Source organism: Schistocerca serialis, chromosome 3 (genome assembly GCF_023864345.2).
Source record: "Schistocerca serialis cubense isolate TAMUIC-IGC-003099 chromosome 3, iqSchSeri2.2, whole genome shotgun sequence".
NCBI lineage: Eukaryota > Metazoa > Arthropoda > Insecta > Orthoptera > Acrididae > Schistocerca > Schistocerca serialis.
In genome coordinates this window covers 224,022,957-224,095,045 of record NC_064640.1, presented here as the reverse complement: position 1 = coordinate 224,095,045, position 72,089 = coordinate 224,022,957, and the positions used below count along the sequence as shown (strand labels likewise).

At 40.3% G+C, this 72,089-nt stretch overlaps 1 protein-coding gene across 1 annotated transcript; it reads right to left on the bottom strand.

Moving 5' to 3' along the window:
• Nucleotides 1-14,960: 14,960 nt before the first annotated feature.
• On the bottom strand, nt 14,961-47,740 carry LOC126470758 (cholecystokinin receptor type A-like). Its single transcript, XM_050098765.1, has 3 exons — nt 47,544-47,740; nt 26,275-26,389; nt 14,961-15,386 (listed from the first exon to the last, which is right to left on the bottom strand). Exons 1-3 carry the CDS (start codon nt 47,738-47,740, stop codon nt 14,961-14,963), a joined length of 738 nt encoding a protein of 245 aa, XP_049954722.1.
• Nucleotides 47,741-72,089: the final 24,349 nt, after the last annotated feature.

Genomic DNA, 72,089 nt, shown 5'->3' with positions numbered 1-72,089 from the left:
GGATGGCCTGACAGAGATTCGAACCACTGCCCTCCTGACTGTGAGCCCTGTGTCTTCCCACTGCACCACCTCGCTGGGTTTGTACTTTCGTCTAAGGAAAGGAGTATTCTCTTACACAGATATGTGGACGTGATTGCGCATGCGCGCGTGTCTGTGTGTGCGCGTGTGCGTCTGTACGTGTGTGTGTGTGTGTGTGTGTGTGTGTGTGTGTGTGTGACTGTGAGCTCGTGGTCATGTGCTCGGCGGAAGGCAGGCTGGGGCGATGGTAGCAGACACGTGAACGCGTACCTCCAGGAACGTTACGACGCTTTCTCGTGTGTCGGATAGCCAGATGACGGATTTACTATCGTTCCTGTTCCCTTGAACGATCTTATAGTACACAGCCATCTCTGCAGAAGCAGAGAAAGAAGGAGGAACTTCGTAACTTGGTCATTTCTAGCACTAGTCTATATCTGCATCTACAGGGCGTGGACACAAATATGGAACAACGTGAAGTACAACATCTTACCACGCCTAACGCGGCGAAGGAAAAAACAGCTTCTAGTCATCACAGAACGGCGAAATACAGGTTCTGTGCCGTTTTCAGGGGAATCTTATACCATTGTTCCTGAAAAATATTGGGAACGTCAGGTAGTGATGATGGAAGTGAGTAGTGATCACGTACACTTCATTCCCAATTTGACGATGAAGGCTGAATAATGCTGAGATCTGTCACTGTGGTGGTCAGGGGAGATGCGACAACTCATTCTCTTGGTCACAAACCAGTCCTGGACGACGTGAGCTGTGCGAACACGAACCATGTCTTCTTGGAACACAGCATCATCATCTACATGATTACTCTGCTGTTCACAAGAAAGTGCCTGGCAGAGGGTTCAATGAACCATCTTCAAGCTGTCTCTCTACCGTTCCACTCTCAAACGGTGCGTGGGAAAAACGAGCACTTAAATTTTTCTGTGCGAGCCCTGATTTCCCTTATTTTATCCTGATGATCCTTTCTCCCTATGTAGGTGGGTTTTCGCAATCGAAGTAGCAAACTGGTGATTGAAATATCATGAGAATATCCCATCGCAATAAAAACCGCCTTTGTTTTAATGATTGCCACTCTAATTCACGTATCATGTCTGCGGCACTATCTCCCCAACTTCGCGGTAATACGAAACGAGCTGCCCTCCTTTATACTATTTCGATGTCATCCGCCAGTCCCATCTGATGCGGATCCCACACCGCACAGAAACATTGCAGAACAGGGCGGACAAGCGTGGTGTAAGCAGTCTCTTTAGAAGACCTGTCGCACCTTCTAAGTGTTCTGCCATTGAATCTCAGGCTTTGGTTGGTTCTACCCACAACATTATATATGTGATCGTTCCAATTTAGGGTATTAGTAATTGCAATCCTTAGTTATTTAGTTGAATATACACCCTTCAGATTTGTGTGACTTCCGCGAAACGAAATTCAGCGTATTTCTTTTAGTACTCATGTGAATAACTTCACATTTTACTTTATTCAGGGTCAATTGCTACTTTTCGTTCCATACAGATTCCTTATCAAAATCATTTTGTAGTTTGTTTTGGTCATCTGATGACTTTACAACACGGTAAATAACAGCATCACCTGCAAACAATCTAAGACGGCTACTGAGATTGTCTTTTATGTCGTTAACACAGATCAGGAAAAATAGAGGGCCTATAACCCTGCCTAGGGGAACGCCGGATGTTATTTCTATTTTATTTGATGTCTTTCCGTCTGTGACTACGAACTGTGATCTTTCTGACAGGAAATCACGAATCCAATTGCACAGCTGATGTGATATTCCATAGCCACGCGGTTAGGTTAGAAGACGATTGTGAGGAACGGTGTCGAAAGCCTTCTGGAAACTTAACAATATGGAATCAATTTGAAATCCCCTGTCGATAGCTCTCACTACTTCATGACTATAAAGAGCTAGTGTGCTTCAAAAGAACGATATTTTCTGAATCCGTGCTGACTACGTGTCAAAAATGGTTCAAATGGCACTGAGTACTATGGGACTTAACAACTGAGATCATCAGTCCCCTGGAACTTAGAACTTCGTAAAACCTAACTAATCTAAGGACATCACACACATGCATGCCCGAGGCAGGAGTCGAACCTGCGACGTAGCGGCCGCGCGGTTCCAGACTGAAGGGCCTACAACCCCTTGGCCACACTGGAAGGCGTCTACGTGTCAATAAACGGTTTTCTTCGCGGTACCTCATAATGTTCGAATACAGTATATGTTCCAAAACCCTACTGCAAATCGACGTTAGTGATATGGGCCTGTAACGAACGGATTACTCCTGCTTCCTGTTTTGGGTATTGGTGTCACTTGAGTAATTTTCCAGTCTTTAGGTACGGATCATTGTGTGAGCGAGCGTGTGTATATAGTTGCTAAATATGGAGATATTGTATCAGCATACTCTGAGACGAACCTGACTGCTATACTATCTGGACTGGAAGCCTTGCTTTTATTAAGTGATTCTAGCTGCTTTGCGACTGCGAGGATATCTATTTCTATGTTTCTCATCTTGGCAGTTGTTATTGACTGGATTTCAGGAATATTTACTTTGTCTTCTTTGTTGAAGGACATTCGGAAAATCGTGTTAAATAACAGTGCTTTAGTGGCACTGTCATCAGTGACTTCACCGTTGTTATCGCGCAATGAAGGTATTGACTACGTATTGCCACTGGTATGCTTTATGTATGACCGAATTTCTTTGGGTTTTCTGCCTCATTATTTGTCCAGGATTATTTAATGCTAAGAGGTCAAGTATGCTTTCACAAGCATTTACGCTTCGAGTGGGCTTATGAACTAATCGTTCAAAATAATTTTCTGAGAATGACCCAGTACAATTTCTGATTACGTTTTATGCCTGCCGCCAGTTCTAACGTACAATTTTTCCAGCATATCGAGGGTAGATTAAGGTCACCACCGACTATTACTGTATGAATGGGGTACCTATTTTAAATGAGTCTCAAGTTTTCTTTGAACTGTTCATCAACTGTGTGTTCTGAGTCGATGTGTCGGCAAAACGACCAAATTAATAAATGGTTCTAATGGCTCTGAGCACTATGGGACTTAACATCTATGGTCATCAGTCCCCTAGAACTTAGAACTACTTAAACCTAACTAACCTAAGGACATCACACAACACCCAGTCTTCACGAGGTAGAGAAAATCCCTGACCCCGCCGGGAATCGAACCCGAGAACCCGGGCGCGGGAAGCGAGAACGCTATCGCACCACCACGAGCTGCAGACTAGGGCTTGTAGCTCTGGTTCTTTCCCAACATAGCTACGACAATTTACAACCACAATACCGATCGTTTCAACATCTAACTTACTGTCTTTTACCTGCCCCCTTTTAGACGGACGCCCTTTCTGTGGTTCCCTGAGTCCCACTAATCTAAAAACACCGCCCAGTCCCTTCCGCACAGCTCCTGCTACCCGTGTAGCAGATTGCCGTGTGTAGTGGACTGCTGACCTATTAAGCGTAACCCGGAAATCCACCACCCGATGGCGCAAGTCAAGGAATCTGCAGCCTACACCGTCACAGTACCGCCTGAGCCTCTGATTCAGACCGTCCACTCGGCTCTGCACCAAAGGACCACAGTGCGGTACATCGGCGATGTAGCAGATCACTATTGGAGAACAAATATTGTACCATGAAATGGATCTGATTAGACAAAATTGACACACAATGCTTGGCAGTAATATGACCTTGCAGAGTAACCATGGGGACCAAGGAATACCAGGGTATGGCTTACCGAATCATCACCGAACCCTCGCCATGTTTCGCTCTTGACAGCAAGCTGTCTGTATTGTAGGCTTGGGACATGCATATGCCAGACATTAACTCGAGCAGAAATTGGAAACAGTGTAAAACAAGACTTAGCCAACCAAATGACTTTCTTCCATCGCTCCATATTTAAGGTTTCATGGCTTCAGTACCACATTTTCCTGTTACACCCACTGCAGTCGCTAATGCTTGGTTTTGAAATTCCACATCGGCCTGCAGTTCTTTGCTTATGAAGACCCCTTCCTGGCTTTTGGTGCTGACAGGGTACTGTAGTGCGATATTGTCCTATTACAGCTTTTGTCCTCTTATTTTTCGTCACAGTCCTCTATAATGATGATCTGCGATGGTTACTCAACACAGTTTTGTTCGCATTGTGACTAAGAGGGCGTGTTTTCCGCTCTATCGGTATTCGGTATAAATCTTAGATACGGTGCCTCATGAAACACGAACCACTTCAGCTACTTGGTAACGGAAGCAAATACATAAAATCACCAACAATCTGGCCATGTATGAATTCACTTACCTCTGACGTAACATACTTACAGCTACACAAAACACTCTTCTGGCCACGACTGACACTTGCAACGTATTGAGGGCATTGCATAGGTGCCGTTCGTGATCAAATACAACAGCGCACCCAGCACGTTTGACCACCATCTGCGTTTATGTTCAAGAATGCTTTGTATTTCTCTCAGTGGTTCCATGTTTTTGTCCAACACCCGTATATCTACATCCATTGTCGAACCCCTGTATATCTACATCCATACTCCGCAAACCACTATGAAATGTATGGTAGAGTGTACTTCCACCCGGCCTGTGTGGCCGAGCGGTTCTAGGCGCTACAGTCTGGAACCGCGCGACCGCTACGGCTGCAGGTCCGAATCCTGCATTGGACATGGATGTGTGTGATGTCCTTAGGTTAGTTAGGTTTATGTAGTTCTATGTTCTAGAGGACTGATGACCTCAGAAGTTAAGACCCATAGTGCTCAGAGCCATTTATACCATTTGGTAGTTCCAACTGAACTAATTAGGGTTTCTTCTCCTTCCATTCACGTACAGATTTCGAGAAAAATGACTGTTAATACGCCTTTATACTCTCTGTAGTTAATCTTGTCCACTCGATCTCTATAGGGGCATTGTAGTATATTCCAAAATTCGTCTACTAAAACTGGTTCCTGACACTTTGTATGTAGGTGTCTGCCAGTCCAGTTTCTCCAGAACTTCCGTGACCTGTCCTACATGGTTACTCTGCAATTCACACTTAAGTGCCTGGCAGAGGTTTCATCGAACCATTTTCATACTACTTCTCTACCATTCCACTCTCGAATGGCGCGGAGAAAAAGGAACACCTAAATCTTTCCGATTGAGCTCTAATTTCTCTTATTTTATTATAATGATCATTTCTCCCCACGTAGGTGGGTGTCAAAAAAAGATTTACGCGTTCGGAAGAGAAAGTTGGTGATTGAAATTTCGTAAATAGATTTCGCCGCAAAGAGAACCGCCTTTGTTTCAGTGACTGCCACCCCAACTCGCGTATCGTATCAGTGACACTCTCACCCCTATTGCGCGATAACACGAAACGAGCTGCCCTTATTTGCACTTTTTCGATGTCCTCCGTCAATCCCACCTGGTAAGGATCTCACACCACGCAGCAATATTCCAGCAGAGGACGGACAAGTGTAATGTAGGCTGTCTCTTTAGTGGGTTTTTCACATCTTCTAAGTGTTCTGCCAACAAAGCGCAGCCTTTGTTTCGCCTTCCCGACAATATTATCTATGTGGTCTTTCCAATTTAAGTTGCTCGTAGTATTTAGTCGATTCGACAGCCCTACGATTTGTGCGATTTATCGTATACCAAAAATTTATTGGATTTCTTTTAGTACCCATGTGGGTGACCTCGCACTTTTCTCTGTTTAGTGCCTATTGCCACTTTTCGCGCCATACAGAAATTCTCTCTAGATCATTTTGTAATTAGTATTGATCGTCTGACGATTTTAGTAGACGACAAAGTACAGCGTCGTCTGTAAACAATCTAAGGGGGCTGCTCAGATTATCATCTAGATAATTTATGTAAATCAGGAACAGCAGAGGGCCTATGACACTGCCTTGGGGATCGCCAGATATCACTTCTGTTGTACTCGATGATTTACCATCTATCACTGCGAACTGTGACACTAGAGCAATATTCTAGGAAGGGTCGTATGAGTGTTGTGTAAGCAGTCTCATTTGAAGACTGAGTACTTCCTAGTATTCTACCAGTGAAACGAATTCTGCGATCTGCTTTGCCTACAGCGCAGCAAATGATACGGAATTATTCAGTTTACAGGGTCCGTATATGTGACGACTGTTTACCTTAATGAACACATTTATTTTGTCGTACTCACTCAAATACATTTAAAAATATTTCCTTTCTCAGGCTACCGGATTTTAGAGAGAAGTTCGCCCATGAAGTAGAACTGGGTTGTCCAGGGAAGATGATTATAATTTTTATTTAAATCTTGCTGCGCTACCTGTCAGATATATTACGCTATTGTGCAAATGATCAAAAATTTTTTTGTAGGGCGTTGAACTCCTTTGTGAGCCACTGACTGCTTTAATAACAGTTACTAAAGTACATTTTTTCCTATTGTTTTTTAGATGTGTAAATAACTATTCTTCTCAAATTGTGGTGGAATTTGTGACATCACAGTTAAAACTGAAGTGATATCAGGTGTTCTCCATGGAAGCGTCCTGCGACCTCTGCTGTTCCTGATCTATATAAATGACCTGGGTAACAATCTGAGCAGTTCTCTTAGGTTGTTCGCAGATGATGCTGTAATTTACCGTCTAGTAAGGTCATTCGAAGACCAGTATCAGTTGCAAAGCGATTTAGAAAAGATTGCTGTATGGTGTGGCAGGTGGCAGTTGACGCTAAATAACGAAAAGTGTGAGGTGATCCACTTGAGTTCCAAAAGAAATCCGTTGGAATTCGATTACTTGATAAATAGTACAATTCTCAAGGCTGTCAATTCAACTAAGTACCTGGGTGTTAAAATCACGAACAACTTCAGTTGGAAAGACCACATAGATAATATCTCGGGGAACGCAAGCCAAAGATTGCGTTTCATTGGTAGGACACTTAGAAGATGCAACAAGTCCACTAAAGAGACAGCTTAAACTACAACTGGTTCGTCCTCTGTTAGAATATTGCTGCGCGGTGTGGGATCCTTACCAGGTGGGATTACGGAGGACATCGAAATGGTGCAAAAAAGGGCAGCTCGTTTTGTATTATCACATAATAGGGGAGAGAGTGTGGCAGATATGATACGCGAATTGGGATGGAAGTCATTAAGGCAAAGACGTTTTCGTCGCGGCTAGATCTATTTACGAAATTTCAGTCACCAACTTTCTCTTCCGAATGCGAAAATATTTTGTTGAGCCCAACCTACATAGGTAGGAATGATCATCAAAATAAAATAAGAGAAATCAGAGCTCGAACAGAAAAGTTTAGGTGTTCGTCTTTCCCGCGCGGTGTTCGGGAGTGGAATGGTAGAGAGATAGTATGATTGTGGGTTGATGAACCCTCTGCCAAGCACTTAAATGTGAATTGCAGAGCAATCATGTAGATGTAAATGTAGATGTAAAATGCACAGCTCCTTGAAGAAGTACCTACATGACGACCGTGTGTGAACATCACTTATTATTACTTATTATTCTTAATGCTCGCTTTTGGACAATCAGTACCTTATTTCTAACTGGTAATGTCCCAAGAAAATTACTACATGAGCCATTATTCAGAGTAAATACGCAAAATATGTTAGTATGTTGTTTCCAAGACTAGCAATTATACGAAGAACGAAAGTAGCTTAATTTAACCGTTTGAGAAACTGAGCAACACGCTTTTCCAGTTCAAGTTTTCATCAGTATGTAGACCGAAAAATCTGAAGCATTCTACCCCGTTTTCCGACTCCTGTTCTTGTGCCACGCCTATTGTTGATATTACTCTGTTTATTGGACAGAACTGAATATAGAGTATTTTCACAAAAATTTAGGGAGAGTCCAATTTCCGAGAATCAGTTAATAACCCTATGAAAAACATCATTAACAATGTCTTCTGATGCTTTCCCTTTAATGGCATTTCTTAAAACACAAGCATCTTCTGCAAAAACGTACAAGCTTTGCGATCAACTTTGATTCCACAAGGAACTGTTGTGCACAGGGACCGTAGACTACAAGGAAGGAGACAAACACAGCACTCAGTCGCATTTCCATTTCTTTTCTTACTCTTGCATATGCGAAGAGCCGGCCGCGATGACCGAGCGGTTCTAGACGCTTCAATCCGGAACCGCGCGACTGCTATGGTCGCAGGTTCGAATCCTGCCTCGGGCATTGATGTGTGTGATGTCCTTAGGTTAGTTAGGTTTAAATAGTTCTACGTTCTAGAGGACTGATGACCTCAGATGTTAAGTCCCATAGTGCTCAGGGCCATAAAATAAATAAATAAAGAAATAAATAAATACCAAAATACTCAGAAAATATTCCGAAAATACTCCAAAAACATTCCTAAAAAACTCTGAAATTTTATCCCATGAATTCAGGTTCCGCATGTATGTGAAGTGATTCCATATCCTGTATTTTCTATAAATTACAGAAATACTTTAATCCTGTCCTGTGTGTGTGGGGGGGGGAGGGGGGGGGAGGGAAGGATGGACTGAAAAATACGTCTGTATCTTTAGGTGTATAAAAATTTTTAGCTGCATCTGTTACTATTCCGTGTTTCTTTTTGTGATTGGTGCTATACATTCGATGAATGTGGCCTTATTGTTAGGTGGCTGTAATTGTAATTGTAATAAATCTTACCTGATAATTGGGAAGTGTGTTTCCTTTCATGTTTTTCAGCAATCTTTGATTGTGTAATGTTATTTGATGGTGTAATAGTTCAGAAAGACAGACTAAGTGATACCCCCTACGCTGATTACTGTTAAAGATAAGGGAACGGTCTTATATGAATTACTTTTTATGCATGGAAATGACACTCTGTGGCCCATACATACATGAAACATTGATGTACATCACACAAAAACAGAGGTATTTATATTGAAAGCACTTAAGATCAAAAAACTTAAAAGCTGTAGAATTAGGTGTGCATCATTATGTGTTTAGTGTAGATAATACTACTTATATTAATGTACACTTATTGTAGGTAGACACACTGTTCATGGAAATATGTAAAATTTTAAGAAGTTGGTAATTCAACTTCAATATTTTCTTTGAGAAGTCTTGCAACAGACTCATTATGGGTTACCAGATTTATAAATTTTTGTTTATGCTATGTGTTGTTAGTAATCATTTTAAGTTGTGCTCAAAGGTAGCTAACTTTTGTATGGAATGAAAATCTGGTTCTCTAGTCCCTCAACAAATTTGCAATTTTTAGTGAGGTGTGCGATATATGCAACTGCGTTGTTATTTGTACTACTTTTTATTGATAGTGTCATATTTTTATTTATTTTCTTGGAGAAGGTAACTGTGAGATTTACTGCGGTGTACATTTTTTTGTTTCAACATCTTTATATTTGTTTCTTGCATATTTTACTTGGTAGCAGTTAGTTTCTTTGAGTTCAGACTCTATGCAGACTGTTAAATTTTGTTATAAAAAGATTAATGATATTTATGATGCCATTGGTCTCATACTACACAGTGAATGTATTGTCTTTGTGTAGATTATTAAATTAAATTCACTTTCATTGTTTATTTGTCCTTAGATCTTATAATGCTTGTATGTCTGGGAGTAAACAATCTGACCACACTTGATATAATTAACAATTTCAACAAACTTCTTCCCACCTGTAGGTCAGTAATTAGCAATGATAGTGCTTTTACATTTTTTGTAGAGATATATGACAATGACTTGCTATGTTTCATGGAGCAGGATATATTCTGTTATCAAATTACACATTGATAATATCGGACAGAAGATCACTAATAAAATGAGTATTTGAGGGAAAAGAATAGGGAAAAATTCTGAACACAGTCTCTGGCAGGTTTCATTTTCTTAGTTCATTTACATATCAATTTTTATACTAATTACTATATCATCAAGGCATACTGTAGGTATACTCTCATTTTTTCACTTGAGTTTATTTGCATTAACCGATTTTTTAAAAAAATTAATAGCAACATCATAGCCATTGTTAGTATTTTCATTTTCAGAATCTAGAGAGATTTATTCTCTGAAGCTTAGTGTTCGTTTTTTTTTTTTAAGGTGTTTGAAATATTGTCCACAGGTTCACATTTATTGTATTATATTGAATTAGCATGTTGTAGTTAGCTTTCTTGGGTAATTTCATGACTTTTTTTATAAATTAGGTGTTCTAGAACTATTTGAAATTTGAACAGTTTTAGTTTTGTGTTTGGCTCTTTCCTGTGAAATGCAGTGTAGGCAAATAGATCTTGGGAGGTCTATATGAAAATGTCAAATATTTTATCTACAGACTAATGTTTAAACCAATTATTCAATTTTTCTCTTTTTACAAAAATACAAATGAAATCAAAAATATTGTTGTAATTATACTGTGTGCATTCTGGAGTTAAGTTTGCTGATGACAGTTCAGACTGAGGCAATATTGTAGGTATAATAAGGAACATATTTTCCAACATACCTACATTAATTACATTCAAAGAGCAGTTAAATTTTCTCTTTTGTTGAGACTGCTGGTGGTATGAGAATATACTTGAGACCAACATTAGTAAATATCAAGTTTACATGTGATATTATTTTGGTGAAAAACATGCTTAAGCTCAGATTAAATGAGTGCATTAGGTATACAGACTATTTTTTCAAGTATCATAGATGTGTTGTCATGAAGGTTGCAACTGAAGTCTTAGGATATATGTTATAGGTCTAACAAATGTTACTGCTGAAGGAATTGCAACAAGCAGTCACTATTTATGTTAAAAAATGTATTTTATTGACCTTTATCAGTTTTGGGTGTTTGCACACACATACATGGAAGGTGCACAGTAATAGGTATAATCTTTGTTCTTTACACTTGTCTTTTGTGCTGCACACTCATATTTAAAAGACATGAAGTCTGTGTTAACAGTCCATTGCGCCCACATTTCTGTTTTTACACTTAGGAAAGGAAGAAGAAAATGTGTGTGGTAATAACAAATATTAGACCTAGTATTTGATTTATGTTAGGTGGGTCTGAGAACACCCAAAACTGGTAAAGGATAATAAAATAAATTTGTTATGAGAAATAGTGATTGGGTGCTGCAATTCCTTCCACAGGAATACATGACAGTCCAGGTGTTCCTTCATCCATTACGGAAAAATGAATATATTACAAAGATGATGAAATAGAGTAGTTCAGCCCATAATAATTCTATGTATTCCTCTGTACAAAACATTTATACAAAATATGAGGAATTCCTTCAATATCTTTCATGTATATATAAGTTCCTCCATTTGCCTTTAGTTTCTGCTTGGAAACTGTTTGATTAATTTGAAATTTGGTATAACAAGGCATGACAGTTATGTTTCTTTTACCAGTGTTTATTCACTAATGTACCACATGTGATGAGGATATCATAGCTGTGATCTGTATTTCATTCACCTTATTGTTGAAGAAATGAACATAATAACACTGAATTGTTAAATATTGCTATTTTATGCACTTAATGGTGGTGTTAATGGAGAAACACAAATTTCTACTTACCTTGGAATCTTCTTATTTTTGTAGCCTGGCTGTAAGAAATCATTATCATGAACACCAGATGTTTGTTCTGGAAGATTTCTTTTCTGTATTGTCCGATAATTTGTTAGGGCTGAAGGAGATTTGATGACATATGTCTCCACTTCTTTTGTGATTGTTTTGGTCCTTTTTCGGTACCTTTCTGTCCATCCTTCTTACTAAGAAAAGTATTCTAATTTACCACTCCATTGGAGCTAGTTGTGGCTAAATAAGGATTAGTTTTGGGAGCACTTGAAACTGTAGTTACTTGTGTTGACATTAAACATTTGACGTTAAAACATTAGACAGTGTTATGTATAATGACTCTGTCTAAGGAAGCAGATATCTATATAAAGTAATTGTGCTATAAAATAAAATGTTTCTCATCCAAGGTTATATAATGCTCTGAATAACAGGTGATTATGTATACAGAGGGCAAAAAACCCTGATACTGCGACTGGAAGATCAGAGTGCCAGGGGGCAGTGTTACCCTCAAGCAGCAAGCACTGTTTGACAGTGCTCTGCATGTACCTTCAAAAGAGGCAACACAACAAGCATGTTGTGCCTGAGAAAGAACAGCTGGATGGTGACTGGCCCCTACCATTCGACTCATTGAAACATCAATAGCAAAGCTATTTTAACTGAAATATAGTCTTGATGATTATGTGCTTAAAGTCCCTGTTAATGTGGCAAGTGTCATTTGTACATGCCTAAACTGCATCACAGTTACTGTTGCCAAAACTTTCAATTTTGATTTGTGTATGGCTGAAATCATCTTTAAAAGCCACTTTATAGGTTATTGATGTACTAGTGTTTGTACATGATGTTCATTTTCTGTGCATTGAGCCTATTATGACTGTCAGTGAAAGCATTCTTTTCTTTAATTTTAAATTTGTGGATATGTTGTAGGTTTTTGCATTCACATGGCTCACTTACACTCATGAGCCAAATCATTACAACCACTTGGTTAACAGCTTGTTGGTCCACTTTTGGAATGCAGTACAGCAGTAATTTTGCATGGAAAGTATTTTGTACGTTTCTGGATGTATGTGGCACCAATGCCTATGCACTGTAAACTACGGGCTAGTGGTTTGTCGGTGTGGAGCACCCAATAGTATCCCAGATGCGTTCCATCAGATCGCCAAGATATCGATGTCAGTTGACCATCATGCTTCTCAAACCACTGTAGCATGGTTCTGGCCTTGTGATTCAGAAAGTTATCCTGCTGGAAGATGCCACTGCCATTGGGGAAGACATCAAGCATGAAATGATGCAGATGATCCACAACAGCATTTACATAGTCCACAGCTGTCGTGCCTTGGATTGCTACCACAAGTCTTGTGAAAGCCCAGTAAATGTCTCCCATAGTATAATACTGCCCCCACTGGCCTGCATCCAGGCAACAAGTTTCCATCGATCCACAGTCTGACATGGGTGATACCATATCCACTACAGTTGTAATTGACAATGTTGATGGGTCAGCAAGGCATGGGTAACCGTAGAAGTCATCAGCTGTTGAGTCCCGTGTTCAGCATGTGTGCCAAATAGTGTGTACCAAAATACTTCTGTCTGCAACAAAACTGTATGGTTTCATCAGATGTGGCACTTCTTCAACCACTTTTCATAGATGCCTGTGCGAGTAGCAAGTGAACAGCCAACCAGCTTCAATATTTCTGAGGCGCTTGTACCGAGGTGCCAGACTGTAACAATTGACCCTTTGTCAAAGTTGCTTATGTCAGTGGATTTCCCCATTTGCATCCCTTATCCCCACTAGATTGGTTTCCCATTCTTCTCTGCTCCATCTATATAGTTTCCTTACCATGTGACATGCCTCCAATGAACAATCTTGCTGTGATCAGTGGTCAAAATATTTTGGTTCATCAGTGTATTTATTTGTCAATGTGAGTCATACATTCATATTTTTTAAAGTGGACTATTTAATTTCACTAATGTATGTTCATTTATCAGAGTAACTGTTGTAGGGCACATATAATTGACTTTAATTAACTTTCATTCATTTTAACATCAATTTGCTAATAACATCTTGTGTAATAATTATAGTATAAAAGTTCCAGTTTATTGATCATTTAATATTTTGACACCTGTGCAGCCCTGGTTATCAGATTTGCACAGTGTGCACATCAGTTGTACATATAGCATTTTATTTGTGGCAAATATACCAATTTGTGCTTCGTAACTATGAAAGACTTTTCCATTCAAATATTGGTAGATAAATTAAACTTATGAAGCAGAGCAACTTCTTTATTTTGGGATACTGATATATTAAATTTAATCTATTTGTCTGTAGATATTCTTCAGTGAATAGTTTCCCTTAAACTAAGATTGGGGTCAGTTTTTGATTAATTCTACAGCCTAGGGGCTCTCCGCTATGTGCTGTTGACATACATGTGGAACCTGCTGTTTGTATTTTAAATTGCAGGTACTGGATGATGGGAGCCATGTAGTCAAATTTTGTAGTGCCAACCAAAAAACTAAAAATTAAATAGTGACTGACACAGTTAATCATTTTTATTCACGTAAAGAAACTCTTGATTTCTGTAGGCTGAGAGAAACCTGGTAATGGCTGTGCATCTTCCTTTTTGCTCAAATGCTGATCTTTCATGTTAAAGATGTTAGAAAACCAAGAAATATATCTGCATAATAAAAATCATAATATGTGATATGAGATACCAGTTGACAAGAAAGAAAAGAAGGAATGGAAGGGGGGAGGGGGGGGAGAGGGATGGGGGGGGGGGGAGAGAGAGAGAGAGAGAGAGAGAGAGAGAGAGAGAGAGAGAGTGTTTTCATGGAGTGCAGTTCATGCCTCAACCTGTAATTAAAAAAAAAAAAAAATCATGTCGGTGTATTTATTTAATCTTAACTGTAACACTTTATGGCAGACATATGACTGGTTTGTCAAATATTTTGTAAAAACTGCTCTGTGTTGACACATGTGATACACACAGTAGGAGACCATGAGTACAGGTTTAAATCTAGTACTTTTCACTGTTGTGAAATAATGATTGCCCATATTTTCCATAGCAATTACATCTTTTATACTCACATATAGCAACAACTATTGATAATTGAACATACTTTCCATAGGATCTTGCTGTGTGTGTAACATGTAAAATAAAAGAAAATGTTACACTAAAGTTGTTGTTGTAAAGCTTATTTTGTTACATTTCCTCCCGTGACATCTTTTTTGTATTTATAAAGATATTGAGAGAAAAGGAAGTTTTGTGTTTTTATTTTAGTCTCTTTCATAGAATAAAGAGGTTAAGCCCAAGAAATAAATCACCAGGAAGAAAAGAACACTGTAAAACTCCAAGGGGCATACACAGAACAAGAAACAAAATGTATTTAATGCACACTGTTCTGTCATTTTATTATAATTATAATAGCAATTACAGGGATTTTTTAAGCATAATTCTCATCAGACCACTGTACTGTTGACAGAATCTGTGTTTTCCATTTCAGTGTGTCTCGTGACATCAGCATTGTATGTGCTCGATGATGAGGACAGTGTGTATCGCGGTCTGATGCTTGTCTGTTGTGTGATTGTGCCATGATGCAATCTGCTGCTTCTGAAACTGCTGCTCCTGTGTCTGGACAAATTTCTTCTGCAGCCAAGAGTCTCAAACTGTCTTTTCAGTGAACGGCGGAAGTTTTTAGACATGAAAGAGTATATTACTGGATTAAAGCAAGCATGAATGACTGGCAGGATGTTGAACACAACCCTCATTGTGTACTCAGTTGGAGTAAAACTTTGTAGACCAATTTTAGTAAGCATGTTCATTATTATTCTTGGTCCCCAACATAGGAGGAAAAGTACTACTACCAAAATCAGCATTTTGATAACCTGGAAAAAAAGGAAATTAACATTTTAAATCCATATATCAGTGAAACTTTTCTTTACACTTGGAACTGGCTGTGGGTAAATACAATTCATTTTACCTGTCTATATTGTAAACTAGTTGTTATCAACATATATGTAATTCAAACTGGAAGTTATCAGGTTAGGGGAAAATGGAATAACATGCACACTACGATATTTAAATTTCACACACACACACACACACACACACACACACACACACACACACACACACAAACTGATGAGAATGATACCACAAAATGACAAAGGCAAAGCATATAACACCTACAGCTCAGCATAGAAAAAAATATTTAAAGAGTGAACTTCTACTATAGCCAACTGAAGGCCAGGACAGAAAGGAATGAAAGTCAAAACACACTCTTACAAATATGGAGAAGATTCGACAGAGGGAATAGGAAAATACTTGAAAGCAAAACAATAAAAAAAAAAAAAAATGCTGTGTAATTGAAAAGGCCATAGTATTTCAAGGTGCATAACTTGCACTGAATTCTGGTTGAAGGTTTTACTATATTGTTTGGACAATACTTTTATTATGAGCATTACTTTGTAGACCAAGAAAGACTGCTAGAATTGCCTTATTGTGTTGGTTAATGACATTTGTTCCATATTTGCCCTTCTTATGTAATAAAGACCAACAAAAACATATAGAAACCATGACGTGTGTCAAAACTGTTGTCAAATTAACGTTAAACATCAGGTTCCATTTTCAGAAGTTTCTTTCCCATTTCCAGCAATTTCTTTTTTACTTGTGAAGGAAGAGGAAGAAATCACAAGTTGCAGAAAAGTTATTGGAGTTGACTATGAGAAAAGGATGTGAAGTTACAAGAGAACAACAATCTAAACAAAAATAGAGCACACTTGTAGAAAATAGAGGAGGAAAATGAAAAGCATAGGGTGAAATTATAAATAAAAAATAAGAAGCCTGACACAGGTGGAAAGAGAGGTACCTATCAAAGGTAAAGGTGAAGTAAAGGAGCAGGCAAAGAGGAAATTGACATTATGGGAACAAGATGCAAAATAACAAACATATGGTACTCTCAGAACAGCAGATCTCACAAAGTAAGAGATGGACATGGCAGAAACACACATTGTACAATGGAGACAGCAGGCAGAATGTAAAAGATCATCACAAGTTAAATCAAAACAGAGTATGAGAGACGAGTGTGTAATTTTTAATGAGTTTATGTCTGTCGGTTGTAAATACTTGCTGCAAGAGGGGAAGAGTCACCTTCACTATGTACAGGATAAAATTGTTATATTTTATGGCCAATTTCATTGTTACTTTTTGCCTGTTAGTATTATTTTCTGTCAGTGTTTTTTTTTGCCTTCTTTGGCTTGCAGTATGTTCTTATTTTTGTCTTATTTCATTGTTTTCCAGTGTTATGTTGAAGATGTAAATATAATTAGCAATTACATTATATTTACTGACCTCATTTTTATTTAAAGAGAAATCATTTATATTAAACCCATTAAATCTAATCAGTTAAAGAAAAAAATAGTTTTGTAACCAGACACCACTAAAAATATTAAGAGAAAGCATTGCCGTAACTTGAAAGTTCTCTTCTGAGACTTTATGCCAGCGATATGTGAGTACTTCACTGTAGTGTGAAACAGCCCCGCCCCCCCCCCCCCCCCCCCCACCCCTCTGAGTCTAAACTCGAACATAGAAGACAGAAACTGACTTCAGCATAACACCAGACATTTTGCGATGTCCACAAATCTTGCTGGCATAAAAATTTGCTTTTCCACTACATTGTGAAGGATATTGTATCCCTTTAGAATATCTTACACAGATGAGATCTGCCATTCTAAGTACACATAACAGACTCTTTGCAAAGTCAGCATTACTAGAGTTAACTATCTTCCCATAGTTGAAACAAGAACATAGAGCTGTGAACACAGACTTAATGAATGGATCTGTAGCCATAAAAGAAATTAGACTAATTCGAAAGTGCAATACAGGGCATTTCAGTATTTCCTTCACCTCTTTCTGAAGTATGCTTATTTCTTTCTGAATTATGCATATTTCTCAAAAGCTTACTAGTTTAATAGCAAAAAGTTATTTTTTGTACATTAATGAAGCAATCTTTGTGTTTAACTTATAAATACAGTTAATGTTTTATCCAGCTGCTATCAGTCAATCACAGAGAAAGATACAATTTCATTCAAACATTTTTATGGCAGTAAAACACAACACTGATTATTTATTTCAATATTTATACACTATTATTTTTACTGTTGATTGAATGAAGATTGAGGTAACAACATGATCCGTTGTGTAGGCTAGAACGTAAGTTAGGTTGAAAAGTATCAGATGCTATGTTGACTTAAGTGTTTGCAAAGCTATACTGCAGAATTCTGTGTTTTTCATGTTTATACTAGCGTACCATCAAACGGGGTGATTTTGGACACCGGGGCGAATTCAGACAGTATGGCTTATTTGCTCTTTGCCACTGCGTAGAAACAAAGAGTTACTTATTTTAACGTCTGTGCACCAGTTATTTTAAGCGCAAGATTGCATTTATCACTTCCCACAACTTTTCTTTTGCGTCAATTTTTTCCATAGGGGAATAATTGATGAACAGTCTCAGTGTTAAAAATCCATGCATTATCGTAAAGTGGAAACTTTCTATTGTTGCGCCGAGCAGGAAGTTATTGTAACCATAATTCTTGATGCGCTCAGTAGCTAACAGCATTGAGACAATTTCTGTACAAGTTTGTCGAGTTTCTTGTGCAAGGTTATAAAATAATGACGGTTTTTGTAAAACTGTGTACTGTGTGGGGTGATTTTGGACAATGCCAAGAACGTATAAGAGCAGGAGAGGTGCTACAGTACGGTGTAATTATGACCCAGAACTTTTAGATAAAGATGTTCGTGATATTCAGAGTGGTAAATTATCATACAGAAAAGATTCAGATTTGTATGGTATACCTAAATCAACACTAAAAAATAAAGTGCAAAAACCACATCCAAAAAAATGGGAGGACAGCCAGTGCTAAATAAAGAAGAAGAAGAAGAAGAAAAGAAGAAGAAGAAATGTTGAAGCAAGGTATCTTGAGGGCTGCACATTGCCGATTTCCCTTCACTAAATAAGATATTAGATATTTAGTTAAAGGCTACCTTGATAAATCTGGCTGAAAAGAGAAGAAATTTCGTAATAATTTGCCAGGAGAAGAATGGGTGCATTTATTCCTCAAATGACAGTCAGAAGATCTTTCTGTTCACTTAAGCAAAAATATTAAACGAGCTGGTCCAGAACTTATCTGTAATACATAAAATTCATTATATCGTTCTATATCACTTATTTGTAACAAAGGGCTACATTAAAATGTGTAAAATGTCACCAAAATCAAATAAAAAGCATGTAGAATTTTTAAAAAAGGCAGTAACTGTCCGAATTAGCCCTCTATATTCTGTAACTCCGGACAGAGATTTAAAAAACACGTGTCCGAAATCACCCCAATCCATGGGGTGACTTCGGACACTTTATTTAACTGCCTCAGATAAATATACCTACACATACACTTTCTGGTTATGGGATATTTTATTCGTTTCACTTATACCCTACCACTTCCATAACAATCAATTTAATCTAACAATATATACAAAACTTACAATCAAAATAACGACAAAACTGTCCGAAATCACCCTGTTTGGCGCTACTACCAAAGTATCTACTTTGATTGATGCATCACATTAAAGAACTCTCAAAAACAGGGAAATATCACCTCAGCAACTAAAACTGCTACAGGAATATAGTCCGCATGATGACATATCTAGAGTGATAGTTCTTTATTTGGGAAATCAACTGTTGTTTTAAAATTATATGCAATTTTCAAATTTGAGAAGAAAGATAAAATCAAATTTCACCATTCAGTAATTATCATTTACCAATGTTAGTGAACTCTCATCCTCAGATTTACAACATTTTTATGTAGGAACACGAAAAATGTCAAATTTAGTGACAATTTATAAAAACCACCACTTTCGCATTGCATTGTTAAAATTCAAAGAGTTCACATTATTTTCTGCTTTGTCATTTCTGCAGGATTTTCATATTCCTAGACTAATCAGATGAAATCGACATTCCTTGCAGATGTATCAGCAAAAGACGTCATGTAACGGGATACTGTATGTCGTTGGTACAGATAGTTGTTCTGCAGCTATTCATTATAAATCAGCCTGCAGAGAGACCACTTTGATATTTAATATAACCTGCAACTACATTTCCTTCAGTATTCTCAAACAGTATTATAAAATGACAGACAACAATCAGCAATGATGACACTAAAGCTGCTAGCATGACACCAAACTGATTGTTTACAAAGCTGGAAAAACTTACACTGTTTACCTTAACACTGCTGACTTGGACTAATTCTGACCGAGGAAGACCAGTCAAAATAAAAGTGAACAAATAGTATTGAGTATATGTTGTAGCCTTATAGTCTGCTGTGATTGGGTGACAGATTTGTCTGCATTATGTTTTGTATGAGCTGAATAAGGGATACAAATGCAAAGGATGAAATGAAATTATCATGGAGAATTTACATATCAGTTTTCAGAGTCATTTAAAGCACTTTTGTGCTTAATGAACTGTAGAACCTATGGCTTTTCTACTGCAACAATAGAGCATATCTTATTCTTAATAATTAGGTGTAAATAGAACCTCTCAGTAGAGACAGGTTCGAGAGTTTTTGTTAGAGGCTGAGCAGCAGTGGCATAAATCAACAGGGTAAGTTATATATCTGTCGACATCCACACATTGTCACAACTGCTGTGATCACATTGCTGAGATTTCTCCAAAAATGTACAAATTTTGTATCATTGTTCAATATTTAATCCTCAGTGGCTGATGTTGGAAAAGATATGCTAAAAAATATAGATAAGTAATAGTTCTACGGAAAGCAAGACAACTGAAAAGATAAATTTTCAGCAGACACTTTGTGTATGAAAAGAAAAGGTAACCACGTGCCCTGAAGAAATAACTGAAAAACAATGCTGTACTTGAGTATTTCCACTCCCTTATTTTTTTCCCCTACCTGAGTTGTCAAACTCAACACAATAACACCTGATATAGCAATCTTACTGTGATAAAGAACATGAAATTAATACATGAGTTATATGTCAAAATATCATGAGGCTAAGAGTTTGCTGTACAAGAATTAAATATTCCAACAACAACAGCCTTCATTCACCTGTAAACGATTTTGGCAGAATACGTATGCTTTAAGATCAGCTTTGAAGCTTCTCCAAGAAGGAAAAATGTATGGAGCACAAGCTGGATCTATAAAATGCTGAAAAGATCCTCCCCCCCTTTTTTTACTAGCTTTGTGGGTGCTCTGAAGAACAACACTAGTTTGTAAGCTGTCTACATTATACAGTGAGCTGTTATCTCTGTTCATTCCACTGTTTGTATTCCACTCAGTATTTTCCAAGAAATATCAATGTTGACATGAGATTACCAATGTGCAATGTGCTTTACCAGCCATGACAAACTGTGAAAGCTGGATGAAGAGTGATCCGTGCCAAACTGTGATGGCATTACATTAAGAGAGTGTGCTTTATTTCAAATTTCCTCACCATTTACAATAATTTGAAAAACTCAAGAATATCCCATGTATCCAATAAACAACAAATGTTGTTACAAGAAAATGGGCCTTTATCTTCTCTAAAGTTTCATATATTTTAAATATGTAGGCAAAAGTAATGGTTTGTGATGGAATATGGAAAATACATTTTAGATGAGGACATTAAACTTGTTGAACCCATTAGTATTTGAGATTAGTAGGTGCTGTGTTGGTGGCACATTTCACCCTCTTTCTTCTCTTACCATCTTCCAACACATATGTGACACCACACTACACTTACACCCATTACAGTCACCTATTCTATTCTTAACAATTACACTTAACAAACACACACTGCATGCAATTCGTGAAGGAAAGGTGCCTATGGGTGCAAAGGATAGAATATACTTTTCCAGTTCAGGTGGCTGAACCTAACCTTTGGGATTTCACAGCTAGTTGTATCATACAACTTTACTTTTGTTGCACAATGGTTTGACAGTGATGCAGTAAACATAACACTTCTTGAAACTGACCATTCAACCAAGAAGTTAATCATGAATCATATTGCACCTGGTGTTGGGATTCAGCAGCTATTCTTAATTGTTAGTGAGACACTATGAGAGCAATGTGACAACTTTTTGGCCTGGCAGTGTAATACAGTAGTTGTTAGATAAAAATGCACTTATGTTTCAACATCGTCCTCTTATGGCAGTGCACTTTACTTTTCCAATTAGGAGAGTCCACCCCTGAAGATTTATTTTGGAGGGTGTGTAAAATAGCCACTAATGGTTCTCATAGTCTCTTCATTTGACTTGAAACATTTTTTCAGCCACAAATTTCCTTAAATGTGAAAATACAAGGGCTATTCAGAAAGTAACTTGGTTTTTAGAATTAAAAAGAAAAAAGAAAAAAGAAATGAAACTTATTTTATTACTTACATTTGAAATGCACATTGTTCAGTTATTTCTCAACATAATTTCCGTACAAATTAATGCACTTATCATAATGATACACCAACTTGTTAATACCATCATTGTAGAATGTTGCCACCTGAGACTTCAACTCTGTTTGGACACCTTTGTACAGTTTCTTGTCATCATCGAAGCCCTGTGTTGCAGGCCAGGTCTTCATGTGTGGAAACAAGTGGAAATTGTTCACAGTAAGTTCCAGAATGTGCAGTGGACGACTAAAATGCTCCCAACCAAAGCCATTCAAGATCCTTTGAGTCTAAATCATTGTGTGAGGTCATGTATTGTCATGAATGAAAACAAACCTTGGAATGTAACTTTCCTTGATGTTTTGATTTATATCACTCTCCTCGATTTCTTTAATGTTTCACATGTGCAAATATTATCACTGATTTTCTCCACCAGTTCAGCACTGACAATTCTGGGCCACTTCACACTTTCTCCTGAAGATTAGTATGGCTGGCCATTGTTAAATGTGATGCACTATTGTCTCACTTCAGCTTCACTCAGTTCATCATTTCCATACATTATACAAACTTCCTGACAAATCTCAATTGGCCTCAGTTTTTTGGAGAACAAAAACGCGTGTGTGTGCGCGCGCAGTTCATGGACTGGTCTTTGTAAATCATCTTCTGACTATGTTGTGATTACTTGGTCATCTACAGCAAATAAGTCCACCTTTGGTACTGCTCTGTATTAGATTTCAGAGCCAAGACTTTCTTTACAGTTACAAATAACAATTTATATGTAAAACTTAAACAACAGTGCAGATGATAAAGGACATGCTTATCTGAAGTATTGGTTTACAGTTATTTGCTTTTTTCCCACATTACCTCCGCTTTATTGTTTCTCTTGGGCCAGAGATTTCTAACAGCATTTAACATATGGGCTGGAACTCCTTTCTCTTTCATAATTTCCAATAGTTTTTGTCTACTGACTCCAAGAAAAGTTTTAGCATGCCATAATTTTTGACTGTTAGAAATGTAGGTTTGTTGAATTCTTTGTGTTTTCCAGTTAACTAGATTATGTTATAGACTCAATATGTATAGGCTCTTCCTCTTAAAAAGCCATGTTGGTTGTTTAATAGCATAAGGGAGGCTGTTTGATAATACTTCATATATCATCATCATGATGGATAAAATGCTATAATGGTGCCTTAATTGATATAACATGGTGTCTCCTTAGTCTTTAAAAATGTGGGGCTAAAATCATACCACTTGGTGTAGAGTAAAAGTTGTTAAAATATCTAGGGTATAGATTGATGATTTTGACTAGGAGAACAATGCAGAATTGCCTTCCAACTGCATTTCTGCTCTGCCACAATTTATTATTAAACATAATTATCTTCTTTTAAAGAACAGATTCAGCCGAGATGGGATTTTTAATTCCATAACTGATATGTTTGGACTTACTGTAATGTTTATAATGCACACTTCACAATATCAGCAGTACATCTTACTGAGTATCCATGTGAGATTACTCTCTCACGGTGTAAATGGACCTTAATTCTTGCTACATAGATTAACATTTATGAAGTATCTTCACTTGTAGCAAAGTGTTCTTCCTGATCTTTTATAAGATGTCTCATTTTAACTGTGGCTGAAAATTTGGTTAATACACTAGTGCATAGTCCTAGATCACTGGACTTATTCCATGGATTCCTGCATTTTTGGTCATGTAAAATACCTCATGCACATGGCTCACATTACAACACTGGAAAATTAGGAATGTTGCTTTGAAGGATAAACTGATGGAAAACACAGGAGAGCAACAGAAGATTCACAGATTATTGCAGAGACATGCTATATAATATATGGACACAAGAACAGCATTCTGAACACTTTTTTCTGTAACATTGTATTGATGAATTGATTACAAGTTTCTATGGAACTCAGAAATAGGTGTCACTATTTCAAAATTGGATAATTTGTGGAACCATTGTATACTGGAACTTTCTTGCTTGTTTTTGTGTCTCCTTTTCACTTTCCTATAATTAACAATTATTTATGAAGCACATGCATGAAAATAGATTAAGGAAAGGCAAACCTACATTTCTAGCATTTGTAGACTTAGAGAAAGCTTCTGACCATGTTGACTGGAATACTCTCTTTCAAATTCTGAAGGTGGCAGGGGTAAAATACAGGGAGTGAAAGGCTATTTACAATTTGTATAGAAACCAGATGACAGTTATAAGAGTTAAGGGGCATGAAAGGGAAGTAGTGGTTGGGAAGGGAGTGAGACAGGGTTGTAGCCTATCCCCGATGTTATTCAGTCTGTATATTGAGTAAGCAGTAAGGGAAAGAAAAGAAAAATTCAGAGTAGGAATTAAAATCCATGGAGAAGAAATAAAAACTTTGAGGTTCGCCGATGACATTGTAATTCTGTCAGAGACAGCAAAGGACCTGGAAGAGCAGCTGAACGGGATGGACATGGTCTTGAAAGGAGGATATAAGATGAACATCAACAAAATCAAAACAAGAATAATGGAATGTAGTCAAATTAAATTGGGTGATACTGTGGGAATTAGATTACGAAATGAGACACTTAAAGAAGTAAGTGAGTATTGCTATTTGGAGAGCAAAATAACTGATGATGGTCGAAGTAGAGAGGATATAAAAAGTAGACTGGCAATGGCAAGGAAAACGTTTCTGAAGAAGAGAAATTTGTTAACATCGAGTATAGATTTAAGTGTCAGGAAGTCGGTTCTGAAAGTATTTGTATGGAGTGTAACCATGTATGGAAGGGAAATGTGGACAATAAATAGTTTAGGCAAGAAGAGAATAGAAGCTTTCGAAATGTGGTGCTACAGAAGAATGCTGAAGATTAGATGGGTAGAGCACATAACTAATGAGGAGGTATTGAATGGAATTGTAGAGAAGAGAAATTTCTGGCACAACTTGACTAGAAGAAGGGATCCGTTGGTAGGGCATATTCTGAGGCATCGAGGGATCACCAATTTAGTATTAGAGGGCAGCATGGAGGGCAAAAATCGTAGAGGGAGACCAAGAGATGAATAGACTAAACAGATTCAGAAGGATGTAGGTTGCAGTAGTTACTGGGAGATGAAGAAGCTTGCACAGGATAGAGTGGCATGGAGAGCTGCATCAAACCAGTCTCTGCACTGAAGACCACAACAACAACATGCTATAAGAATTGTTCTAAGAAGTGTCCTGATAGAAGTTTGACTTCTGATGACAAGGGCCAGAAGTGTTCAAAAAAGCTTGAACTATAATATTAAACTAATCTGGCATCTCAGTGTTTTCTAGTTTTAGTGTTTTGTAGATGTCTGTAACAGAGAGTTTTTTCATATGAATATGTCTTCATATTTCTATAACTGAGCGTCACTTACTTAATGTATCTTATATAATACATATCTCTAAAATTGAATTAAATCACATATCATATTTTCCTTTAACAACAAAGAAGGAAGTTTATACCATAAGTAATTTTTATAATTATTTTTCTTCCATTCAAGTTGCTGAAATATTTATTTTGGGCACAAACAAGAAACAATTGTGCATTGATCTACACATGTTGGGACAAACGTCAATTGCAGCCAGACTCACTGCCATCAGCTATTTTAAACCAGCAAACCTAAAGTGGCTCTAAACGTTTACTAAGTCATTAAAAGAGGTTGCAAGAACCAGTTTGCAGTGACAGAAAGACTTGCCAGCCTAATAACTGTAGAGAGGATCTCCTGACCAATTATGCCATATGATCATCTCAATGTAAAATGAAAACTATTTTGTGGCAAAAATTTCCCTTGTGCTCAATTTGTGTTTGGAAGAAGTGTGTCAATTTCGTATAATATGAGGATAACTATTCCTTATACTGAAATCAAACTGAAGATTTGACGAGTGTTTTGTTTCAGTGCCATAAGATATACCAATCATTACTTGTGTTATGTCTTTTATTGAGCATCATAATAGATTTTACACGAGAAGAAAAACTTATTGTTGATTGTTTCGAAGTCATAATATGTTTAAATTCTTCAGAATTCAGAATACACCATATTTATTTTGGTACTTAATTACTGCATGTACGAGTACATATAATTATGCAGAGAAATAAATTATCTCCACTTGTAAAATTAAGTAAATGTTTATAAACTGACTGGATAAGTCTATACATCAGAATTAGAGATCAGTAACTAAAAAATCTGTGTTCACCTGAATTAAGTTTCAATGTCTTCTACTTTTTAATGATGTTTAATTGCATATGTTGAATTTTATGTAATGTATCTCTTGCCTCCAAGCCATGCACTAGAGAATTTTGTGAGTACTCAATCAGTGGTAGCATTTAGTTGACTGATGTACCTGCTTCCTTGTGGCGCGTGCTGTGTCAGCCCTGTTTCGTCTTCTAGTCACTGTGTGTCTGCTGCTTTGTGAGGCTGTCAATGTGTTCTCTTGACGGCTGGAAATTCTGTTTGTGCTGAAAAGTACAGTCTTTTATTGAGTATGTTTATAATAGTTTTTTAAATAGATGACCTCTACATATTATGCTCACAGAGTATAGATGAAAATAATTTAGAATAAAAAATAAAGACACACTGTTTTAACTCTAAATACAAGAGTGACACTTTAACTTAACATACTTTCATACTTTTTCTTAAAAACTGAGCAGAATGGTCTCCTGATTAAAAAAATTGCACCTTTAAACAAAGTTAACTCAACATACGCACATACGATTGAAATGTAATTCTATTTATATTATGTGCAATGTCTTTGTTTCTTGTGGATTAAATGTTTTCAGTCATTTTACACAAACATGTCACGATGAGACTGAACGGCTAGCCAGCACTTTCCATCAGGAGTTTAAATTAACCATATGGCTGTGGAGCATCAGTGATTGCAAGTTATTACAAAACCATTTCATTTTCAGTCATAATCCCAAGCATGTTCAACAGCTATTACCAATTTTTATGGTAATGTCACCTTCAAATAATCAGCTGTACTGAGGGGCATATTATCACTGCTATATGTTGAAATACTAAATAAACAAAGACCTGTAAGACAATCATGGTGAAATCCGTCTGGCTACATTGTCCTCAGTAATGTTGCACAGCTTAACATGCAGCTGTTGGTCAGCTTCTGGTATGGCGAAACTTGGTGTGTATCTCCTTCCATAAAACTACACAAAATAGCTGCAGTTTTCTAGTGTTATTTTTATTCATACAATTATTTGCTTAACAACTACTTTTTAATGATAACGACATGAAAGAACTACATCACAACAGTCAATATTAGCAGTTTGCAACTGATCAGTGTTGGCAATCCAGAATTGGCATTGCTTGTACGTTGTTGATGATTCTAGGCTTTCACATTTTGGATTACTCTCAATTTGCCCTTTCGGATGTGTGTACATTTTTTCCCATCATCCACTTGATCCTTTTGCCACTTGCCAGAAACTGACTCGTGGCATTCCCTCACCTGGGTAGTGTGTTACTAAAGTGGTGAAGAGGCTGATTCTTGCATGTGCATAAATTCATAACAATGGATCAAAAGTTTCTGGAGCTTTTGGCAGCATAAAACAATGCTACAGACACAACAGCAGGAACATATGAAACTGCAACTACTGCCAACTACTACAGCAGGAGCAGATGCAAGAGCTGTCAAGCGAGATGTAGAGCTGGTCCAAAACGCAAGCATGCAGCCAGTGGGGTGAACATCTGCAAGCAGCCATCACCCCTGTCTCCGCAGTTTTCTATGTCTCATGGCACTGTAGAGAGGTGGAAAAACTACTTGTGTAGATTTATGCTGTATTCAAGGTAAGAAACATGTCAGATCCCGCAGTCCTGAGTGCTTTGTTACTTAGCAGTAGTAACAGTTTGCACAAGATTGTGCAAAAGTATGGACCCTCCCTTTCTGTATCTACAGCAGATCACAAGATGCTACCCCACCTCAACATTGGATTCACTCCCATAGCCATTTAAGTCTTGTCCAAACTGTTGGCTTCATCATGGGCATCGCCAGTGTCCACTTTTTTTGCATGTCTCAAGTGAGGGCTCTTAGCAGTACTGTGCCAGGACAGGACAACGGAGTGATGAGTCAACATGCTGGTGTTTGCCACTACATTCTGGGTGCAGTACCTGACCAAGCATCAGTGCTTGCTTTGACCCTTGTGTTGGCAGAACCCGGCCGAGCACCTAATAACCTCTTGTTTGAATTAAATACCAGTGGTGTTACAACACAGTTCTAAGTTCACACAGAGGAAGTGATCTCTTTGGTTAACTGGGAAACCTATCAGAGTTTGGGCTCCATCTGTCTGCAGATGCCGCAGTGGCAGGTTATTTGATATAGCCAGCAAAAGATTCCTTTGAGAGGACAAACTGCTGTGTGGGCAGAATACTAGGATATGGAATGGCACATCACCTTGTTGATCATAACTTCACTGCCGGCTGTAAACATTTTTGGTTTAAATACATTCACTGCATTCAGTTTTTGAGTACTGGATGATGTGAAGCTGGCATCAAGCTCAATACAATTCTAGATTTTAGAACCATTATCACAAAATTATCAGCAGTTATTCCGATCAATGTTGGGTATGGCTAAAGAGTTTAACATTCATATGTCACTCATGCAGTCCACTGTACCTATGCTGGATGCCATAAAGGCCAAATTTTCCACATTACAGGTGTGTGGAGCAATTACACCAGTCTTCGATAGTTCTTGGTGACACTCATGGCCATTATAAAGAAAGAGAACAGGTTCATCAGAATTTTCAGTGATTTTAAGACCATGATTAATGCACAAAGTTGGATCGACATTTCCCCAGTTCCTTGACCAGGACCTTGTTTGAAAGTTAGCAGGGGCACAATATTTTACGTAGACTGATTTGAAGGATGCATACTTGCAGCTACCTCTAGATGCAGATACATGAGAAGCCTTGGTAAAAAAAAAGCATTTTAGAATGTTTTATTACAAGAGACAACGTTTTGGGGGTTGCCTCAGCAACAGTAAGTTTCCGAAGATACACACAGCAATTAACTCGAGGCATTCCAAAGTGCATAAACTATTTAAATGACATTTAGGTGACTGGTGCTACCATGGATGAACTCACGTAAAACTTGTAAACATTGTTTTAGCAGCTGTTAGAGAACAGACTGAATTGTAACCTGGAGTAATGCAAGATCCTGTGCAGTATTGGGGCATATGTTAAGCAGCAAAGGGATCATGCTGATGACAGAGCATATCAATGCTATTGAGAAACTGCTGGGTCAAAAATCTGGAAGAAATTGCAGTCTTTTCTGGTGAAAGTGATCTGCTACACAAAGTTCATTCCCCAGGCAACTCACCTTACACATCCAGTGACCGTGTAAGGGTAGAGATGTAAATGTGGCATTTGACGGATTGAATCTACCCCTATACTTTATGCTACAGCACAGTGTACCTCTTTGCTACAGTGCAGTGGCATCACTGATGGGGTGCCCCATAGTTCTGGAAGGTACAAGCTCGTTCTAGAGACTGGCTGGCGGTAGGCAGTCAGTTGCACTCGAGCCATACTTGTAGCCTTCATGTGAGCAGGATGTGAATATGTATGAGAGCACCATCATGAGAACTGTGTTAAAAATATTAATTTGTCAATTATGAAATATTTAATATGGAAAAGAAGACTGCACAGAAAAAGAATGTCAATGACTAACACATTCGATATTATGAATGAGGAGGATATGGAAGTGTAGTGCAAGTGCAGTTAGAAACCATGTGAAATTGATTTGCAATCAAGAAACAAATAAAATCAAGTGTTTCATACCAGTGTGTTATCTAATTGACAACATCAATGACTTTCCTAACTTTTTTATGGGATTGTTTCACATTAGTTTGAATGAAGTAGATAGGACATGTGTTGTAATTTACACAGTAGAGACTCTAAATACAGTTGCATGTACTTTGAGAGTATGTTTGCCACTCAAAAAACTGGTTGTATAGATGTTTGATAGCCTTGAAAATGTCAAGCAGCCGGAGTGAAACATTGAAAGCAAACTGAGATACATATAGGGGGCAGCTTACATGTAACAACACATGACAACATGGACTGCATGATTCTCAGATGTGCTCATAAGAAGAACAAAGGAAGGAACAATTTTCTAAACATTTAGGATATGACAGAAGAGCTGCTACAAGAAAGAAGAAGAAGCCAGGCTACCTGATGATTAGCAGATCAAGCAGATGCCACATCACAAAAATCAGCAGCTAGCAGTACAGTGGTCAACAGCAGCAGCAGAAGTACAAAACAAGTTGCAAGTTGTTGTAAGCCATTAACCAAAAAATGATGCAGTAGAAATTGATAAATAGTGTGACAAAAAGTAATCAATGACAGGTGCTGTATAGGCTATGAAGTATGTGTGTGACAAAACAGCGAAATTTTAGAACAGTGAATATTGGTAAATTTGGGATCAGATACAGAAAAGTAGCAGTAAATTTCAAATAGTGTAAAATGAGCCAACATTGCATGTAGAGGAAATCAAACAGGAGAGTGTTTCAGAGGAGGCAAATATCAGTCAAATGTAGAGCAACAGGAAAACTGGTTACCAGGGAGTGAAATGAAACAAGAAAATGAATCCGATGGCGAGGAAAATCTGTTAATTAACTCAACAAAATTATTCTTTGAAGATAGCATGGAGTGGGAAAGTGCAGGAATTCAGACCACACCCCAAGCAGTTGGCACAAAAGCCATGATCACACCCAAAATGGAAAATTGAGAAGCTATGGAGGCAAGCAAAGATAGTTAGTACAACATTTTCGAAGAAACCCCAGAGCTAAGGGGAGGAACTGGTTTTGATTTACAACTAATGATGAAGGCAGTCAAGGAATTAGATGAAAAAATAGATAAGTGAGTAAAAGAAATGTAATGGTCACTAAACAGAAAAATAATTAAGCAAATAGAAGAAATTAAAAGTCAAACAAGGAAATTAAATCATTAATATTAAGCAAACTCAAATCAGACATTAAAGCACTTGAAGAAGATCAGGGAAAACAATTTGTGATTCACAAGTTTTGAGGCAAGATTTAAAGCATGGGAGGAAAAGATGGATAATGAATTAAAAAGAAAGGGAAGGAAGAACATGAAAAAGTAAACAATGAAATAAAATCACAATTCAGAAAACAGGCAATAGTAGTTAAACAAATAAAAGAACAACAAAAACAGATGCAGGATAACATAACACTAGAGATAAACACACTAGGGGTTTTGGCAAATATGATCGCACAAGGATGAGAAGAAACTAATAAATGAGTAGAAGAGGTTGAGAAGATGGTGAAAGTCACAGGGGAGATGGTAGCAGAAATGTAGAAAGTACAAAAGAAATATTGAGCAAAAGATCAAGCCGGTTGTAACTGAGAAACTAATTAGTGAAATAAAACATTAAGTGCCTAAACTGCAGTAGTGACCCTCAAGTGGAGTTCATAAACAGTTGTAAGTTCAGTAAATTCCACCACAAAGGCAAGTTACACCCTGCTGCATTTATAAGGAATTTCCTGAGATCATTACCAAAATTACAGGATAAGGAACTAAAATTGCTTACATCATAAATCAAATAGAGGGTGAAGCATATGACTGGGGCATATGGTTAGATATGGAACATTTAACGTATGCAGAATTTAAGAAGCTGCTCCTAAAAAAGTATTGGCCCAAGAACAAACAGGATGACATATTAATCTTTATATGGAATTTTTCATATTAACAGAATGAGCAAGAACTTACAGTGAGTTCTTTGAAAAGGAATTAGAGAGGAATCAGATGAGAAAAATGTGGTGCAATTGGGGTGATACAAAGGCTGCCACGTGAAGTATGTAGTCATTTAATAGTAACGATTACTGACTCCGTGGGCCAGGCCAGGGTTATATTTGAGCAATTAGAGTGTGCAGATAGGCTGCCACAAGTGAACACAGACCATTCCAGTAGTGCAGCCCCACATCATGGGACATGCTACTAACAGTAGTGGCAGAATGGACAGAGTGTTGTATTCTGCCAGCTCGTCTAATATAGGGTGCCTAGGAAAGCTGATTTCTAGGATCACTAGACAACAATTCAAGCAAATCATATTAATGGACTTTATTACAAAAGGAAATGATTAAAATGATTACAATAATTAACTTTGTGAGATACTGACATGTTTTAAGCAAGGGGCGATAGACAAACACAAGCAAGCTCTTCAGCAAATACAATTCCAATACAAGCAAAACAATACATTTCATAAGTCACTGCTGTAGCATTAATAGGTTGGCTCGTCTTCAACTCAAGCTACAGCCAGACAGAGCGGTACTTATATTCTCTTGGCCTAGATGCCGCTTATGTCTTGCTGATGTCCTAGAGAGGGGTCTGTCAGTGTGCTATTGACTGATGTCGTCTCACAGCCCTCTCTGCTCTTCCTTTCTTGATTGTTGTGTTGGCACTTGACATTACGCCGGAACACAGAGAAATGGTAGAGGCCAAGAACATGGCAGTTATGCTTTCAGATCTCATGATGATCAAAGGACAGGTAGAAGAGAGGAAGAAAGGTGCAGCTTGCACAAAGATAGCTGCAGTGGATGGAGGCAGAGAAGTGGAGCAGAACTTTCTGAGAATGGAGGAACGGAAAACATGTAGGTGTTTCAGGAGTGGCCCGACCTGAAATATACATGGCAGGGCCTGTAAACACAGACAATGAAGAAATAAATATTTATGCCATAAAGGCTGAACAGCTAAATGATGAACTAGAAGACCCACTAGAGGAAACAGTAAAAGATAAGGTGATAATTACTCCAATAATTGAAGTTAAAATACGTGGGTGTGCAACTAGGTCTGTAGTCAATTTGGGAAACCAGCTGCATGATATAGCTAACAACATATATAATGAGCTACTGAAATCAGGAAACAACATATGGAGTTTACAATAAAAGAAGCTGTTGATGGATACGGGAAAGTGGTGAATTGTCAAGTAATAGTGGAGGTTGAGACTGAAGGAGACATATACAGAATGGATGTGGTAGTCATGCCTAATTTGCAAGAAGTCATTATAGAGTCAGACTGGTTGACGGAGCACGAAGTAGAAATAAGTAGAGAAAATAAGGCGAGACTTTATGATGGAGAAAAAGAGAAGATAAGTTTCAACGACAAAATTACACTAGATAGAGTACTAGATTTTTCCCACGTTGCTAAGTAGCAACCTGTGAAGATGTAATGGAAGAGGAAAATTTAGTAAACCGCATCTGTCAGTACAAATGATGCAAGTGAGCTCACATGGGAAGAAGTCAGCAACAAAATACATGGAATTAAGAATATTGATAAAAGAGCAGCTGAAAGGCTATCCAAATTAATCAGAAGATACAGAAAAGTTTTTGGAAATAGATCCTGAATAATAAAAGGCTCAGCATATCATATAAAATTATAGCTGTATAAGCCATATTTTAAGCCATCTTATCCAATACTACATGCAAGAAAAGAAGTAGTAGAGAGGAAACTGCAGTAGATCCTAACAAATGAAGTAATAGAGAGATCTAAAAGTCAATACAACAGCCTATTAGTTACTGTGGCTAAGAAGAGGGAGTGTAAGGCTTGTGTTGGGTGCATGACAAGCAAACAAGTTATCTGAACCAGAAAAGAAACAATCAAAGAACATAGACAAACTGTTGCAGAAATTTAAACAAGCAAAGATGTTTACAAATCTGGATTTGATGTCTGAATACCATCAAATACTGCTAGACCCAGAGTCAAGGCCATTTACAGCATTTTCGTACAAGGGAAGATATTATCAATATAGAGTGCTGCCTTTTGGACTGAACATATCCCTGTCTGATTTTATTACAATGCTAGACCAAATGCTAGGAGAAGATTTGCTGAAGAAAATTATGATATATTTAGATGACATGTTTGTAGCCAGTGAAATGTGGGAGGAAGACTTAAGGACTCTGGAGGAAATGTTAGAAAGTTGTGAATGTGCAGGTGCCATCCTTAATTTTCAGAAGTCAGAATTCAGAAGACTGGAAATACCTTTCATGGGACATATTATTGGGCCAGAAGGAATAAAACCACGACCCAGAGAAGCTGACAGCAATAAGAAATTTTCAGATACCGATAAACAGGAAGCAGGTGATAAGTTTTATTGGTCTCTGTGGATTCTACTGTTGATTCATTGGTGAGCAAACATTAAATAGCAAAGCACTGCATAGATGGCTGAAGAAAAGCAATGCATTGTCATGGACAGAGGAGGGTACTGCAGATTTTGCAAAAATAAAACAAAAACTTTGTAATGCTCCAAAATAGCTCATCCAGATATGTCAAAGGCATTTTACTTGGGGTGTGATGCTTTGGATTATGGACTAGAGGTCCATTTATATAAAAAAGATGAGGAAAAAGGAAAGGAATAATTAGAACCATTGCTTTTGGTAGTCAGGTGTTGAATGAACAAGAACGGAAGTAGTCAATAATGGAGAAGGAAGCATCAGAAGTAGTGTATCATTTTGCTAAATTTAGACATTATTTGAGAAGACGAAAATTTATTGTAGTAACAGATCACAAGGCTTTGTCATCTATGTTAACATGCAGACTGTGGCATAACAGATCAATGTGATGGATGCTTGCTCCATGAGAATCTAATTTCGATATTCAGTGCATACCAAGAACTTCACAGACAGTGCCAGATGCGCTATCTCAAATGCATATAGGATTAGAAGAACATTTTGCACCTCCTTTGCCAACAAAAAGAAAGATTTATCTGATAAAAGGGGTTATACAGGAAGGGGCAGCGTGCAGAGTAGTAAGGAACATCTAAGAGAGCAAAACGAGGGTGAAAAGTTAGTGCTACTTAAAAGTAAGTAGAATAGCACTGGGGAAGACAAGATCATGGCATATTACCTCTTGCATGATGGAGTGTTATGCCACAGAAACAATGTAAATGAGGAGGAATGGAGGGTGTGCATTCTGGAACAAAGTATAACGTTCATAATATGGAATACCAATCTCAGCTGTGGACATTTTGGTCTCAGGAAATATATGGAAAAATTATGGCATGATTGCTAGATTTTTGACATGACAAGATGGATAAAGAAACTGTTGAAGAATTATGAGACATGTCAGAAAACGAAGACTGTTACAGTACAGCACAAAGGGTTTGTGCATGTAGTACTGCCAAAGGAACCCAAGGAAGCAATTGCGGTAAATCTCCTGGGCCCACTCCCGAAATCTAGTGGTGCAATGACATATGTATTTGTGGCAATAGAGTTAGTCTCTCAATACTTTGAGGAAAGCAACAGGAGGTGAAGTTGGAAGAAAAGTTGGCCAAAGTCTATTTTCATAATTCATGCCTACCAAAGTACATAATAATAACTGACAATGGGAGTCAGTTCACTAGAAAGGCATGGACCAATGTGTTGAAGCAATATAGAGTAGACCCAACAGATAGAGCGGGTTTCACAATTCGCATTACACACTTCTAGAGGTTTTAGAGGGAACTTGTCAAGTTTTTCATAGGAACCCATGTCCAGAAACATTTGTTTCCATTTTACGAGGAAACAACACAAACAGATTTCACTCCTATTAATTGCAGTGTTACAACAGCTGTTTGATATGATGACCAGCATGTTCAAATGGTTCAAATGGCTCTGATCACTATGGGACTTAACATCTGAGGTCATTAGTCCCCTAGAACTTAGAAGTACTTAAACCTAACTAATCTAGCGACATCACACACAGCCATGCCCGAGGCAGGATTCAAACCTGTGACCGTATTGGTCTCGCGGTTCCAGACTGAAGTGCCTTGAACCTCTCGGCCACTCCAGCCGGCCACCATGTTCAGTGCACACAGTTTATCTGCACAGCAAGTTTGCACAAACTCTGTCCAAATGGATAATGACATCTGCTGCACCCATGATCCATACAATTAGATCTTCCTCTGACTGGACAGAGGTCTCATAAACAAGAATCTTCATGTGGCCCCACAAGAAAATGTCCAAAGGATTAAATCGGGGAATCTTGGTGGCCAAGCTTGTGGTCCACCTCGACTGATCCACCTATCCCTGTAGATTATGTTCAAATGATTTTGGACGAGAACTGTAAAATATACTGCCACACCATCATGCTGGAACCACAACTTGTTCTGAATCTCCAATGGCACATCTTCCAAAAACTCCACCAGCACCTGCTGCAGGAACATCAAGTACCTGGCATCCATTAGGTGGGGTGGAAGGATGTATGGCCCAATCACATGACCATCATAGATACTTGCCCAGTCACTGATGCCAAAGGAGTGTTGAAATCTTTGTGTACATGTGGCTTTGGGGTTTTCTTGATCCCGAATGTGGCTATTTCAAGTATTCAAAACACAGTCTCTGTTGAAATGTACTTCATCGGTGAACAAAATTTACCTTGGAAACTAAGGAAAATCCGCACAACAGTCTAAAAAAACAAGTACAGAAATTGACCTGTGGGACAGAATCCGCCAGGTCCTGACAAGGAACTGACATGGGAAGAAAAAACTGAAAAGGCCAAGTAAATTGTTATTAGGGGAGCTGAAGTACAAGGACAAATTGACTAGCTTGTGCATCTAGTAGTGTACAGCATAGCCCTCTGTGAATGCTGCCAATGGTCAGCACCTCTTGGCGTCACTGGGAAGACAGCACTGTAGTGCTAAGTAGTAAGCGTGGTGTTGTTCCTTGGTTACTTCTCGCACTGACCATTAATAGTTCTACTTTTTAACTCTGATAGTTTTAAAACAACTACTCTTCGAATTAGTCAAGCTGAAAGCGCTTCACACTAATATGATTAAAAAATAGAATATGACTGTACGAATTATGAGAACGTTCACAGACAGTTTTGCAGTTCCACGTAGTTGCGTATGGTTATCGATTAAAATAATTATCAGGATATCATAAACACCATTTTCACCATAGTAATGTTTCGCATCAAATTGTTGTTTTTGTTGTTGTGGGCTTCAGTCCTGAGACTGGCTTGATGCAGCTCTCCATGCTACTCTATCCTGTGCAAGCTTCTTCATCTCCCAGCACGTACTGCAGCCTACATCCTTCTGAATCTGCTTAATGTATTCATCTCTTGGTCTCCCTCTAAGATTTTTACCCTCCACGCTGCCCTCCAATACTAAATTGGTGATCCCTTGGTGCCTCAGAACATGTCCTACCAACTGATCCATTCTTCTAATCAAGTTGTGCCACAAACTCCTCTTCCCCACAATCCTATTCAGTACCTCCTCATTAGTTATGTGGTCTACCCATCTAATCTTCAGCATTCTTCTGTAGCACCACATTTCGAAAGCTTCTATTCTCTTCTTGTCTGAACTATTTATCATCCATGTTTCACTTCCATACATGGTTACACTCCATACAAATACTTTCAGAAACGACTTCCTGACACTTAAATCTATACTCAATGTTAACAAATTTCTCTTCTTCAGAAATGCTTTCCTTGCCATTGCCAGTCTACATTTTATATCCCCTCTACTTCGACCATCATCAGTTATTTTGCTCCCCAAATAGCAATACTCATTTACTACTTCAAGTGTCCCATTTCCTAATCTAATTCCCTCAGCATCACCCGACTTAATTCGACTACATTCCATTATCCTTGTTTTGCTTTTGTTGATGTTCATCTTATATCCTCCTTTCAAGACACTGTCCATTCCGTTCAACTGTTCTTCCAAGTCGTTTGCTGTCTCTGACAGAATTACAATGTCATCGGCGAACCTTAAAGTTTTTATTTCTTCTCCATGGATTTTAATAGCTACTCTGAATTTTTCTTTTGTTTCCTTTACTTCTTGCTCAATATACATATTGAACAACATCGGGGAGAGGATACAACCCTGTCTCACTCCCTTCCCAACCACTGCTTCCCTTTCATGTCCCTTGACTCATATAACTGCCATCTTGTTTCTGTACAAATTGTAAATAGCCTTTCGCTCCCTATATTTTACCCCTGCCACCTTCAGCATTTCAAAGAGAGTATTCTAGTCAACATTCTCAAAAGCTTTCTCTAAGTCTACAAATGCTAGAAACGTAGGTTTGTCTTTTCTTAATCTAGCTTCTAAAATAAGTCGTAGGGTCAGTATTGCCTCACGTGTTCCAACATTTCCACGGAATCCAAACTGATCTTCCCCGAGGTCTGCTTCTACCAGTATTTCCTTTCGTCTGTAAAGAATTCGCGTTAGTATTTTGCATCTGTGACTTATTAAACTGTTAGTTCGGTAATTTTCACATCTGTCAACGCCTACTTTCTTTGGGATTGGAATTATTATATTCTTCTTAAAGTCTGAGGGTGTTTCGCCTGTCTCATACATTTTGCTCACCAGATGGTAGAGTCTTGTCAGGACTGGATCTCCCAAGGCCGTCAGTAGCTCTAATGGAATGTTGTCTACTCCCGGGGCCTTGTTTCGACACAGGTCTTTCAGTGCTCTGTCAAACTCTTCACGCAGTATCATATCTCCCTTTTCGTCTTCGTCTACATCGTCTTCCATTTCCATAATATTGTCCTCAAGTACATCGCCCTTGTATAGACCCTCTATATACTCCTTCCACCTTTGTGCTTTCCCTTCTTTGCTTAGAACTGGGTTTCCATCTGAGCTCTTGACATTCATACAAGTGGTCCTCTTTTCTTTAATTTTCCTGTAGGCAGTATCTATCTTACCTCTAGTGATATAAGCCTCTACATCTTTACATTTGTCCTCCAAACATCCCTGCTTAGCCATTCTGCACTTCCTATCGATCTCCTTTTTGAGACGTTTGTATTCCTTTTTGCCTGCTTCATTTACTGCGTTTTTATATTTTCTCCTTTCATCAATTAAATTCAATATTTCATCTGTCACCCAAGGATTTCTACTAGCCCTCGTCTTTTTACCTACTTGATCCTCTGCTGCCTTCACTACTTCATCCCTCAAAGCTGCCCATTCTTCTTCTAATGTATTTCTTTCCCCTGGGATGGTTCCTTTGAAAGGGCACGGCCGATTTTCCTTCCCCATCCTTCCCTCACCCGAGCTTGCGCTCCGTCTCTAATGACCTCGTTGTCGACGGGACGTTAAACACTAATCTCCTCCTCCTCCTCCTTCTTTCCCCCATTCTTGTCAATTGTTCCCTTATGCTCTCCCTGAAACTCTGTACAACCTCTGGTTTAGTCAGTTTATCCAGGTCCCATCTCCTTAAATTCCCACCTTTTTGCAGTTTCTTCAGTTTTAATCTACAGTTCATAACCAATAGATTGTTTTCAGAGTCCACATCTGCCACTGGAAATGTCTTACAATTTAAAACCTGGTTCCTAAATCTCTGTCTTACCATTATATAATCTATCTGAAACCTGTCAGTATCTCCAGGCTTCTTCCATGTATACAACCTTCTTTTATGATTCTTGAACCAAGTGTTAGCTATGATTAAGTTGTGCTCTGTGCAAAATTCCACCAGGCGGCTTCCTCTTTCATTTCTTACCCCCAATCCATATTCATCTACTATGTTTCCTTCTCTTCCTTTTCCTACTATCGAATTCCAGTCACCCATGACTATTAAATTTTCGTCTCCCTTCACTATCTGAATAATTTCTTTTATCTCATCATACATTTCTTCAATTTCTTCGTCATCTGCAGAGCTAGTTGGCATATAAACTTGTACTACTGTAGTAGGCGTGGGCTTCATGTCTATCTTGGCCACAATAATGCATTCACTATGCTGTTTGTAGTAGCTTACCTGCGTTCCTATTGTTTTATTCATTATTAAACCTACTCCTGCATTACCCCTATTTGATTTTGTTTTTATAACCCTGTATTCACCTGATCAAAAATCTTGTTCCTCCTGCCACCGATCTTCACTAAGTCCCACTATATCTAACTTTAACCTATCCATTTCGCTTTTTAAATTTTCTAACCTACCTGCCCGATTAAGGGATCTGACATTCCACGCTCCAATCCGTAGAACGCCAGTTTTCTTTCTCCTGATAACGACATCCTCCCGAGTAGTCCCTGCCCGGAGGTCCAAAAGGGGGACTATTTTACCCGAGAGGACGCCATCGTCATTTATCCATACAGTAAAGCTCCATGCCCTCGGGAAAAATTATGGCCATAGTTTCCCCTTACTTTCAGCCATTCGCATTACCAGCAAGGCCGTTTTGGTTAGTGTTCCAAGGCCAGATTAGTCAATCATCCAGACTGTTGCCCCTGCAACTACAGAAAAGGCTGCTGCCCCTCTTCAGGAACCATACGTTTGTCTGGCCTCTCAACAAATACCTCTCCGTTGTGGTTGCACCTACGGTACGGCTATCTGTATCACTGAGGCACACAAGCCTCCCCACGGCAAGGTCTATGGTTTAAGGGGGGGGGGGGGGGGGTCACATCAGATACACAACGAAAAAAATCGTTTGGTTTAAACGATGTTAGCGCAATAGGTTGAATCTGTGAATGCTAAAAGAGACTTAGCTCCGAGCAGGTTTCTTCTTGCTGCATTCTTCTTAATAGCCACCCATTTAGTATTCATGTTTAGACACCTGATCCCAATCAAAGTCCTCGGTTTCACATACAAGGAAATGGCTTTTGTTAATTTTGTCAAAGTGTGACTATATGAGTATTTCCATAACCTATTTGTACTTCAAAATCCTCTCTCTGTGGAAAGCTGCGAAAATATGCTGGAACTCGAGTAATGTACCCGGCCACTCAGGTGATGGATATGAGATCTCGTTTAGAAATCACAGTCGCCTAGTCTTGATCCGCGATTTGTTTTTTTAGCAGATTTGGCCTCCCAGTGAACTGTCCATGATCTTGCATTTGAAGGCACGGCTAGGTAGTGTGTGCTGTATCTTCAGTGTGACATACTGAACTGTTGTTGTCAATATTTAGTTAGGAACCATTCTCTGGGCTTCTATTTTGAAGTTGTTACCAATTAAACTGGCACCTAGTTTGTAGCACTGGCAAGAAAATTTTCATAATATCCGTAGGAGCTTGTGCTACGTTCTTAGGTATTTGCTGGGTATGAGTGAGTAAAATTGAGACACCTGCCATGGCTAATACAAGAAGCTACGGGCTGGCCAGGTGAAGTTACATCAGGGGCAACTTGCTGATATGATAAGTACTGCCCCTGAGTCACAGAGCAGTTACTTCATAACCCAGCACGGCAGAGGGACCACGGTCATGACATTGTCAATGCAGCGAAAAAGAGAAGCCACTGGATGAGTTAGACTGTTTTACATCCGAGCCACAGTCCTGTTATGACTTACGTGATAGAAACCGATGCTTTAGCTAAACAAGGATGGCCCAAGCCTGTATAAGTAGTCGTCATTTGTAGTCAGAGGTATTTCAGGCTACCAGCAACTAGCTCTGAGGAGGTTCTATGACAGTTCGCGAGTCTACAAGGAGCAAGAGGTCATCTCCTCTGGACTCTGCCACTGCTAGCTGCGGGACTACTGTTCACGTTAAGTCCACTGCTGTGGACTTAACGCCCTCCAACCATAGTGCCACCTGGGGGCCTACCTTAACCGCTGCCGGACTCATACCCAGGCGGCCTACTGTTCAAGCCTGGGGCTGTGCAGGCACCACCGCCTGTACGGGAAAACTCCTTAAAGCCGTTGGCACACGGACCGTGCATCCGAACGTTGAGCGTTGAGCGTGCCGAGTTTCTGATGCCATAGCGTGGAACAGCACGTTCGGGAGTCTTTCTGATCGTGCAGAGCAGTATCTGGCATGTCAGATATTCTGAGCGAGCGTCTGAGCGTTGACCAATGAGATGGCACAACGCCACCTACGTCACACGCACGCCGTCTCCCTTCAGTACAGAGTTGTGAGGCGCCATATTGGCATTCATTTCAAGCCTATATGTATATATGCCGTTTCTGAGCACCAGTACATTGAGAATCACTGGAAAACTCGTTAACTGTGTGATTCGTTGCAATAAAATAATGAGAAACATCATATTCGTGGCAAAATAATGATTGTAACTTGTGTATTATGAGAGTAGGCTATTTGAAGGCAGCGACACACGGAAGATCCATCGAAAACGCATTGTTCTTGGTACAATTTGTTATAATTAAATTTCAATTAGTAACATATCTACGATTAAGGTTTTCAGCACGCCGTAAGAGAATGTGATTAGATTTAACAGGTGTGTTGTTGGATTAGCATAATAAGTAGCGTCACTCTCTGGTGATGAATTGTTTAATAGGGCCCTGGTTCGCGTATGGACACTTCCGAACTTTTTTTCCAAACATTCGCGTTTTTATTAGGTTCTGATACTTTATTATTAGTTTAATATAAGTATATACTATAATATTTGATGTTATGTAAATATAAATTCACCTTATTTTGAGGGGTGACTTTGTTCGATTGGCTTAATCAGCAGGACAGCTTGAGCTACCTGTGTAAAGATATTTTGCGCCTTTTTTCTTTTACGCTTCGTAATTCACATGTTGCAAAGATTCTGCTGCTGTGTAGGAATAGTGATCAAGTAAGACTGACCGTGGGGTTTCACGAAAATGTGGGAATGATGAAATAATGTTTATCTTATGCAGAGAAGTATTCCAAATTTGTACCGCACTGTTTGTAATGGATCTTTTATAAGCATGTGTGCTTATTGATTGTACATGGTACTTTCCTTTTCGTGGACGATAGAGGAAACGTGCGTTTTAATAGAGCTAACGTGGGAATTTTACTCGAGTCCATTGAGTAAACAGTGTGATTTGCGAACTAGAAACAACCCTCAACTACCGCTGGAGTGCGTTGCGATCGCGTATACCACGTTGGGGCCCACGTACCTTATGCGCAAGTCGCATCGTTCCTGAGCGTTCAGCAGCACGTCGAACTTGGCACGCTCAACGTTAACGTTCGACAGCATGGTCCGTGTGCCGACGGCTTTACTCTGCTCGTGTGGGCAGACACTGCTGCTGCCGTGAGCCATCGTATCCATTCTGGATCCACGGCGTAATTCCACGCGCCCTTCCTGTGCTGGAAGGAAGTCTCTTGTCTGCACTGCGAGCCGCCGCCCGCTGCCGCGGTCAGTTTCCTTGCAGAATCGCTGCCGTCATCACCACCGGTCGCACGATACTGCCAGCCTTCCCACTGACTGCCGTGCCCCCTCGCAGACTGTGTACAGCTTATGTACTTCTCTGAGTATCATCACGATTTTGAAGTTGATGAACAATAAATGAATGTTTTACTAATGATATTTTCATGACTACACTTATGACGGCTTCCAGGAATCCTCAGCACTCCACTTTACCTCGCCAAAGTAGAGGTCATACCAATGACTCGGCAGCAGTGGTCGTCAAACGTTTTTGCTCATGAGCCAATACTGGTGCTGTGGGGTGGCACCTAGGACCGCATATGTGGGGATGTTATTGTCAATTGATAACATACATAAATTAGTATGTTACGAGCTCACAGTACTATACACGCAGACTAAGTTGACTCTCGGCGCGGTGGCTGATGGGAGCGATCGTAAAGACTTTTCTCATTCATTGTCGCTCCATCAGCCACCGCGCTGAATGTCAACTTATTTGGCACTATCTATAGTTAGGGCAAGGTAAGTTGGCCACCGGCCCCGAAATAGCTGCTGGTCGTTAAAAGTTGCCACCATTCGGAACACTTCGTGTCTGTTCTCTGTTTCTCTCCATTTCTCTCCATACTACGTCCACTACTGTTTCTTGTGTATATTAATGACCTGCATCTGTTACATTATCAGATGCCAAGTTTGTCTTATTTGCAGATGATACAAACATTGCAATAAATAATAAATCAAATATAAATTTAGAAAGAGCAGCTAATCAAATTTTTACTGACGTTAATAAGTGGTTCATAACAAATTCACTGTCATTAAACTTTGAAAAGACCTACTATGTGCAATTCAGAACTTCCAAGAGATTTCCTTCTGGTGTGTGTATAAAATATGATGACATGGAAATAGGAGAAGTTGAGAGTGTAAAATTCTTGGGATTACAACTTGATAATAAACTCAGTTGGGAGCAACGTACTAACGAACTGCTAAAGCGCCTAAACAAGTCTGTGTATGCAATGCGAATGATGTCAGACATAGGCGATATAAATATAAAAAAAACTGGCATATTTTGCTTATTTTCACTCCATTATGTCATATGGTATCATATTTTGGGGTAACTCCACAAACAGAGAAAAAAATTTTAGAGTACAGAAGCGTATAATAAGAGTAATGAGTAGTGTAAATCCAAGAACATCATGTCGAAACCTATTCAAAGAATTGGGCATATTAACCACAGCTTCTCAGTATATTTACTCCTTAATGAAGTTTGTTGTAAATAATACATCTCTTTTTCCAACTAACTGCTTAGTATGCAGTATCAATACTAGGAATAAGAACAATATACATAAAGATTTAAAATCACTTACTCTTGCCCAGAAAGGGGTCCAGTATTCAGCAACGCATATTTTCAATAAGTTACTAGCAACCATTAAGAGTTTAGTTTCAAACAAGGCACAATTTAAACATAATCTGAAAGAATTTTTGGTGGGCAACTCCTATTCCATCCATGAGTTTCTCAACAAGTGCAGTAGACCATTTTAATGAAATTTTATTATACTTTAATTTTTGACAATACTTGGTTGTAACAGCCAAGTAACTACCTACTGTGTGAATGATGGATGTATGGAAAGCAGATGTAAGTCTTAAGTCTGTAAATAGTGAAAGTTTAATTTTAAATCTTGTCCATAATCTGACTGTTCTTAACTGAGGATCACTGAAATGAGTAATTTACTTTAATTTTTGACAATACTTGGTTGTAATAGCCAAGAAACTAGCAAATGTCTGAATGATGAATTTAATGAAAGCAGATGCAAGTATTAAACCTGTAAATATTAGAAGTTGAAATTTAATTAATGTATATAATTTTACTGTTTATTGACTGAGGATCATTAAAATTAATGAAACTCAAGTTTTTCTAATTACATTTTTGTAATGTGTTTATCTGACATGTTTGGGTCTATGGAATGAATAATTAATCTAAGCTAATCTAATCTTCGGATTGTTGCTGCCCTCAGAAATCCTAAAACTGTAACACCGCAACTGCCTGACGAAGTGTTGTTGCAGTTGTCTGTGAGAGTGAATGATTAATTGATTCGTAACAGTAACTTTACTTATCTTCAAATGCATTACGCAGTAGGAGACATGTTCACAAACGTTTACTAAATGTTTGGATGTCATTTACTCTCTGCATTGTATTACAACAGCCTTAAATTAATTTCATATTGCTTGCTACGATCTGGGTGGCTAAATCGTTCGCTCGCATTGTCCAGAATGTTCCTCAAACCAGTCGCGAACAGTCATTATCCGGTGACATGGCGCATTGTAACCCATAAAAATTCCATCGTTGTTTTGGAACATTTAGTCCATGAATGGCTGCAAATGCTCCCCAGGTAGCCGAACGGAAACATTTCTAGTCAGTGATCGGTTCGGGGCTCACTCCATTCTATGCAACACAGCCCATACCATTGTGGATCCACAACCAGCTTTCACAGTGCCTTGTTCACAATTTGGGTCAATAGCTTCGAGGGGTCTGTGCCACTCCCGAACCCTACCATCAGCTCTTACCAACTGAACTCGGGACACATCTGACCAGGTCATGGTTTTCTAATCTTCGAGTCCAAACGATATGGTCACCAGCCCAGGAGTCCGCCCCAATAGCTGAATGATCAGCGTGACAGACTGCCGTCCTAAGGGACCCGGGTTCGATTGACGGCTGCGTCGGGGATTTTCTCCGCTCCGGGACTGGGTGTTGTGTTATCTTCATCATCATTTCATCCCCATCTGGCGTGCAGGTCGCCCAATGTGGAGTCGAATGTAATGAGACCTGCACCAAGACGGCCGGACCTGCCCCGTAAGAGGCCTCCCGGCCCATGACGCCAAACACTCATTCCATTACCAGCCCAGGAGACGGCTGCAGGCGATGTCGTGCTGTTAGCAGAGACACTCGCGTCGGTCGTCTCCTGCAATAGCCAGTTAACGGCATATGTCGCCGCACTGAACTACGGGTACGTTTGTCGCACGTCCCAATTTGATTTTTGCGGTTATTTCACGCAGCGTTGCTTGTGTGTTACCACAGACAACTCTACGTAAACGCCGCTGCTCTACATCTACATCTACATCTACACCCATACTCCGCAAGCCACCTGACCGTGTGTGGCGGAGGGTACTTTGAGTACCACTATCGGTTCTCCCTTCTATTCCAGTCTCGTATTGTTCGTGGAAAGAAAGATTGTCGGTATGCCTCTGTGTGGGCTCTAATCTCTCTGATTTTATCCTCATGGTCTCTTCGCGAGATACACGTAGGAGGGAGCAATATACTGCTTGACTCCTCGGTGAAGGTATGTTCTTGAAACTTCAACAAAAGCCCGTACCGAGGTACTGAGCGTCTCTCCTGCAGAGTCTTCCACTGGAGTTTATCTATCATCTCCGTAACGCTTTCGCGATTACTAAATGATCCTGTAACGAAGCGCGCTGCTCTCCGTTGGATCTTCTCTCTCTCTTCTATCAACCCTATCTGGTACGGATCCCACACTGGTGAGCAATATTGAAGCAGTGGGCGAACAAGTGTACTTTAACCGACTTCCTTTGTTTTCGGACTGCATTTCCTTAGGATTCTTCCAATGAATCTCAGTCTGGCATCTGCTTTACCGACGATCAACTTTATATGATCATTCCATTTTAAATCACTCCTAATGCCTACTCCCAGATAATTTATGGAATTAACTGCTTCCAGTTGCTGAACTGCTATATTGTAGCTAAATGATAAAGTATCTTTCTTTCTATGTATTCGCACCACATTACACTTGTCTACATTGAGATTCAATTGCCATTCCCTGCATCATGCACATCTGTTCGACGTCCCTTCTAAAAACGGGGATGACCTGTGCCCTTTTCCAATCCTTTGGAAGCTACGCTCTTCTAGAGTCCTACGGTACACCGCTGCAAGAAGGGGGGCAAGTTTCTTCGCGTACTCTGTGTAAAATCGAACTGGTATCCCATCACCTCCAGCGGCCTTTCCTCTTTTGGGCGATTTTGTTTTTCTATCCCTCTGTCATTTATTTCGACATCTACCAGTTTGTCATCTGTGCGAAAATCTAGAGAAGGAACTACAGTGCAGTCTTCCTCTGTGAAACAGCTTTGGAAAAAGACATTTAGTATTTCGGCCTTTAGTCTGTCATCCTCTGTTTCAATACCATTTTGCTCACAGAGTGTCTGGACATTTTGTTTTGATCCACCTACCGCTTTGACGTAAGACCAAAATTTCTTAGGATTTTCTTCTCTCGGTCATTACGTGAAAGCCCTCGGTCATTGCGTTGTCCGTGCTGAGAATAACGCCTGAAATTTGGTATTTTCGGCACACTCTTGACACTGTGAATCTCGGAATACTGAATTACCTATCGATTTTCGAAATGGAATGTCCCGCGCGCGTAGGTCCAACAACCATTCCATGAGCAACTGACATTGGTTATTTCTTAATTGTCACTTTACTGCTAATTCCTCTCAACTTTTCTGACATTTTAAGAAGTAACCAACGATGGGGATTAAAATTCTGACGGCAAAGAAAAAGGCAAGGAGCGGAAATAAGTAATAGAAGTGCGTGTTGTGTAGCCGGACACACAAGAATTTCAGTAGATGCGTACCTGATGCTGTTGGTGAGGACCTGCATGCTGCGCGTGCTCTTCCAGAGTTCGACAATGACGCAGCTGTAGCAGAAGAGCATGAGCACGCCCGGCGCCCCGAACAGCAGCACCAGCTGGTAAACGGCCAGGCTGAGACCACCCACCGTGTCGGCGCAGTGGTGTATCGTCACATTCACTATCATGTTGGTGTACAGCATCGCGTAAGTACCCTGCAACAGCACCATTAAATGAAACACCACACTGCAAATAATGAACACGCGCGGCAATCATGAGAACTCTGGTCCGTCTATTATATCCAAATATGTTTCAGCATCCTGGGGGCTATCCTCGGTAGGTGCTTTATTACGGTCTTGTTCTCCAGACTGTTAGGCACTGCGTGACCATCTTTCTGCAATTTTACAGCTAGCCACAGCTATTTTCGTGGCATTTGTCCTCTGTCCTCATGCTCACGCTCGTCTGTTACAGGAAAAAAAAGAGGTACTGAATTACACTTTCAAGCTCAGACGTGGATGTGTCTTCGTGAACCTGCGGAGTTTGTATTTCGGAATGTGATTCAGTAAAATTATGTGCCGTCTCTCTGCGTGTGTTTCAGATGAGCAAGCAGGCGGGGATCGGTGGCATGAACATAACTACGGCATAGAAATCTATACAGGGTACAAACGGTAACTGTTTGTAACGTACCTTGGTGGTGTAGAGGAGGGGTTCCCAAACTTTGAGAATCCTGGTACTTTGATGGAACACCTTATTTATTTATAAAAACGAGAAAAACTTGTTTTATTCAGTGATTACTTCAATTTGAAATCATAACTACAGAAATCATAATAAAATTAAAAAAAAACGTAATTAGCATCGTCAAAATGGCGAGACAAAAATCCTCCAAGTTGTTAATAGTTTTTCGCGGCGCACTTCTGCACTTCCCGTGGAGCACTGCTGTTCCGCGGAACACAATTTGGGAAACCCTGGTGTAGGGCAAGTCGAGACGAAGAATTTGATATGGGACGCTTGTGGTCTGTCAGTTCGGGAAACTACATCAAATGGGTCTACAAAGATCACCTAAGTGACAATACATAGGCATCGCGTGAGATTTTCATTGTTCTCTTGCTCTCTTCGCGAAAACTGTTAGTCCTAGAGAAAAAATATTATGACCTTTTTGTAGTAAATTTGATTTAGTTTAATTTTGTACTGGTGCACGTTTTCGCCGAAGGCCTTTACTTTCGAGTTAGTCTAGGACCACTGTACAAAAAATTTGACTACGCAAATTATTTGCCATATTCGACCTTTTGATTACGCCACGAGCTTAGACGTGCCCTTACAAATTGCTAAACTGACGTTTGTGTAAATTTTATATCACAATTTTGTGAATTTTAGCAGATTCAAATTAGCAGTTAAATCGTTTTGTCTAACCTTTCTAAGAAAGCGTTATGCTTGTAAGGGTTTGATTAGATCGAATTCTAAACGAAATTAGGTTTTGCGTAACGTTTACAAACGTCTTTTTTCTTTCATTGCCCTTACTGGAAAGTTTAAATTAATAACGAAATAGCCCACTAAGCCGGTGGCGTAATAGCCCAATCAATGAACATCAAAAACGTCAACCATAGAAAATAACTCACATAGTCGCAAATCTTTGTACAGTGGTAGGATGGAGTACCGTGAACAATATTCCAAAAGGACTAACGGTGAGAGGGTGAGTTGGCGTTTGAAGGTCACTTTTTATGTTTTTCTTGATAAACTCGATAAGTACGGCAATAGCGAAAACGTATCTCAGTTTAAAATTAAATTAAAGCTCCTACAGGAAAGGTCCTATTAATTTTTTCTCTAGGACTAATACTTTGCGTGAAGAGAGCGAGAGAATATTGAGAATCTCTCACTATGTGCATGGGCTGTAGCTTAAATGGTTATTGCACGCCAATTTGAGATATTTTTCCGACTTGATAGACCGGAAGTGTCCTGTATCAAATTGTTTGTCTCGACTCCCTCTACACTACTGTGGTACGTTTTAAACAATTATCGTTTACATCTTGTAAATAAAGAAAAGATGGTCTTACAATAACTAACAATGTGGAGTATAAGACCGTACCGGTAATAAGAATATCCACTGAGGATGGTGCAAAATTGCTGAAACACGTTTGAGCTCGTAACTGAATAACCGTTGTTTGCATAATGTGTATCTACATCCACACTCTGCAAACCACAGTGAAGGCGTGGTAGAGGGTTTAATAGGAAGACCTGAATTGCTATAATTTAATCTGCAAACACGACTGCTGTAAGAATGTCAAAACCAAATAAATGATGACATGTCAGAGTATTTATGACTCTTTTTATTAGCCCAGTTATAAGGGAAATTACACGCAATACAAGACTGAGACTTGTAGTTTCATATCACCACACGTAATCCACCAACATTTACTAGCAAAGAAGGCTCACAATGTTTTTTTTTATAATACTTCTACTCGCGCTGTCGAAATGTTAAGAAATCCTTCAAATAAACATTTGCTGAGGAACTGGATAGCATAATATTAAATGACCGCAAAATTCTAGATGACTCGATAGCCATGTGCTACTTTGAAAAATGCTTTAGGTTAGGTTAGGTAGAGGGCACACCGGATGAATCATCTAAAACAAGACAGAGTAATTTCGAAACGATACCTACAATTGAAGTATTTTTTTCAAAAAAGTGAAGTACAGTAAGGGGCTCACAAAGTTAACTTACACAGTAATTCGAAAAACGATGGAAATACGTTTACGAACATCACTTGTACATTTATTAAATGCAGCAACGCACATTTTTGACGAAACTGATAGTAGAGGCGACTTTATTCGATGTAGAGCTTACTGCGGTACTCCATAGCAAACAGTTCATGAGTTATATTTAATTTTCGCTTGTTCCTACTTCGAACAACATGGGGAATAATTCCTCACAGAATCGATAAAGCTTAGGGTGCCGTTCCCTGCAAACATTCTTGGTCCTTTACTAAAGAATGGTAAAGCAGTTGTTAGATTTCAGATAAGATTAACTGCAGTTAGCAATTTTAACATCTGTCCACAGAGCTGCAGACCAGGCGTAATTACCATTTTTTATTGGTTAAAGTTAAAGAAATTACAACTCAGAGCTGTAATTGCTTTAATTTGTAAATGGTCGCTGACTACGCAGTCATGTTTAAAAAATTGTAGTGGTTAATTCAACGAAATTGTTTGTGTCTCAAAGGATACTGATTGCACAAACCTGTTGTAAACATGTTTTGTAACGAAAAATTTGTTTATTATTTCTGCATTTAGAAAGTAAGAAGTCATTCCTTTTTTATTTCTGCCATACTGTAAAGAAATATTGTTCAGTTATTTTAAAATCACATGTTCATTTACATGTTCTGTGAAAACAATTTTTTGTAATTGTTGGTGGCTAAGTAGTGTAATCGTCGAAGGCTAAATAGTATAATTATGGATGGCTAAATAGTGTATTCATCCTGAAGGCCAAATAAAAAAAAAGAGCTATGATAATTACACTCAACGAGTGTTATCCCTGCCATTGGAACCACTACTAGCAAGATACTTGAACCTTAACCTCGAGAGTATCAAGTAGGCATGTTGATACTTATGTTTCCATGGTCGCCGGCCGCGGTGGTCGAACGGTTCTAGGCACTTCAGTCCGGATCCGCGCGACTGCTATAGTCGCAGGTTCGAATCCTGCCTCGGGCATGGACGTTTGTGATGTCCGTAGGTTAGTTAGGTTTAGGTAGTTCTAAGTTCTAGGGGACTGATGACCTCCAATGTTAAGTCCCATAGTGCTCAGAGCCATTTGAACCATTTTCCTGTGCGGCTGGTCCCGGCGGAGGTTCGAGTCCTCCCTCGGGCATGGGTGTGTGTGTTTGTCCTTAGGATAATTTAGGTTAAGTAGTGTGTAAGCTTAGGGACTGATGACCTTAGCAGTTAAGTCCCATAAGATTTCACACACATTTGAACATTTGAACCATTTGCCATGGTCTTGTGCTAGTGCACCACTGAAGTCAACTGTACGGAGGAAGTTAGATTTTTTGGTGTTTAGAACGGCTGAGAAAGTCGAAATGATCCTTATGTATGGAGAATATTACCTGCATAGACAACAACCACCAGGACAACAATTTACCAAGCTCCTACATGATTTAAGTGTCACACGGTACAACTAAGTTCAAGAACTTGTTCGAAATAAACTCGTGGCCGGAATAAATGGCGAAGTTAATTTTCTAGCAGCCGTAGCTATTGATCGACACATTTCCTTCTCATCTGTTACGAGAGAAAGTGACATCATTAGATCTAATAAACACTATATTATTCACCGACAAATACTCCATCTGTATCATATCAAAAATGGTTCAAATAGCTCTAAGCACTATGGGACTTAACATCTGTGGTCATCAGACCCCTAGACTTAGAACTACTTAAACCTAACTAACCTAATAGTCCAGTGAAACTGTCAGAAAAAAAGCCTGTACCTTGCAAAAGGTGGGGTAGAAGATTTTATTTTTTTAACTCGTTCATATTGTTGGAAAGGTTAGAAAACCAAGTTTTTCCAACAAAATTTCTTTTGGGAAAACTTTCTGCAGTCAAAAATATTCGAAAATTTCCGACTTTTTTCAGTTTTTTCAAAATATCTCAGTTTCATTTGCTCCTATCGCTTTGGCGTCTAATTTCTTTTTTAAAGAGCACAAAATTCTCTACAAATTTGATTTTTACCTTTTTTTCTACTCCAAATATCTAAGGAGCTACAGCGCGTCAAAGAATACCAATTTTTCAAATTTCGAGCAAAGTGGCAAATTACCTAATTTTTGAACACTGTTATTTCAGTTTCTATTTGTGTAGTATAAACATATTACTCCTAATGTTATTAATTGGAATTTACCATCTCACTCTGCTGCAGGGCCAGGACAAACAGCATCATATTCAGTAACTACGAACACATTCACGTCGGATTGCGTGAAGTTTATTTGTGTTACAATATGTAATACGATTGCACGCAGGTGCTGTAAATTTTCTACAGTTGATTGACGTTAATGATCAGTTATAAGAAAAAATATGTAGGAATTGTTCTTTAGCGGACAAAAGCGTATTTATTCTTTGGCAGGCGGGAAGCGATTATCTCTGGTGGTTGTTCACAGCACGCTGACAGCTATTAGCACACAACAATAAGGGTCCTACAGTTTGGAGTCGCTTCCATTCAGTATATGTTGTGGTGCTGAAAATGAGTATGTCTGACATGAATTTGTGTTTCATTTGAGAAAAAACTGTGGTGAGTGGTGGATGCAATGTGAAAAAGAAAGGACTGAGCACACTTAACGATTGTAGTGCTAAACGCAGGGAGTCTGCTCACACCCATTTTTTGGAAACGCTCAGTGAAGTGATGGTGCATGAAACATGCTACAAGAAGTACATTAATGAGAGAATGATAGCAGCTAACCTTTGACATCCTCAGGAACCAACAGGCGTGCTACGTCGGTCGCAGGAAAAAGGTCAGTTCAGTTTCAAAGAGAAATGCTTCTTATGTTGAAAAGGGAATTCTGATGACTTGTTAACCAAGCAGTTAAGACTGCCATATGCCAAACGAAATTTTGATGGAGGGTACCTTATCCACAAAGTGACTTGGACTCGAAATGTTTGCTTCAAGTCAATAGCCCAAAGCTATGTTTCTTACCTACAACGTCAATTTGGACCTCAATTTGCTATTGTATTTGATGGGTATCCATGTGAGGGAGACAAATGTAGCACAAAAAGTGCTGAGAGGATTCGTAGGTCCAAAAAACATTCTTCGGTTGAGGTTGTGGTTGAATCAGAGATGGTGAACCAAGTCCCTCAGGACAAGTTCTTGTACAACGAACGAAACAAGATGCGTTTGATCACACTTCTTAAAAAGGAATTTCTGGAGTGTAGCGTTGAAGTGCACCAGGCACAAGAAGATGCTGACGTTATGATTGTAACATCTGTCATTTCAAGAACCAAAGATTTTGGAAGTATTATCATTGTCGGAGAAGATGTTGACCTGCTTGTGCTCATGACCGGTTTGGGGCAAGGCATTGAAAACTTATTTTTCTTAAAGCCAGGAAGAGGAAATGCAGAGGACAAGTGGTTTTCCACTGCATCTTACAAGTTTGACAGTGAATATATTCTGTTCACTCACGCCTTTAGCGGATGTGACACAACATCCGCTTTTATTGGTCAAGGAAAAATTAAGTGCTGCAATATTGTTGCGAAAAATGAACACCTAACCTCAGCGCTTTGCACGTTCAATAAACCACATGCTACCCGTGAAGAAATAATAACAGCAACAGAACAGGTTACTATTGCATTGTATAGTGGAGTTGTCAGCAGTTCCCACACACTAGACCATTTGCGGTACCAGCTATTCGACAAGTCTGCCACAAAAAGCAAACTGAATCTTACACGGTTGTCACCTACACTAGATGCTGCACAACATCATTCGTTGCGGACTTACGAACAAGTCCAAAGTTGGATGGGAAATTGGAAGCCCCCTGAAAAATGGGGCTGGAATCACAGTGACCACGGTCCAATACCCGTTATAGTGAGCCAAGATCCAGCACCTGAACCACTTCTTCACATTGTTTCATGCTCATGCAAGCTGAACTGTGGCGGTGCGTGCTCCTGCAGAAAAGCGGGTTTGAAATGTTCTTCAGTTTGCAAGAAATGTATTGGGGTCAAATGTGAAAACGTGCCAAAATTTTTATATGAAGACAGTGAAGAAGATGTTATGGAGGATGTTGAGGAAACCGCTGACGAAATCAACGAACTTGCGGAGGCTGACTCGGTGTTTAAGGAAGAGGTCAATTTGGGATCAACTCTAGGTACAGACCATGAATCCGTAACTCAAGGTATTTCTGGTGACACTGAGGAACCTGGCCCATCAAAACGTTGGAAGTGATGCTCATATCTGTCTCAAGTGCGCTAATGTGCGATATTACAAGTTTTACATACCCAGAACTGTCAACATTTTTAGTAACTGACAATGCATTTTAATTGTAATAAAGCAACTTATTTTTAATGTCAACTGTGTGGCTTTTATACACAAGAATAATTACCTACCTAATTAGGTTGCCTATTGCAGCTAATAATAGTTCAGTTTCCTGAGACAATTTATTTTGTGTGCGTGTGTATATGTATTTGCGTGTGTGTGCGTGTGCGTGTGTGTGTGTGCGTGTGCGTGTGCGTGTGTGTGTCTAAGTCTCTTAATGATGTATTTTTATATTTATAGTTTTACAAATACCAGGGCTGAGGTGGCCCATAGTGAACTTCAGGTAGTGATGTAAGAATCACAATAGTTGGGTGCCCAGCAATCCTCATGTTGCATACAGAGAAATTGAATACCTGAAAGTGAGGAGGTAAATTCCAACATATAACATGATGTATAATGTATTTATACTACACAAACAGAAACTGAAAAAATACTGTTAAAAAATAAGGTATCTTGCCACTACGCTCAAAATTTGAAAAATTGGTATCTTTTGAGGCGCTGTAGCGCCTTAGATATTGGGAGTAGAAAAAAATGGCAAGAATCAAATTTGTAGAGAATTGTGTGCTCTTTAAAAAAGAAAATAGACGTTAAAGCGATTGGAGCAAATAAAACTGAGATATTTTGAAAAAAACTGAAAAAAGGCCGAAATTTTCCAAGTTTTTTGACTGCAGAAAATTTTCCCAAGCGAAATTTTGTTGGCAAAACTCGGTTTTCTAGTCTTTCCAACCATATGAACGAGTTGAAAAAATAAACTCTTCTACCCCACCTTTTGCAAGGTATATCTGCAATTTGACTGGACTATAAGGACATCGCGCCGAGCGAGGTGGCGCAGTGGTTAGACATTGGACTCCCATTCGGGAGGACGACGGTTCAATCCCGCGTCCGGCCATCCTCATTTAGGTTTTCCGTGATTTCCCTAAATCGCTCCAGGCAAATGCCGGGATGGTTCCTTTGAAAGGGCACGGCCGACTTCCTTCCCTAATCCGATGAGACCGATGACCTCGCTGTCTGGTCTCCTTCCCCAAAACAACCCAACCCAACCTAAGGACATCACACACATCTATACCCGAGGCAGGATTCGAACCTGCGACCGTAGCAGCAGTGCGGTCCCGGACTGAAGCATCTAGAACAGCTCGGCCACATGTATCGTATCCCTTTTCATCAAGAGCTACATGAAAACGATTTTGTTACCTTCTTATCCGTTTGAACAATGTTTCATACGCGACCAGCTACTTGGCACTTTGTCAGGTTTCATTAATGCTGGAGATGTCGTGTATCTCGTTTACTGACGAAGTAACCTTCACTAACCATAGAAAAGTTATACTGGAGAATATTCATATAGGTAGGTAAACATCTCCTTCCAAGTGCAACGTCGGTGCCGTCAATGGAGTGTAAGTGTGTAGTAGAAATAATGAGGGTATCATCTTACATACAATTTTTTATACGCTATTCACTGAGTGCCAACAAGCATGTCAACCTTCCAACACATCGTCTTCCACCAACTTTTGAAGGATCTTCCGTTACAGAAACTTCTCTACTCAAAACGCGTGTGGTGTCTTATCCCATGTGCCACCTCACAATGTACGTCACGCACCAACCAGTTTTTTTGTATCTTCACATACATTATGAATTTATTGGTCAAATTAACTGTAAATAAACAAATTCCCATTAAATAAGAGAAGTAAAACAATTTTTTCTGAAAATTACATAAACTGTGAGTCAGAGAAGTTCGTGATATTGGTACTCTCACAACGAACGATCCATCAAGAAATAGATCAGCACCACATACACCAGTGGGAGGGATACAGAGGGGACTTATTTTAACCCTTGTTACATAAAAATGGCAGCAACGGGCTACATAGGGAGAGCAGCACGTGTTCAGGTGTCCATCAGCTAGCAGTATTCCGGGAGATTGTACTTGGGCCGACGATGCTTACACACGGCTGTCTTGTCGGCATATACGAAGTCAGGTGGTCGGTACGTCGTACAGCGCAGTGTGAGTGCTGTGACTACAATGTGACTAATGTATATGTCTGGCATGGCCGGCCTCTGTTGCCGAGCGGTTCTAGGTGCTTCAGTCCGGAACCGCGCTGCTGCTGCGGTCGCAGGTTCGAATCCTGCCTCGGGCATGGATGTGTGTGATGTCCTTAGGTTAGTTAGGTTTAGGTAGTTCTAATTCTATGGAACTGATGACCTGAGATGTTAAGTCCCATAGTGCTTGGAGCCATTTTTTTGTCTGGCATGAGTGCATATGAAGTGAAATATTGAGTTTATTTCACTAATGACAAAGAGAGAGGATGAAACGCGGTGCCAGCACATAACCTATTCCGCCCAAGGAATGTCAAAGAGATTCCACGTGCAGACGGATCACCGGTACAGCATCACATGCGCTCGCTCGATGAGATTCGTTGGACAGATTTGGAATTTAATGAAAGACATTTACACAAAGTCTGATAATCAGAAAATGTAATTTGCTATCTCTCCTCACCTTGCCCTCCAATTAGTAATGATCTCTCACAGCCGTGTGTCAGATTGGTTGTCTCGTCGTTGACTTTCACCGCACTAGTGGCCAATAGTGGCCTCGGCTATAGAGTCATGTCTGTATCCGATGCTTGGTAAGAGTACTGCAACATCTGTTATCGTTTATAGAAGATGTTTGTAATCATTTGTAACAAACATTGGGAGATACTTCCTTGGATCAAGATAATAAACATGTCGCACCAAGTGTTGTTTCTGAATTGCACGCTAAGCGCTACAAAACTTACAGTAACCACACCATAGGGGACGTTCTGACAGGCATATCAGATAGGCCAGTGCCATGAACTTCAACGTTAGATCTACCTTCTTGGGAAGCAGTCGTCCAAAAGATGGCGTACTCACTAACTGATATATGTTAGGCCCCCATATATGAATCACGGGGCTCGGCGTTCTGCTAGGAGCACATTTTCCTTTAGTGTAACCAGCGTGATTTGCAAGAAGTTCTAGGACGCTGGGTCATTCAGTCACCGTTGTTGCATGGATAATATCGCGTCACACACTGAGTCTGAAAATCAGTGTTTATGTTAACTGACCAGCATCCGTTGGGGATTAACACCTGCCTACAGCAAGAGACTATTGTACGCTCTAAGACAAAGAAAAACGACGTACCGCGAAGGAACTATCCACATGTGACGGAAATAGGTAGATGTGATGTAAATATCCAGACAAATAAATGACTACAGTTTCAGAAAAAAATGGATGATTTATTCAAGAGAAAGAGCTTCACAAATTGATCAAGTCAATAATAGACTGGTCCACCTTTGGCACTTATCTAAGCAGTTATTCGGCTTGGCATTGATCGATAAAGTTGTTGAACGTCCTCCTGAAGGATATCGAGCCAAATTCTGTCCAACTGGCGCATTAGATCGTCGAAATCCCGAGCTGGATGGAGGGCGCCGCCCATAATGCTCAAAATTTTCTCATTTGGGGAGAGATCCGGCGACCTTGCTGGGCAAGGTAGGGTTTGACAAGCACGAAGACTATAATAAAAGTTCCTATAACATACGTCTAGAAACCAACAGCTGTTGAGATATGGCTCACTGTACCTGTGATGAGTATTGTGTATTATTCGAAGGTTCACAAGAAATAACATAGTAAATTACCACAATACACACGTGTGGTCAGCCATGGAAGTGAGGAACCACGATCGCTTCAGTATCGATATATGGGCAGGAATTGTCAATGACAGACTCATGGGACCATAAACTTTACCAACAGATTAACAGGTACTATGTATCACCGATTTCTGTGCGATGAATTACCAGCATTATAGGAGAACGTTAGCTTTGCAGGAAGAGAACGACAGTGACTACGCACGACGGAGCATCACACCCTTTTCTACGGATCGTACGAAAGTACGTACGTTTCACTGGCGAAAGGTTGGTTAAGAAGGTCCGGTAGCATGGTCCGTCTGTTCAGTGGTCCTGAATTAGTTGGATTTCTGGTTATGGGGACATTTAAGGGCATTGGTGTATGCCCAATTCGAAGTAAATGTGCCGACGTTATAGGGGCCTTTGACCAACGCATGTGACTTAATCTGAATGGAGCCAGGTGTGTTTGAAAAAGTGCGTGATTTATTACGAAGAAGGGCTGAAGGATGTGTCAGGATTTGTGGTAATCACATTCAGGATTGCCTATAGTGTTTACTTCTACAAAACAGGAAGATGGGAGTGACAGGGCAAATTGCCTGATATCTCAATAGGTACTGGTGTCCGAGCATGTCGTTATAGGAAGTTTTCTTCTGGTTTTGACCAATATTACCTCTTGTAAAAATATGTGATACTTTTTTAAACACCCTATATTTTTTGAAGTTAAAATACGTAACTTCTTTACGAGGTACCTACAAGATGACTGTGGGAGAATACCACAAATTATACTTACTGCTTGCTTTTACGCGATCAGTGCTTGCTTTCTAAGTCACGAATGACCCCAGAAAATTAGTCCATAAGACATTATTTATTGTAAATATGTAAAATATGTTAGGAGATTGATCTTTTGTTTCGAAGGCTACCACTTAGAAGAACAGAATTAGCTGAACTTAACTGTTGAGAAGCTCAGTAATAAGTTTCTCCCAGTTCAAGTTTTCATTAATAGGGGCAGTCAATAATTTTTAGCATTCTACCTTGCCTATACAGGCGTGCAGCTTCACGCCAAGAGCTTTTTCGTTGTACCACCATACCTGAACAACATGTCACATTCTTATCCGTTTGAACAATGTATAAATGTTTCATATGCGACCAGCTACTTGCCTTGTTTCGCCGTTCACTACTCGCTGTGCTTGAGGGTGTTTCAGCCTTTGGTATACGCACATCCAGTTACCGTGTACGATAACAGGTACCATCTGTGTATTTCAGGCCTAGACACGTTTGTTTAGTACTACATATGGATGGTATAAGCGCCTTTACAACAAATGTGTCACAATAGAATGTATCGGTGGAAGGACACGGAATAACGTTTTTTGCAGCGTCTGTATCTCACTATAAATGCGTTGTAGAACATAATTATGTTGATAAGAACATTTTGTCTTTCCTGATCACGATGCATTAAATCATCTTTCTTCTTTGTTTTTGGAGCAGAGATTTACAGACGCATTCTCTCTTTCCTTGAGTTAATACAACTGTACAGGGCCCGCTGTTTTAATGATTTCGCAGATTTATTTTAGCTTCGTGGCCAAATGTTCTTGTAGAAACACGTCTACCAACTTTCGTTTATGTCGCACAACCCCTTCTTCGTGTTGCGATGTTTTTATGTCAATGTATAACAACCTTAAAAACCCAGAATGCGTTTTTTTTATAAAAAAAAGCAATAAAATGTCACAGAAACTGTAAATGAAGTGGGTTTGAAAAGATGTGACACACAACGACTCGCCTAAACTTCGGGTTTAGAAATGCAGCTACAAATTCCACTTAAAAACCACAGTTACAGTTTCAAGGTAAGGTCTCGTCTCACAACCCACTACTTTACAAACTGAGAGGATTACGGGGAGTGGGTCGGGGAGGGCTCTCTCACCTTAAAGCAGTAAGCACATCTGTCATAGTGCTACGCTGCTCAGTTGACCCATATGGTAAAAATCATTTCCAGCCAGAAAGACCAGTGTTACCCTAAAAGAAAGATACTCATAGATCTGAGACGAAAGTAGACACACAAACGTCATTCCGTTGCAAGTACAGCTCGATTTGTGCTGTGACGCAAGATTTCTCCAAGTACTGAGAGGCCATCATCGCCTTCATGAAAGTTATTCTTCGCCACTAACTGTGACGTCTGTTAACTGTTTCCTGTACCATAAAGACCTACTCAACATAGATATAATGAAAGCTGGGTTGAACTATAAAACTATAAATTTCCCAACTATCTGAAAAGTGTTGGCCGCAAAGAGAGCGCATCCCACGGCAATGAAGAAACCTGGTCTCATCGAAATCGCTCAACTAGTGTCGTCCACAGAGCAAAGGACAAACTGAAGGAATGGAACATCCCGGGGAAAGGACATATACGCTCTAACACAAGCAGAAATATGATTTACATGTAGAGACAAACAACTGATTACAATTTAAGAAAAATTGGATGCATTCAAGAAGAAGAGCTTCGCAAATTGAGCAAGTCAGTAATAGACTTATCCACCTCTGGCCCTTATCCAAGCAGTTATTCTGCTTGGCATTGATTGATAGAGTAGTTGTACGAGGCGTGTTTTCTTTTTAGTAAGATGCGTTTTGTTGTAGACACTTGTAGTTCGCGCGCATACCGCAACGAGCCCGTGCGTCGTGTACCGACATGCCTCGGGAACAACTGCGCTCAGTTTAAGGTCTGAAGCTAACCTGTACGGTTCTGTTCTGTGCTGTCAAAATGTTTAAGACTATCAACTCGCCCGCCGCGTGTGAGGGTCTCTCAGTGATATGGTTTTTGTCTGGAAGGAACCTGTCTGCTGCAGAAATTCATGGACAGATTTGTGAAGTGTACGGTGATACTGTTATGAGTGAAAGCAAAGTGCGTAAGTGGGTACGAGAGTTCAAAGATGGCCGTGACAACGTTCATGATAAGGACCGCTCCAGTCGCCCTTCTTTGATTACAGATGATTTGGTGGCTTCAGTTGAAGCGAGGATTCGTGAGAACAGGCGCTTCACAATAACAGGTCTCTCAAACGAATTTCCTGAAGTGTCAAGGTCAGTGCTTTACAACACTGTTTCTGAACACCTAAAGTTTAGGAAACTGTGCTCCCGCTGGATCCCGAAACTCCTAACAGAGGACCACAAAAACCAAAGATTTGAGTGTGCGATGAAGTTCTTGACTCGTAATCACGAAGAAGGTGACGGCTTCTTTAGTCAGATCGTAACTGGAGACAAGACATTGGATTCGCATATCATGCCCGAATCGAAGCAACCAGCATGGAAAGGAGACTCACACACTCGCCCGTAAAGGTGAAGGAAAACAGACTGTCCCAGCGCAAAATCATGGCATGGGTGTTTTGGTATAGGAATGGTGTTTTGTTGGTCGACTTCATGCAACGAGGAACCACTATCAATGCAGAAGCATACTGCCAAACCCTGAGAAAGGTACACAGAGCGATTCGAAACAAAAGACGCGGCATGCTGGCAAAGGAAATTGTCCTTCATGACAATGCAAGACCTCACACTGCAGGTCAGACCCGCGATTTATTGGACAGCTTTGGCTGGGAAGCTTATGACCACCCACCCTACAGTCCTGATCTTGCGCCGAGCGATTACCATCTGTTCCTCCACCTCAAACAACATCTCAGTGGCAACCGTTACAATGATGACGACGTGAAAACGGCAATGAACTCTTGGTTATCGGAGCAGGCGGAAAGTTTTTATGAAGAGGGTATTTTAAAATTGGTTGAGAGGTATGATACGTGTTTCAACAAACTTGGCAACTATGTCGAAAAATAGAGTGAAGTATGTACTTTCTGAAAATATATTTACTTTGTTGAAATAACCTTTCGTTGTGTATTTATGTTCAAACGGACCTTACTTAAAAACACACACCTCGTATGTCTTCCTGAAGGATATCGGACCAAATTCTATCCAGCCACGATCTTCAAAATTACGAGCTAGTTGGAAGGCTCTACTCACAAATGCTCCAAACGTTCTCAGCTGGCGAGAGGTCCGGCGACCTTGCTAGCCAAAATAGGGTTTGGGAAACACGAGGACAAGCAGTACAAGCACCAACCGTGTGTGTGGATGGCCATTATCTTGCTCAAATGTTAACCCAGGACGGCTTTCCATAAAGAGCAAATAAACGGTGCGTAGAATATCGTTAACATACCGCTGCGATGTAACAGTGCCGCAGATGACAACCAAAGCGATCCTGCTATGAAATGAAATGGCAATCCAGGCCCTCACTCCTGGCTGTCGGACCGTATGGAAGGCGGCAGTCAGGTTGTGTCTCACAGTTGTCCAGACACATCTTCGCTGGTCATCGGGGCTCAGTTCGAAGCGGAACTCATCACTGAAGATAATTCTACTCCAGCCAGTAATATTACAGGCCAAAGACGTGTCTGGAGACGCCCAGGACAACGGTGGGGTACCTACCTGACTGTCGCTAGGTACTGATGACCATCGCAGTCTGGTCCTTTCAATCTCACACACCAACCAACCTAACTGTCGCCCACCATACGGCCCAACAGCCAGAAGCGATGATACGGGCTGCCCTTTCTTTTCAGAGCAGGACCGCTTTCAATGTCATCAGCGGCACCCTTACAGCACAGCGGTATATCGTCTGTATTCTACGCCCCGTTTTGTTGCCTTTCATGGCAGGGTGGCCTGGACTTACATTTCAGTAAGACAATGCCCGCCTGTACATGACGAGAGTTTATACTGCTTGTCTTTGTGCTTGCCAAACCTTACATTGGCCAGCAAGGTCACCGGATCTCTTCCCAATTGAGAACGTTTGGGGCATTATAAACAGCGCCCTCCAACCACTTCGAGATTTTGACGACCTAACGCGCCTATTGGACAGAATTTAGCACGATATCCCTCAAGACGACATGCAGAAACTCTGTCGATCAATACCAAGCCGAACAGCTGCTTGCATAGTGGCCAGAGGTGCACCACTGTATTATTGGCCTCCTCAGCTTGTGAAGCTCTTTTTCTTGACCAAATCATCCAATTTTTCTGAAACTGTAATCATTTGTTTATCTCTACATGTACGTCGTATACGCCGATTTCCATCCGATTCGTACAATTTCTTCGTGGTTCGCAGTTTTCTTTGTCTTAGTAATTGTCATGGATGAGCGAGAATAAGACAACCTTTTACATGATGAAGCACTAGGCAGTGCTGCACCTCAAAAATTTTGGAGCGCGAATTGTAAGTTTTTAAAGTTTGATTCCAGCCACGGCGAGGCAGTAGAGGCCAATTGGCTGGTGTGCTAATCATATAAGCCACTGGACAGTACTGTTGACATTACGTCAAAACACTCCAGTCATACGGGGCTTGTGACACTGGTCACATCCGAGACGCTTAGGACTGTGGACGCCACAACACAGTGTGACGAAGAGTGAGGTAATATTTTGTAACTCAGAGCAAGTGCGTGCTGCAGAGAAACTCACGCGTCGCTAATGTAACCGGGTCTAACAACTCGTGCTCGAGGCTGAGCGAGCGAAGGAAAAGCTGACAGGACAAGAGTATGGCAAACCTACCCATTCCCCTTCACGCGATAGGACTATGTCACGATCTTAGATACAAGGGTATAAATAATCGAGCTAAGGCATTCACTCATGTTGCCATTATGTCTGCATCACGAACAGGAGAGAATGAAGGGCTTTTGTGTTCTAGAGAAACCAAAGCTAGTCCTGGACGATGAAGATATGTTGGCTCCCTACTCGCTGATTAACACGAATTCCAATAGAAGGCTCGAAGTACTTGTGCCAGGGCGACTGCGGGATTTGGCAAATTCTACCGATGCGGAGAGCTTGTGTCAGGCCAACCTTCGCCCTCTGAGGGACTTTGGCTGACGAACTGTCTATGGTATGACTGGGGGAGGAACGACCTTGCGGCCTCCTAGCCACCCCCTCGCGGCCTTCTAGCCACCTAGACGTCACCGGCACTGTCCTGGTCTACCCCTGGGGGTTCCGGGGCATTGCTGTTTGTCATCAGGACATCTAGTGTCGGCTATTGCACCCATGAGCGCGACATGTGGACAAGGAGTACTCGTGGGGGTGCATAGCTGGCCAAATTTCGGAGGGCCTGGACAGACAGCGCTCGTTCTTCGCTGGCTGGTAGCAGCCGCCTGCGACCCAGGACAGTGGACGTCACCGGCATAATAGGAGTGGCAGCACATTCCGCAGTCAACTGTGTTTGCATACACACATTACGATCCTGAGGCCGGCCGGAGTGCTGTATAAGGCTGCGTGAATAAACCACCTGTCAATAATATCACTGTACGCCCAGGCGTGGTTCTACCCTTTCCTTAAACATTTCTCTCGCCCATTCTGACTTGTAGCGACCCGGAGTAGGCTGGATCATTGGACTAGCTAGTTACAAACAGCTACAAACAGCATTATCGGTGCCACTGTCACTAATGCGGCCAAATTTTAGAATAACTATTTGTTTCTAAAATGTATCTTTCTGCGGACAATTTCACAGGTGATAATTTAGCTCTTTTCTACGTAGTTTGTTACATTCAAAGTGAATCATTAAGTTATATAAGACGTAATTACCAAAGAGCACTGTCTCACACGTCAATATTTGTAGATATTTTGCAATTATTAGAGCCTACTACTTTTTTTCACAGTATTCGTATTTATTTGCTACAGTTTTATTATTGAGAGACGTATCTGGATACTGTGCTAGGATAGCATTTAATGGAAAGAGAATATGTCAAACAATGGCTTAATGACAATGATAGAGAAATTCACCTTTCAAAGGCAAAGGTTATGGGTTTGACTTATTTTCTGGTACACAGTTTTAATGGAGGAGGAAGTACCAAATCTGCATACACGCCGCTGCTGGGCGAAGATACATTTTGGGGTGAAAAGATTATGTGAAGAACGAATCTTTCACTCTGTTTAGGAGCATGTGCAGAAATCAAGCTTCCTGACACATCGAAATTGGGTGCTAGTCCATAAATGTATGCAAGAGAAATGGAAGGTACAAAAGAGGCATAGAAGAAACGTATAAACCTACGAGTACACTATCAACGAGTGACAGTTGGAATCGTTCAACTGATACAAATATCTGGGTGTAATATTTTGCAAGCATATGAAATGGAATTTTTCACAGAGGCTCAGTCGTAGGTCAGGCAGATGGCAGGCTTCACTTCATAGGTAGAATACTTGGGAAATGCAATCAGTCTACAAAGGAGATTGTTTGCAAATCATTTGTGCGACCTATCCTAGAATATCGCCCAAATGTGTGGGACTCGTACGAAATAGAACCAACAGGTGATACTGAACATATACAGAGAAGAGCAGCACAAATGGTTACTGTTTGTTTGACACGTGGTAGAGTGTCACAGGGTTACTGGAGAAACTGTACTGACAGGTACCCAAAGAGATGCAAATTATCCCGAGAGAGTCTACTTGCAAATTTTCAAGAATCAGCTTTAAACAGTGAATCCAGCAATATGCTACAACCCTCTTCGTATTGCTTCCATGAGCCTTGTGAGGACAATATTAGATTATATAAATGCGTGGTGTCTGTTCTTTCGGACCAAAGAAGACACACGACACATTCATACAACTGAGTCGCCTCGATGGGCTATGAATCCACCGTCTTCAGTGCGAGATGCATAGTCACGTTCGATCTACAGCAGGAATCTCAAAGTAGCGAGCATGGAAGACATGGGCGGGGTCTGTGGAGAGATGGTGATAGGTGGGAATGTGGGTAGGCCGAGAGGCGTATCGAGTGAGTTCGCGGGTGGCGCAGCGGTTAACGCAGGTGGCTACTAAGCAAGATATCCCCGTTTAGAATCCCGGTCTGACACACATTTTCATTCGACGCCACTGACTCTGCATAATGTTCCGATGAAGCTGACATCGTGAATTCCTTCTCTTTCCTTTCCTTTCTCCCACAACCACCTTAAATTTATACAAAATTAGATTAATTACAACCTGCACAGAGGCATTTAAATTATCATTCTCCCTGCGCTCCATCCGTGAGTGGATTGAGAAGAAGTCCCAATAACTGGTAAAATGTGAAGTTTCTTCCGCCATGCACTTCACGGTGGTTCGCAGAGTATGGATGTAGATGTAAGACTGAAGTTTGAGCTGGAGCAATAGATGTGCTCGGATAGCTCAGTTTGACAGGAAGCTTCATGTGCTGCAAATCACTGCAACCATCCCCCTCAACAATCCTCCACATTTATACGGATCGGTATTTCCATAGCCTTGGCTCACTTAGGTGTAAATCAGAAGTATAGGGTACGAATACTGAATAAATTTTCACCTTGTAGGATCGCTAAAATCATAATACTACAGATAGCCCCCACGCTGACGATTCCAGAAGTGGATACAGGGTTTTACAAAAAGGTACGGCCAAACTTTCAGGAAACATTCCTCACACACAAAGAAAGAACATGGGGCCCAATCAAGACATCACCAACAATGCTTGCCCAAACGTTCACAGAAAATCTGTGTTGATGACGTGATTGCACAATTGCGTGCTGATTCTCGTCAGCCCACACATGTTGATTGTGAAAATTTACAATTTGATCACGTTCGAATGAAGTCTCATCCGTAAAGAGAACATTTGCACTGAAATGAGGATTAACACATTGTTGGATGAACCATTCGCAGAAATGTACCCGTGGAGGCCAATCAGCTGCTGATAGTGCCTGCACACGCTGTACATGGTACGGAAACAACTGGTTCTCCCGTAGCACTCTCCATACAGTGACGTGATCAACGTTACCCTGTACAGCAGCAACGTCTCTGACGCTGACATTAGGGTTATCATCAACTGCACGAAGAATTGCCTCGTCCATTGCAGATGTCCTCGTCGTTCTAGGTCTCCCCCAGTCGCGAGTCATAGGCTGGAATGTTCCGTGCTCTCAAAGACTCCGATCAATTGCTTCGAACGTCTTCCTGTCGGGACACCTTCGTTCTGGAAATCTGTCTCGATACAAACGTACCACGCCACGGCTATTGCCCCATACATCAAATGGGCATCGGCCAACCCCGCATTTGTAAACATTGCACTGACTGCAAAACCACGTTCGTGATGAACACTAACCTGTTGATGCTACGTACTGATGTGCTTGATGCTAGTACTATAGGGCAATGAGTCGCATGTCAACACAAGCACCGAAGTCAACATTACCTTCCTTCAATTGGGCCAACTGGCGGTGAATCGAGGAAGTACAGTATATACTGACGAAACTAAAATGAGCTCTAACATGGAAATTAAGCGTTTCTGGACACATGTCCACATAACATTTTTCTTTATTTGTGTGTGAGGAATGTTTCCTGTAAGTTTGGCCGTACCTTTTTTTAACACCCTGTATAATACAGGGTATTCTCGAAACTGGTTGTGCGTTTAGGTCCCGTGAAGTAAAGAGGAAAATCAGTAATTGTATGTTTTACGTTATTAACAATATCATTCTTGTATTTAATGTAACACGATTTAAACAATTACCTGTGGAGATAACAGCATAGATAATGTAATGGCAAAAAGCACTCCCACTTGATACAAAGGCCGTGGTTACTAGGACCATTATGGATGTTAATTATCCGTCTCCGTTATTACAGCCTACCATAAAAAAAGTTTTGGGTCGGGATGAAAATTTGCAGTTGTTAATAACTGTTTAAACATCTTTTTTTCCAGCATCTTTTTGCATCTCATTTTCCATATGATTCAATTCACCCAGGAAAACTATAGTGCAGTTACAATAGAGGATGTATCACAAGGGCATTAAGCTTTGTGAACAAATTCCTTCAACCAACATAGGGTATAGATATAGGTCCGAAAGTCTTTCGTTTTTTAGTTATATATGGAAGAGCGTGACACAAATTTCTCAACTCAAGAAAAGCGTGAAAAATGTTTAAAATATCCTCAGCTCGCTTCCACACAAACACTTGCGTTCATCGGCTCAATGACTGTTTTAAACACAGTATCCGCTCGGGTAGCCGCGCGTGTGAACGCTCCGCTCCGAGACGGGGAGTATGCCGGCCTTAATGGAAACCGCCCGGCGGAATAAAAATGAGGTTTCGGTGTGGTAGCCAGCCTGGATGTGGATTTCAAGCGGTTTTCTCATCCCACTAGGTGAATACTAGGGTGGTTCCCAGGTTCCATCTCAGATACACGCTACGCAAACATTTAGAGCAGTTTCTCATACTTGCACATTGAATTGACTATGTACACAGACAGACTGTATAAGCTGTTTCCGGCCTGGGGGTGAGGGGGGGGGGATGAATTGGAGGCAGATGACCTTCGCTGGGTGGTCTTCTTAAACACTTACTCAGTATCAAGCATTGCTTGACGGTGTTGAATGGTTTCGCAGGCTTCTATGAACTGACAACGAAGTGCCTCCTCATTTTGAACATCTGCTGCATAATTCAGCTGTTTTAAAGGATGTAGCTGATAATCTGAAGGATTGTTATAGGCCATGAAACTGATCCTCTCCTACTTATCCATTCGTTATGACAGATATCATCCAATTTTGTTGCTGTGGTATTCAGTCTGAAGACCGACTGGTTTGATGCAGGTCTCCACACTAGTCCATCCTGTGCAAGCCTCTTCATCTTTGCATAACTATTGCATCCTACATCCACTTCAGCCTGCTTACTTTAGTCAAGAGTGGGTCTCCCTCTACAATTTTTACCCGCTGCACTCCCCTCCATTACCAAATTAACTATTCCTTCTTGCCTCAGGATATGTCGTAGAAACTGATCGTTTAGTCAAGTTGTGACATAAATTCCTTCTCGATTATTACCTCTTCATTAACTTTCCAGTCTGACCACCTAATCTACAACATTCTTCTGTAGTACATTTCAGAAGCCTCTATTCTCTATTCGCCTGTACTGTTCGTCGCCCACGTTTCACTTCCGTATAAGGTTGCACTCCAGATTAATACTGTTAACAAAACTTCCTTACTCTTTAATTTGTATTGGATGCTAAGTACAGGGCGTATCAAAAAGAATCATGCGATTTGGCACGTCTATATTTCTGAAACTAATAAACATATACAATGAATTTTGTTTTTAGATGAACGGGAAACTCTAAAACTTTTTTTTTCATGCCTTTTCGTAGGTGTTTAATATGCCCACCTTGAGATGCATGGCATATGTCAAAGCGGAATTCAAATTGTACCCTCACTGCAGCGAGCATGGCGGTGTCCCATACTGTTGGCGAATGAAGTCGTTCGAATCAGTCTCCAACTGAAGGAAAAGAAAGTTCTGAGGCATATCGAGATATGTGCTTCCTGTAACAGTGTTCTCGGCGAAGAAAAATGGATCATACATCTTTTAAAATGAAACTGCACAAAACAAATTAAATTTTGGAGAGTCCCTCTCACGTTGTACAACTTTAAGTGGTTGTTCCGTACGCCATATACTCAGATTATGACGGTTCACCTTTCCATTTAATGGAATGTTGCCTCGTTGCTTAACACTAAGCGTGGAAGAAAACTGTCACCCTCCATCTTGCCAAGAACGACATTACAGAACTCCACGTTGTTGTCTGACATCTTCAGGAAGAGCTTGCAGTAGGTGAATTTTGTATGGTTTCATGTGTGAACGTCGACGGAACATACGCCAGACGGACACCGGGGACATGTTGAGCTGTCGAGCTGCACGGTGAACGAAATTCTGCGGACTCCTCATGAAACTATGGCGCATGCGTTCGACGTCTGTGTCAGACACTCTGCGACGGCCCGGCGATTTGCCTTTACACAAACAATTTGTTTTTCGGAGTTGTTGATCCCGTCGTCTAATGCCCTGTGCTGTAGGAGGATGCACATCATACCTAGCACGAAAGTCACGCTGAACAGTTATTAATGATCCGCACATCACAAATCGTAGAACACAAAACGCTTTCTGTTGTCCTGACACCATTTTTACTAGAACTGAAGTGGGCGCACACTGTCGCTACCTAGCGGGAACCATGTAAGACTCGAGAGTTTGCTCTTTCCAACATTACGTTGTTCACGCACGTGTCTAAAGTAACATAATAGTAACGATTTTTTTCAATCGTATCATTATTTTTGAGACACCCTGTACGCTGCCTGACAAAAAAATTAAGCACTCATAGAGGTAGGAGGAAATGAAATGACCTTCATGGGTTGACGGGGTATGTGACGTTATTTCAATGATTTTAAAATCGAGCCAGATTTACAAACTACATAGCAGTACGAGCCGACTTATCAATATGACGTTACACACACTCTGACCTGAATGTATGCACTAATTTTGTTGGGAAGGGTGTCTTAAAGGCGTTGTATCCTCTCTCGTAGCAAACTGGCCCGCACCTGTTTTAACTGGTCCACAATATCCTGGAAACTGAACTCGAATGGAGTTGACATCCGAGCTGGTATCACACATTATTCTGTCGATGACAGATCTAGGGATATTGCTGGCCAAATCACACAGGTAGTTCATAAAAAAAATCGTCCTGAAGAATGGCATCGCGAAACTTTTGCATGAAAGGTAAAATGTAAATGTCGCGTGACTAGGGTCTCCCGTCGGGTAGACCGTTCGCCGGGTGCAAGTCTTTCGATTTTACGCCACTTCGGTGACTTGCGCGTCGATGGGGATAAAATGATGATGATGACAACACAACACCCAGTTCCTGAGCGGAGAAAATCTCCGACCCAGCCGGCAATCGAACCCGGTCCCTTAGGATTGACATTCTATCGCGCTGACCACTCAGCTACCGGGGCCGGACTGCATGGGATGTAACACGTGAAGACGCAGGCTGTCTGTGACGTGTCGTTCTGCCTTCAGAGCTCCCTCCTCAATCACTACCAGCCGTTACCTGACGTCACAGACGAGGACTCCGCACGTTATGAGCCCGGAATGACACCGCTGTGCCTCTCCAAAGCACTGGAAGAATGAGACCCTCCAGGACGCCGCCATACTCGCCAGTGATGGTCATCCATGGTAGTGCAGAACCGCAGTTCATTACTGAACGCCGGCCACTGTGGCCGAGCGGTTCTAGGCGCTTCAGTCCGGAACCGCGCTGCTGCTACGGTCGCAGGTTCGAATCCTGCCTCGGGCATGGATGCGTGTGATGTCCTTAGGTTAGTTAGGTTTAAGTAGGTCTACGTCCAGGGGACTGATGACCTCAGATGTTAAGTCCCATAGTGCTTAGAGCCATTCGAACAATTGCTGAACACAGTGTGACACCATTCATCACTAGTCAATTCTTTCCGGTCACGGTACCACTCCAAACGCGGCCGTTTATGTTGTGGTGGTGACAGCAACCTATTCATCGGACTGTAATTCCCTAGGCCTGCTGCTGATAGTCTCTGACGTATGTTGTGGGATGACACAGAATGTTGTAGGGAGTCCATTACTTGTTCTCAGGATGGAGGGACAGATGTGAAGAGGTTACGCTGTGCTTTGTGTTCAATACCGTGATCATCCCTTTTGCTGATCAGACGTGGTTGCCCAGAATATTAACGACGAGTATGCCTGCCCTCGCGTTCTCAAGCAGTCCAGCATCGGACCACTGACATCTGAATGCCTCACAAATCTGAATATTGCACGACTGAAACAATTGGAAAATGGAGACCCATTATGAGTCCCTTTACAAACTCTATCAGGTGCTGATAACGCTGTCTCTCAAGAGTGGTCACCATCTTTTTATCCCACACAGTGATCAATCAACATTTGGTGATGTCCACGTCCATTATATACCCTATCAGGCCTGCTAACAGCATTAAACACGAACAATGTTAATGCATTCTGATGGTCGTTCTGTCAGTCACACAGACTTGTAGCACTAATAATTTACATGTCAATGGTGTGTACGTGTATGAAGCTACACTGACATTCGACCATGTCTTCTGGGTGCTTCACTCATTATTGTCAAGCATTGTATATCCCTGCGAAAGCCTTTTGTCGCTA

Coding starts and splice junctions, on each gene's coding strand:
- LOC126470758 (XM_050098765.1), bottom strand. CDS start 47,740: ATGCTGTACACCAACATGATAGTGAATGTGACGATACACCACTGCGCC. Junction 26,390..47,543: donor GTCCTCACCAACAGCATCAG/GTACGCATCTAC, acceptor TGTACTTTTCAG/CACAAACAGAATTTCCAGCC. Junction 15,387..26,274: donor CACGCGCCACAAGGAAGCAG/GTACATCAGTCA, acceptor CTTTTTTTCCAG/GTTATCAAAATGCTGATTTT.